Raw genomic sequence first — 54127 nt, 5'->3', positions numbered from 1 at the left:
GAAAATTATGCATTCGCTTAAATAATAAAATATTCAAGAAAATATTAAAGCTTGTTAATTAGTTTTGGAGTACTTGAAGAATTTAGGATTCGTATGTTTCTGTAAACTTGTAGGAAAATATTTTTTATAATTTTTCATTGTTTAGGACGTTCAAAAAAATAAGTCAACAGAAAATATTGTTCTGGTCAAAGGAAAATTAAGTTATTTTTTTAAAGAAAACAACTTCTCATCATTAAGAGAGTAAAATATTTTCTCGAGATTAACAAACCTTACAAATTCATATTTTTTTTAATTTATTACTAATCATATTCACTACCACCAGTCAACATCTAACACCGATTACCACCACCGGCCACCACCATCGGTCACCGGCTACTTTCATAATTTAAATTTTTTTTTTTTTTGCATCTTTTCATATTTAACAATAAAATTTTTAAATTATAAATTTTCTATTATTATTTATATTTTTATGGCTCTTATGAGATAAAAACTTTAATATTTTTAACTAATTTTTAATATTACAACGAAACAATGAAAAATAAATCATTTGAAAAATATTTTTTAACAAGTTGTTTTCCTGCAAGTTATCTTATAGAAACAAATAAAGCCTTAATAAAAATAATGAAATTTTCACTTTCCTCAATATTTTCTCCCTAAATTAAAGAGACTCAAATGAGCCGAATAAAAAATTAAAAAAAAAAAAGAAATTACGTCCCTCAATATTTTCCTCTTTTTTTCTGAATAACGGGAAATATATTTTTCTCAATATTAATATTTCGAGTTATTTTCCTTATTTCAGAAAAATACCTTATCCAAATATGGTGTTAATCTTTGTCTATATATCTATATATAAAAGTTGAGTTGTACAGTTAACCGCCAAGTATAAGTGATAACAACTCACCATATCATCAAAATCAAAACATTAATACCAATTGCAGGTAAATCAGAGACTCAAATTTTAGTGTTTGGAGAAATAACTTTTTTTTTAATAAAATACTACGTCAGAGTATATTATTAATATAAAAAAAGCTACTAAACAAAAAAAAAAAGCCATTCAATGACCAATAAGTTTCTGAGGTTGATCACCACTTAATTATTTAATCCTTTTATCTAAAAAGTGTCATTCAAAAAATATATTTTTGCTGTTAATTTTTTTTAATGAAAATACCAGAGTTAATGCGAGCTCATTCTTTAGCCTGAGTTGCTACTCCTATCGTATTGAAGTGGAGTAGTGTTAAATTTTTTTAAAATGCATAGGATAATATAATTTTTTTACTTAGTCAAAGAGTAATTTTAAATTAAAGATAGTCAACTAAATAATACTCCTTTCGTTCTTTTATATAGACACAACTAATTTTTCATTAAGATTTAGAAAATAGTTTGACCAACTTTTTTTGTAATTTTTTTCCTAATTTACCCCTAATATATCATTTATTTTTCCTTTAATATCAATACATGTCTTAAATTATGTTTCAATATTTGATGAAGTTTTAAATGCTTTGTTAGAATGAATGAAATACAAACATTTGCAAAAAATGAAGTTTATACTATAACATGTGGAGAGAAATTCATTTTTTGTCCTTTATTTAGGAAAATCGTGTTAAAATATGAAAATTTATGTTCATTTAACCTTCTAATTGCCTTTAATTATTGAAAACGTATTTTAAATATTGTATAATTTTTTAAATTTTCAGCGAAATCCATAAAAAATCCTCTCAATGTGTCCAACTTGATAATTTTTTATGCTCTTTGTCTATTCAAACTTCATCAGTGCTCATATAACCTATACGAGCACATTTTTTTTTTTACAATGAAAATTGATGTAAAAAATCCATTCATCAAAATTCATTCACATTAAATGCTCATTTATACTTTTGCCTACTACTATTTTGAGAATCTACCATACTAAAAACTTCACAAAGGACTAAAATAAGTGTAAGATAGACTTTTCATATTGGCATGATTTCTAAAGTTAACAAATTAGACAAAATTTTCAATATAAAAAGAACACCCAAAATATAAACTTCTTCTATATAAAAAAACGGAGGAAGTATCAAATTGTAAGAAGCATTTTAACGTATAAGTAAAATTAAATATTATTTTACTTTTTACTTTCTATTTAAAAATCAAACACCCTCTAAATTCCGTTACATTCCTAATCCTTCAAATTTAAAATCAATTTTGTGTTTTCTATTTAATTTACAATTAGATGAATACTCCATTTCCAATGCTACATTAATATTTGTGTTTGGTGCAATGTAAGTAACGTTGGAAACTTCTATTAGGCCGAGAAATAGCGTTCAAAGTTGACTTTCAAGGCAGAGAGGCCATAGCCTAAACTGAAGTCTCCAATTTGGCACAAGTCCATGACCAGACTTGTCAAAATATTGCAGCTTTGCACAATTTTGCAAGAACAAAGGCATCTAGACCCTCTTCATAAGGCCACCATCCCTAAACCTAAAGACAAGTTGCTCTTGCTCAGCTGGCCTTTTAGAGAACTAGTATTCCTCTAGTTCTCCACTTTTTTTTCTCTTTATAATAGTTTCAAATTTTCTGTTATCGAACAAAGCAAAAATAGCAAGGAATTCATATAACCGACTCCACCTAATTTGAAATAAACGCCGTGCTAGGCGACAATTAGTGTTCAGTAACGTATCATTTGAATTAGTTTTTAAAGGTTAACTTGTATTGTTGAACAGTTAATATTCAAACATCTAAAAACGCTACTGAAATAGTTAAAAGCTACAAAAACAATTAATATTGCAGACTAAATTATTAATTATCATTGTTGTATAGTAATTTCAAATTTTAAAACTTTCATGTTTTTTTCTAAAGAAAATTCCATATGGATGTAATGTAGCCATGTAGAAGAAAGCAGGATGTAAGTTCATGAATTAAAAATCTGCAAAAAAAAAAAAAAAAAAAAAAAAAAAAAAAAAGAAGATGGCAGTTCACATCATGTTATGACTAACAAAACATAATCACATTTTTGCTTTCTCATTTTTTTAGTAAATTTAAACATCTAACTTCCTATATTATATCATGAACCGGTACATTGGACCAAATTGCTAGACATTTGAGTTGAATATGTGCAAAAGATTGATAAAAATATACATGAAATGATTATATCCAGAGCAAATGATGCTTTGCCCTGACCAGAGGCGGAGCTTAATGGAGACCCAAGGCCAAGGGGTCCGAGCCACCCTAAGAAATTTTTCTGTGCAAAATTACATTCTAATCCTTATATTAGAGAAAAATTACATTTAACCCTGAAAAAACTGTAAAAAATTTTATTTGGCTCCTCCAAAATAATTGTCACGACAACGTTTGATGTCCTAGACTCCTATATAAAACACATATTATGGCAAAACATAAAAGGAAATGGTTATAATGAGAAACTGTTCATTGATAATGCTACAAGAACTACAAATTACAGCTTTTGCTTCCATCTCCATACAAGGCAGAAACTACAAAAACTAAATTAAATTACAGCAACACTAAAGTGAAAAGCATTAAACAAACAATGAAGTGGAACTTCAGTTTTTGAACTAACCATCAGTAAGTACAATTAATAACAATTACAATTTGATATGGAAAAAGAAACAAGGCAAAAAGAGAAATAAAATTAAAGAATTTTTGTCTCACTCTTCATGAGACAAGCTCTTCTTGTGCTTTCCATGCCTTACTTTAGGCTTCTCATTCTTGACACTGCCATTGTTCTGGTTGCTAACAGAACCCTCTTGAGCACTGCACATCTGGGACTTTATCTTAAACCCGAATTTCTTAGACACGTTTCCCCAAGCACTAGAACCCTTCGGCCGACCCAACTTCTCAATCTCCTGCCTCATGTTAGAACATTCCTTCTCAAGCTCAGAAACTCGCATCCTCATATTGTCCATCCCAACCTTCAAAACCTGATTCTCTCTTACAGCTGTGGCCCAGCCTCCCTCAGCAGACCCAGCAAAGCCACTTCTCAGCTGTCTTGACCCGTCAAGATTGTCGGAAACCAGAAAGCAGCCAGCAATAGAAGTCCTGAGCTGAAGCTGCTCAAAGAAGAGAACTTGGACCACTATTCTTAGTGGCAGCCTCTCGTTCTGCGCAGCATGAGTGCAGGCTTCCAAGGAGAGCTTCTGGCAGTCCATTAGCCTGCAAAGCTGTTCTCTGTCGGACTCTGCCAACCATGGGTGTGACTGCAAGTAGACAATCATATTAAATATTAGAAATCTTGTAGAACAATTACCATAGGCAATGCTCAACTGTAACCCAAACAAACCAAATCAAAATCATAAACATAATGAGGCGAGCAAACAGACAGCCTTCAGCTCAAATGCCATTATAGTTAGTTCTCATCTTAATGTGCATGTAAAATTTATTTTATTTTAGATGCCAAATGGAACCAACATAGAACAGGAACTAGTTTCATAAGTTATCCATTCACAGGATGCATGTGATAACGAGCTAGTTTGTACCTTCAGGTAAATGTCTATTGCACGATAAAGGCCATCATCCAAGGGCCTGGCATAATCAGGAACTGCGGCAGCAAGAGCCTGAAACTTGGGGAGTTTCAAATTCACATCAGGGGCAACCTCTGCGAGGTATCCATCAATCAGTTTGGCCACCATTGTGATTGGTGTTAATGATGGGGATCCAATCAGCTGTCCATCATCAACCGAACATGGAGAGGTCCCACCAGTAGTTTGATCCATGGCAAGGAAGTGTTCAAGAATCCTCTGGACACAGTCAACATTGTAAAGTGTCTCCATTGAATAAGAGAAATTGGGCATCAAAAGATCTTCTAGCGTAGCTTGATCAAGCTGCAACCCAATCCTTTTCTCCAAGTTTGATATACAAGACGGGCTTGCTTTTAGGATCAAGGCTGTCCGAAGTAGACCAAACAGGAACTTGGTTGATACTAGACCCTTCTGCATTGGAAGTAACCTATCAATATCTTCTAGTAAAACTTTCTGCTCTTCTTCTGAAGGTGGAGCTAAAGCCACAGGAATTAGACGGGAACTAGACTCACTGGCACCTTGACGTCTGTTCAACCCAGGCAGGTATTTTTTGGCATAGAAAGCAAGGGATCCAGCAATTATCTCTTGCCTGATGCCACGAGATTCCATGATGGAAATCAACCTCTTATATAGTGGTAAACTCAGCATTGATACATCCTCGTACCACCAATCTGAACTTGCATTTTTGGGTCTAGCCCCTGTGCTTATCCCATTCCACAAGACACTCCCCCCGGGGCTCTGCATGGGTCCATGCTCCATTACGGGCCATCCAAATACATTTGGGTCAGTACATGCTTTTGTGGCTAGTGATTCAATACACCTCTTTGTAATTTGAAGTTCTTCAGCATAGGGAAGAATATCATCACAGGTTTGGAGTGCCTTTAAAGAGTCTTTCCAATTACGAAGCACTACTTGATTAAGAAAGGACTCCGTCTGTGTAATTAGATTTGCCTCTCCATAATCCTCAGTCATTTCAAGATGCTCAGCAGCACAACGGAGGTACACAACATTTGAGGAAGTAAGTTCAAGTTTCACACCATAACAGAACTTGGCCACAAGTTCAAATGTTTTGGCCCCACCAGGAATGTCAGGAAGATTTATTACACATTTCTCATCTTCTTCTTCCGATGCTTCTGCAATCAACCTTTCCATTAGCCCACTTCTAGAGAGCAAAGGGAACTGCATTAAATTACAATATGAACATGTAAGAAATGATAAATTATAAAGAGTTCTCTAACAGCCAAAATGACATTCCCAATCCACCATTACATATAAAAAGATCCTCACTAAAACCCACAGTAACACAGCAGAGATATAATTCAGAAACAATTTTTTAATACCTCTTAATGCGTAAGGTATACTAGAAAAGGCATAGAGAACCAGAAACAAAGGATAACACACCAGAGTGCTAATTTTTAATCAGTATGAAGAGATAGTTCAATGAGGAAGCCCCACCTTAGAAGAAGCAAGTAGACCTGACCCTAAGCTAAGCCTGACAGATACCGCCTTGAGTTAAATAACTCATGTCCTAGTCCAACAGGAATAAGGTGAGGTACTTGCACTGCCTAAATCATTCATTTTTACATTATACTTAAGAGACACTTCAATCCAACAGCTTTCCAGAATCCAGACACTTCTCCAAATATTTGATTATCACAATACAGTAAAAAAACTGATAAACATGTCATACCTAAGCTATCTAAGCATACATATTCTTAGTTTAAACTAAAATCTTAGTTATGAGCCAACTAGAGGATAGATATAAGGACTATAAGGGTGCTATCAATAACATGGTTCGTTATATAGCACAGTTTCCTTTTTATGGTATATTCATTCAGAAAAGCATGCTCCATGATTAGTTGTTAATAGGATAACAACCATAGGACTGCAGCCACCAGATGTATTGGCATGGCAGATAAATACTGAGTATTACAAAGACAGATGACTTGGCATCCATCTGAATAAATAAAAGAAAGTAAAATATCAAGCAAAAGATTTCCCTCGGGAAAAATACAAGTCGTCTACAACTCAAGCTCAATTATAATGCAAACAAGAAAGAAAGTATTTGAGTATAACTTATACGATGATGAAGCCAAAAACACACAAAAACAAACTATCTCATTTCAACTCATAAGAAATTGACTACAAGGTTTACCATAGAAAGAGAGATTGAGAAAGGAAAGAAGACCAAAGGCATCACAAGTTACACCATTTCACAATAGCTTAATGGAAAATTAACAGGTAATATTCCATCCAACCCAAACTGTTAAGACTTGCCATTTTGGGAACTACCAAAAGATCAAGAAATATTCACTACTTCTGAAGATAAAAGAAAATGCAGTTTTTTTAGCAAAGTTCTATACATTTTCACAATCAATAAGCACAAACAATATCATTATAATTCAATTTTAATTGACACGGTAATCAGAATGAAAGATTATAAGCAACAGTGTGAATCATTTATATACCCATTGAGTCCCTCAATCTCATAATAAAAGGAGTCAAATATTATCATATGGCAGAGTGACTTATATAAAATTTATATATGATCAAGGAAATTTCCATGAAAGCTTCCAAATGGGGAAGAATGTAATATTGAAGATGGCAAAAAGCAAAATTACCTTGTGAAGATGGAAGGACATCTCCCCAACTTCCACAACAATATCACTAGGAAGCCCAGTTGTGCAGAACCTGCACTCGTTGTATGTGAATGGAAGGTCAATTAAGCCAAATCACACAGACTAGAGATATTTAATGCATACGCAATTGGATGCAGTACAAAAACCTAGGCACATCCTTATTCTTAAATGAAACTTATACAAAAGAAACCATGGCCAGAAAGTAATTAAGTAAATGAATCTTACATGCTACTTCGAAGTTTTTAATACTAAAGCATATTGAGTCTTCCTTAAAAACCAGTTTTAGTTGCTCTTAATTAACAGATATGTAATATGCTTTTCAGCAGTAGCACAATATCAATGCCAAACACACCCTTGGAACTTTTTCTCTCAGTACTTATGTCTGATATACATATAAATCAAAACCCAAACAAATGTTCCTTCAATTGTTGGAAGTCTAATGCAAGCATAGGCATAGCACAAAATGTAACATAACAACTAGCGCAACCCACAAAATTGAACCAACCTATTAACATTTCATGATAGTTTTAAAGACAATATCTGTCTTTCACCCAATAATAGTGTACTCGATGCATCATTAAGGAGCATTCTTTAGGTCGGTGGTGAAGGAGGAAACGTCAACTGAAGCTTCATGCTCCGTAAAACAAAATTAAAATCTGTAATACAGATCTTTTACAACTTGGTTAGTGCTGAAGTTGCACTGCCAATAATTCCTCTTTCCCTGAAATGTTTTACATATGATTAAGATAGCAAGTTTAAGACCCAAGTGTGTACTACCAGTGTGGAATTTCCTACAGGTCAATGTAACCACATGCATCCATACAAGTAAATCTACATATATGTATACACCTATAGAAAAACCCTGCACCCATGAAGCAGCAGGATCTTCCACATGATATAATGGTGAAACCACAGATAATAAATCAAAAGAAACATCAAGCAAGCTACTTTTATTCAGATAAGCAAGTTGATTAGCCAGCAAGGTTATTGAAACTTGAAACTCAACAACCTGTTGCAGCAATCAGGACCGAGAACCAACAATTTAGAGAGTACAGGGAGCATTAGAAGTGATTGATACTCTATTACCAGGTCTAACAATCTCAATCTAAATAAGCATTTCTCTGCTATGCTATTTCAACAACCAGTGGCAAAAGTTCAAAGACCATTTACTTTATACCACTTGGTCAGTTCAGCTCTAATTTTCAATAGTGTTACTTTCACTAGAGGAATCCCTAAGCAACTTAACAAACTAAATACTCTAATTTACCAGACAATTACCGTTACACCAGACATTTTATTTTAAACCACCACTTATAACAATTTTCATCAACATAGACATTGATGTATGAATCCTTAAGCAACTCCACATCTGAACTAAGGTCCCCTTAATAAAAACGTCTTACCTGGAGGGGAAAAAGGCTAAAGATACAGTGAAGGTGAATTTATACATCACACAAAGTTCAAGTTTTTGAGAATTTATACATCACTTTCACTGTCAGGTAAAAGTCAATTCTATTTTGGATCGCCATTGAAGCATGCAGATGTTTAACTTCGCTGAATAAACATATAGGAACTCATGCAGAAGAATGATATCCGACAACTTTAACTAGACTTAATTACGAAACCAATTTGTGGCAAGAAGATAGGATGAGTGAATAGGAATTAGGAAGATCCAAGTTTTAAAAAAAATAACAAAAGTGAGAAAAAGCTGAAGAAAACAGAAATTATAGAAAATACTAAATAAGAAGAGAAGAGGGTTACATACCAGGCCTGCCCTTGCCTTTGAAATGCATCGCTTTTAGATCCCAATTTCATGCAAGCCATTTTTACAAGAGTAAAAGCAACTAAATCTTAGAGAATCAAACTCCTTACACAGGTAAGCTAATGCAGAGCTTAAAGAAAACCTCCTTAAAACTTATAATCACAGGAAAAGCCAGAAAAGAACAAACCAAATAAACTTTTTCTTTAAAAGCAACAGAACAGTGCCCCTATTTCAAGCCAAAAAATAAAACGCAGAATCGCAGTGGTGATTTTTATCCTCAATTAATCACCATTCTAAAATCAAAACCCTCTTTATATTTCTCAAAAAACCAATCTTGAACTCCTCAAAGCCAAAATGCATCTCCTTAATTAATCTGCAGAAAGACCCTCATACCCACTTCAAAAACCACTCCATTTAGACATACCCACTTCATAAAAGATCAAAACCCACAAAAATCACATAACCAGAACTCTGTCCAAAAAACAAACACCAATTTTAGGTCAACCCCTTCAAATTTTGGTGTCTGAGAAAACAAAATATTACTATTTTAGCAGGACAAAACCCACCAACAAGATTCCAAAAAAGAACCCACGAGAGACACAAGGGACCAAAAACACTCAATACCCATTAAAGAAAAAGAACAACTGAGTCGCTAAGTAGGCTCCTCCTACTACTCCTATAATTTATACCCACAAAAGAGATAATAATGGTCGCCAAAGCCATTATATATACAATACCAAAAAGGCTTCAAATTCTTATAAACATGAAGGGTATTAATGATCGCCTAGAAAGTACTCTCTTTCTCACACTTGTGGGTCCAAATGGCTTAAAACACACTCATTGCAGTTCTGAAACTTATTGGGTGTAGGGAATCTTTAAAATCTTTAAACAGTAGTTATTAGAATTGACCAAAGAAGGAGAAGCATCATCAAGCATGGATTCTTGGATTTATTAAAGGAATTTTTATTTAAAATGATTGGTGACCTTTGAGGTTACTGATATCTGCTTTGTCCAGCTAGGCCATGTGCATGCGTTACTTTGAGCTTTGATTGCCATAGTTTACGAGGATTTCTCCGTGTGGATAATTAATTAATAAATAAATAAATGAATTAAGTATTTTATTATTTTGCAATTTAATTTTATGTCCCATGCATTATTTGGGACCAGACCAGACCCTATCTTGTCGGTTTCAAATTTTGCTTTTCTTAAAAAATAGTTTTTTGTTGGGATTGAAATGTTGTTATGGAGTCAATTACAAGTCTTTTACCCTCTTCCATTTTGCAATTATCTTATTTTATTTTCCTTCTTTTCTTTTTTTTTTTTTTCCTTTTTGAGAAGAATGTTATTCATTAATCAAATTTGCAAATCATTAAATATAAGAGCTTCAATATTTTGGAAAGCTGATACGAAATTTGAAGACTAGCCAAAAAAAAACAAGCCAACGGTCAAAGGGTGTACTGTTTTGTTAATTTATCTCCTAACTCAATTAATTGTGATATTGTTATAAAAATATGTCTTAATTTATTTTCTTACTTCTTATAGAAGGATGTGAAATTATTAAATACAACTAAAGTCAAAATGATCAATTTTTTAAAAGAATATATTTTTCGATAAAAATATTTTTTTAAAAATATATTTTCTTAAATAGTAAATTGCTCACTTGCTTCTAAGAAAATTGAATTGATAATACAAATCAAATAAAATATTTTATTCACTTTTTGAGAAGTTTCTTTTCTCTAATTTATTTACTTCCAATTAAACAAGATCTAAAGTTTCAAATCTGATTTCCATCGTAAATTAAAGTTGTATTTGAGATGATTGACAATCAACTGTTTAAAATTTAATATTTAAGCGTTTAATAAAATACTTATTAACATTCTAAATTAAAATTTTATTTATGTATTTTTATTGGAACTTAATGCTGGATTTAATATAAATGCATTGAGAATATGAAATTCAATATTTGAAAGAATATAATTTTCAACATCAACTTTAAAGTAAATTTATAATTTTCGGTTTTAGTTATTTGCTTGAAATTAAAAAAGAAAAACCAATTACATATAATTTACTATAAATTTTTGCATTTAAAATTTACATCTTCAATTTTTAACATTTATTTTTATTGAAGATGGAAATGAAACAAGATTTCCAATTTCCATTTATAATACAGTTATTTCCATTTTTACAATGTGTTGCATATTCTTTTACTCGTTAATACTTATTGTTTGTATTTATTATTTTTATATATAGTATTAATTATTTATTATAATTGTTATTTTATACAGTATAGATAAATTCAAAATATATAATTCATTTATAAATGGCAATTGTATTGATTTCCAGAAAGAAATGGTTAGTGAAAGTAAAATAAAATATTTTATTTTATTCATATCAAATACAAAAATAGAAAATATAAATAAATTTCATAAAATTTTTTGAAAATTATTTATGCCAAAAATAATTTTTAAAAAAGACAAAGATTTGTCTAATCAATAAGTGATAAGTCTTATTTTCTCTCACGCGTCACTACTTTTCTTACATGACAAGTTGGGATGTAAGTAAAGAGAGGTGGGAATTCCATAGCAATATTAAATGATAAAATAACATTTTATAATATTATTTAAAAATAAAAAAATTATATAATAAAATCATTATGAAATGTATTATAAAATTATATACCGTCGAGATATGTTAAAAAAATTGTAATAATAAGATGTGTCTTTTTTAAGTATCTACGAAATTTTTCATCAAGGTATGCATTAGCAAATAAGCCATGCACACTATTAATATATTTTTTAATAGTGATAATAATTTTAAGAATTTAATTAATTATATTGAAATAAAAAATTAAGTATTTTTTATTGTATATTTAAGATTAATTATAAATAATTATTTATTTATTTAAAATATTAATATATTATATTTATTTAGTGCAGTGTGTCATGCACGTGTAGATATTCTACTTTTTTTTTTTTAAATTGTTGTATTTCATACGTTTCCATATCTCCTTATATCTCATGTCCGTGCAACTTAACTCTTAGTGTATGAAATTACTCTATACACTAGGCTAATCAATCAAAATTTTTTTTATTATTATTAAGAAAAAAATGAAGTGTTTCTTGTTTATTCAATTTGCATTGCCTGGGTTATATGTATTCTAATATAATTTAATTTAATGACATTATCTTTATCTTGATGGAATGTAACTAACATATATTATCTTGATATAGATATTATCTAAAAATATAAACCGACTATCTCCTTACAATTATGCTAAATAATGGTTATCCTTACACTTGTCTGTAATATAAGACAAACTGCTCTGCTTTTATAAATTATATGGATATAGATTATACCTTAACTTAATAGTTACCTATCATCCATTCACCTTTTCAAAGTGAAATTAAAATTAATTTAAAGCTCTCTTTCTCTTTGTATCTAAGGAGGTTCATTTTATTTTATTTTATTTCTTTAAGGAAGAAGGTTCATTTTATTTAAAAAAAAAAAAAAAAAGAAAATATAATAAGTATTTAAGAATGCAGATAATACATAAACTCAAAGTCTACCTACTTAGTCTAATAAAAACAAATTTATTTACTACATTAAAATTCCAACTCTAGTTAATAAAAGACTGATAGTAAATTTATCAACTGTATTACTGGACTTGCCACATATATAATATTTGGTGATAATTTGTAACTAACGGTTAGTACTAATTGTATAATCTGATAAATGTTGGTTGACTGATAAAATTTTGTTTCATATTCATCATAAAGTTTTCTATTTGGAAAATTGAAAAATACGTTTCCAAAGTTTCCAAAATTTAACTAAGGTTCAAAATTTAACTAAGGTTTAGAAACAAGTTTTAAGTTGTTTTCCATAATATTTTTTTATAATAAAAGACATATTTTTCAACTATTTTTAATTTTATAAATTGTCATTTTCATAATTGACGTTATAATATCTGCAAATAATTTTTTCTATAAATATTTCTATTGAATAAATAAAAATATTTAAATAACATAAAAAAAATCATATTATGCTTTAATATATAATTAATTTTATTATTGTAGATATATTATATCCTTTATTTTTAAAAAATTATACAAAATAATAAAATTTGATATTATTATTATTTTAAATAATCGATAATAAAAATTTAGAAATTTTAAATAAAAATTTCTAAAGTTAGTTTATAATATTTTATTTTAATTATGAAAATTATGAATAATGTTTGTGAAATTTTTAAATTAAAATATAATTTTTATATTGTTACCAAGTAAACGAATTTTTCATTTTTTGTTTTCAAATTTTTATTTTCCAAAAAAACTGTTTTCTATAAATAAATACACCCTTAATTTTTATCTGTCGTTTTGAAGAAGAAGTTTCATTCTATATCATTTTGCTAAGATTAATGAGTACTATTTTTTTTTTCAGTTCTACTATTGTCTTACAGAAGACAATAGTTATTGTATTTAATTTTCTAAAAACCTACCTTATCATCTTTTCTTTCTTAATTTCAGTAATAGATTAAATGAAAAAATAATTATTAATATTTGACTAATTAGGCGAAATAAAAAATAATTTAATTAATTAATAAATTATTTATTATAGTTAAGTTGAATTGCTTTTTAACATATCACGTAAAAACTTTAAACCGCAGATAAAACATGCACCGAGGAAATAATATCTTTTGTGTTTTTGAAACACCCTTTTTCTTTTTTTTTTTTTTTTTACTCTTTTTGCTGTTGTGAAAGTATTCAATGTCTTGTCTCATGTGCAAGGTCACAATCTATTGTAATTTTTTTCCAGCTAAAAAAGAAAAAGAATGTCCCCTTCTATTTATATATATTTCAATTTTAATGGGTGGAATATTTAATTAATTTGGTGAATTGGAACAAGATAATGAGAATGCCTTTTTTTTTTTTTTTTAGCAATTCAATGCTAAAAAATTATCACCATAAAGTGTGTGTTTCTATTGAGTTAGCATTAAATTGGCATTATAAAATGTTTGAAGATGAATATCGTTTCAATTATAGGTTGTGGCCCATGTAGAACATTCTGTTTAAACTCCCCCCTCGCCTTTCAATGCTATTCTCTCTATTTGTCAATATGTAACATTACTCCCCTCTCTTTTCAATGCTATTGTAATGGGATGGCAATGGATCGGGTACCCGTGTAAATTGTACCATCTGAATTCGAATCCGAAAAATTAGGTATCTGAATCCGTCCCAAATCTGTTTAAACATTCATATTTATTACCCGAATTTGTTCAAAACCTAATTCTAATTATCTATTTAGCATTAAAAATTTTTTTTTTAATTTTTTTAAATAAAAATAAGTAAAAATTATAAAATTATTTATTTTGACTTAATAAAAAATATAATATCAATATTAAATAATTACAGCACACTTATAATTAAAAAAGTGTATATATATAATTTATTATTCAAAAAATAATTATTTTAAATATTTTTGAATATTTATTAAACGGATAGTGGATACCCACGTCCTTGAAATCGAACCCGACCTGAACCCACTACGAGTAGTAAAATACTACCTAAACCTGTCTCAAACCATTTTATTCACTACTAAACACGCTAAAATCGAATCGGATTGGATCAGCTACCCGTTGGATCAGGTTCAATTGCCACCCCTATTATTGTCTGTATATTCAATACTCCTCTATCTCAAAATATAAGTTATTTTTAAGTGATTATTATATCCAAAATATAAGCCATTTTGAGTATTTTAAAGAGTAATAAGTAATGTGTTTTCTTGTGTCACCTGTATTTACATTAGATATAATAAATACTTTCACAGGTAAATATTACTTTTGAGATAAAAGATAATTGATCAATTTACCATTGGTTTTGTTATACTATAGGAGAGTCATGCAAATTAATCTGATACAGTCTTATTAGTCTTTTCATTTATGTGAGAAGTAAAAAGTTGTAGGTTTGAGAGATTTCAACCACAAGAGTTCTTACTAGTTTAGTGAGTAAATATGAGGGTTACCCCTTATTATGTAGTGCACGATATTCTTTTGACTCGTTGGATCTTTCAATGAATAAAAAAAATATATAGCTTCATACTATCTCCGTTATATAATACTTGTCACATTTGTGGTTTCAATGAGTAATAAATCTCTTTTTTTTTTTTTTTCCATGTTTGCGCTTTATATATAATCAGTAATTATTACTTCAATTTAATGATTTTATGAGATAATTAGTGTTAAATTAAGAGTGATATAATCAATTTATTGAATAATTTATTGTAACTTAGACAAATTTAATGGTTGTCTTAAGCAACTTGAAATTCCAAACACGACAAGTATTATAGAACAGAGGTAGTAATATGTTAATATAAATATTTAATAAAAATTATTAAAAAATAATAATATTAATTGCGTTATAAATAAAATAGTATTAATTATATTCTTATAACTAACAATTATTTCTTATTTTTAAACAATTATAAATAAGATGATCACATGGAAATATTACTTTGAAAAAATAATGTTAATTATTTTTATAAAGTTAATATAGTTCAATAAATATAAATCAGTTAATTGCTCGTGGGAAAAAGTTTTCAAATGCAACTATTGAATCCACAATTTATTATGACCTCTATGAACTATTAACTAAAATCCTTGCAAACATATTTAGCATAGTCATTGCATGCAAATCAAGCTAAATCAAACGCTGCCTTACTGCATTTTTAATTCTTTTACATAAAAATTATATATTTTCCAATGAAAAATCTATAATAATAATAATAATTAATAATAATAATAGGACAACACAATTTCACACATTAATTAATCGAAAAATTTTATTTAGACCAGGTCTGTGGCTCCACTTATAGACCAAACTAATGAGAATAAAATTTTTTATTGAAACGAGTGTATTTCTAACCATATACTGAAAAAAAAATATGAAATTAAAAGACTTTTTAAAGAATTCTTATTGTAATTGGTTCGGTTTATAAGCGTGATTATAGACCCGGTCTAAATAAGTAATAAATAGACAAATGATGCACATTGAAGAGAGAGAAAAAAAACACGAAGGAAATGAAAAGAAAAAAGCTTTAATCCAACACACGCATGCTATATAAAAACATGAACTTATAATGTCCAGGTTTCTTTCGAAAATATTTTAATTGTCTGTTATATTTTATTTTTGGTAACCTAATCTTTATGGAAAAGAAATACTCCTAATTTACATATATATTAAAGAAAAAGAAAAATTTGCAAAAACCATATGAAATGATGTTTTTAAATTGCAATGTTTAAAATTTTATACTATTAAAACAAAGAAAAAAAAATTATAGTTGCACAACAAAAACATATTAAAAATTAAAGAATAATGAACAATCATAGAGTCCACATTTGTACTCGTTCACACGTGTGAATTGTGATTAGCTATGATATGTTATAACTTGCATAATTTTTTTTTTTTTGAAATAAAATTTTTTATTACGTTCAATTTGTATATTTGTTTTAATAAATTTTTTTGAACAGCCAATAAATATTTTATTATTATGATTATTATTATTATTATTATTATTAATAAAATCAGAAAAAAAAAAGTTAACAATCTCCAGTATCTAATCCCAATATTTGTTTTAAAAATTTGAGATGTGGGATACATGTAAATTCAATTGGTGCATATCTTAAATCAATGAAATTAAATTTATTTTATTTTTTCACTAGGTGTAAATTAAAAAAAAAAGTTGCAGATATAATTGTCAGTGAGAGCAATGGCAGCGTTTGCTTGCCTTTGGGGAGACGGATTTCGAGTCTCAAAGCACTTTGCAGTAAGCACCGGCTCTTATCACGCCGCTTTCCGTTCAGCTTTTTCTACTGATGACTCATTTTCCAATCGACTTAATCGATAAAAAAAAAAATTCAAAAAAATCAATTTAGTCCGTAAAAAATAAATTTTACGAAAATTTATAGAATGCGTTTAAAATAAAGATCAATTTCGTCTGAAATTATTAAACAATATAAAAAAGATCAAATTTTAATTTTTTGCTAATTTAATTCTAAATTTATATAAAATAATTAAAAATGTCATATTTAACATTTTTTATCAATTTAGCTCATAATATTTCACTATATTCATAATACGATAATTTTTATATAAATATTTATTAAAACTATAATTAGAATCGAGTTATGTAATTTATTAAAGAAATTAATTGGATATAAAGTAGAGAAAAATGATACTACCTCTGTTCTATAATAATTGTCACATTTAGAATTTCACGTTCCTTAATAAAACTATTAAATGTGTTGACATCACCATAAATTATTGAATAAATTGACTATATTACCCTTAGTTTAATATTAATTCTCTAAAAAAACCATTAAATTGAAGTAATAATTATTTGTCATATACAAAGAGTAAACATAAAAAAAAATATTTATTATTCCTTAAAACCACAAATATTTTGAAACAAGCTATTTTCTCAAACGTGACATTTGATGTATGTGTTTTCACTATAGAACAAAAAGTCCTTTTAAATTAAATTAATTCATTAATATGTAAACATGGGTTAAATTGGTTTAAAATGTCAAATCCAACCTTATCAATCATTTTAAACAAATTCAAAGACTAAATTAGTCTAAAAGATTAAACTTGATATTTTTAATCTCGTTAAATAAATTAAGGGGCCTAATTGACATTATTCCAAATACAAAAAACTTATTTACATATAAATTCTACCTATATTTCACCTATAAACTTAGAATTGAACCGTCAACCTCGCTTAATATAGAAAAATGTCAAACCATTATTTCCAACACTTGTATTTTTAATTCATTATTTAGTATTATATGGAAAGTTAATACTTCTTCCATCCCCTAACTTTTATCATGATTTGACTTATTCAGAGATTAAAAAAATTTTAGTTAATATAATTATCAAATTTTGCTTTATTTTTTTAATATACTCTCATATTAATTTTTTTAAAGATCAAAGGTTGATATTTTGATTTTATTTATATCAAGATTTAATTAATGATAATATCGTAGTTTAACTATTATATTCATTAATATATAAGCATATTAAATAAAAGTAAAAAAAAAAACTTTAAATATTATTGCTTATAAAAAATAAACATAATACCAATTTATAACAAATAAAAAAAGTGTGACAAAAATTATAATACAGAGAGACTATTAATAATTGTTTGTATATATGTCCCATGATAGTATATTAGTATTTATGAGTAATCCTAAAAAAAAAGCATTTGTGAATAAGAATAATGATGGTCTTACATTTGCTAAATTAAAATTTTTAATTATTTTTTATTTAATGTCAAAAACTTTAAAATATCCTTACAGTGAAATAGAGTGAATATGATTTTTTGTTTTGAGAATAAAAAATTTTCAGCTAAAAAAATATCGAATTGGCTCTCAACTTAATTTAAACATATCATATTATCAATTTATTTTTTAAAATTTAGTTAGAATAAAATAAATAATATAATTTTTACGCTAATGAACAATTAACTCAAATAAAATTAAAAGAATTAAATTAAAAAAAATTAACAACGTCGTCCATTTGACTACTAAGACAAAATAGAGTAAGGTTCTGACAGTTGTTTGTGACGTATAACTAATGATATGACCAAATAAATAAATAAATAAATAATTTTTAATAATTACTTCAGTTAATGAATAATATTTTTCAAAAATATAAAATTAGAGTAATTAGTCGGGAAAGAGTCCTTTTTGTTTTGTGAAATCCACAATTTATTTATTGCTAAATCAATAATAATATATCCAAAAATTTACAAAAATAAAAAAAAATCTTGAGGGACACTTAAATTTTTTTTTACTCATTGAACATTTTAATTTATAAAATTATATAAATTAAATATTTTATTTATAAAATTTTTTTATTAAATATTTCAATTTATAAAATTTTATCAATTAAACATTTATTGAATAATTAAATACTTATTTTATAAAATTTAATCAATTAAATATTTATTGACTAGTTGAAAATTATAAAAACTATTATTTCAAAACTTATAATAATCTCATTAAATTAATATTTTTACATATAAAATAAAAAATATCAAAAAAATATTATTATTAGTATGGAGAGCAGATGAAATGTTATTAAAATTTATTAGTTTAACGGTATAATAAATTTCTCTCAAAATTAAGATTGTTATAACGTCTATTTAAAGTACAAGGATATACTTGTGTAGACACAAGAAAGGGCACATCCACCATTGGATTTCCGGTTCATCCAAATGTTAGTTATGAACAATAGGCCCATAGACACTCCTTGGAACGAGCCCAAATGAAACCACATGGATCAAAGCCCAACCAAAATCTGATAATCCATTTCAACTGGACTTAATAGAACTTAAGTCATACTCAGGGTTGGCATTTAACCCAACTCAATGGGCACCCAATTCGATTTTAATGAGTTCAGATAATAAATAAATGGGTTTGGAACAGATTCGGATAGTATTTTTATTACCCATATCGAGTTTGGATTTAAGGACGAGGGTACCCTACCCATTACCCGTTTAATAAATATTTAAAAAATATTTTAAATAAATATTTAAAAAATAATATATACACACTCTTTTAATTATAATTATATTTTATATTATATTTTTATTAAGTCAAAATAAATAATTTTATAACTTTTACTTGCTCTTTTTTTGAAATAAAAAAAAATATTTTTAATGCTAAATGGGTATTTAAGGGGTTTAAATTTTTAAATGGATAATTATAATCGGACTTGGGACATGTTTAAATATCTAATTTGTAATCAGATATGGATAGTACATTTTAAGTAGGTGTCTAACCCGTTGTCATCCCGGTCATACTATAGCTTTTTCTTTTGGTTGATAAGGAGATCAATAAGAGTTGGTTTGGATAAATAAACTGGCAGTTTCGACCGATGAGATTCAAAATTGGACCAATTAATTTTAGGTTTGAAAGTAATTTTAATCTTTTTCCTTTTACTAGAACTGTCGATTTTAGTTATCAGTCTTTGGTTCAAATTTTGATTCATAGAAGGTAAAAATTGGATTTAAGTTGATCCTCCAACTTTGTTCAATTGAAAATTAAAATTCTCGATCCAATTTTAGTAGAGTCTTTAGAGATTGATTATAATCTAAATCAATCGATCATCAGGTTTAGAAGTTAGATCAAATAGATTGACGGGATACATAAATAGGGTATGAAATATAAAAACGTTTATTAATTCTTATGAAGTTAAAGAAAATTTTCATCATATATTAATTCTCATGAACACAAAAATATTTTTTCTGAAAGAAAAAAACAGAAAATCTTAGGTTGTAAGATTGTCTAAAGGCCATTCTAATAATTAAGGATTTGGCTTTTTATCTTTTATGTCAAATGTGACTCAGGGAAAAAAAAAAAAAAAAAGGAAGAAGCATTAAGTGATATGGCAAAAACTATTAGACCAAAAAAGATTAAGTCTAAGTGTAGACAAAATCATTAGATGGAAAAGTGCTTTTCTTAAAATTGCTTTTAGAAAGTTAAAAAGAAAGTAACAATCTTGCAGTGTTGAAACTTGGATGGACTTTTAAGAAGTGGGGTTTTCTTTTGCTATGATGCTGCCACAGGCATGGCCAAATTACGGTTTCGGGAACCGGAACCGTCGGTTCGAACCTGCCCGGAACCGTAACCGGAACCGGTAAGAACCGGAACTGGGACGAACCGGAACCAGAACCGAAAAAATCCGGTTCGGTTTCGGTTCCTGCAAATGAGGAACCAGAATCGGCGGTTCCAGAGAACCGGTCGGAACCGGACTGGAACCGTCGGTTCTCCGGCCGGTTAGAACCGCCGGTTCGAACCGGCGGTTCTAGCCGTTGTAACTGTCAGATTTTTGATTTTTTTTTTTTTTTTGTTGTGAAATGACTTAATTACCCCTCTCAACAGCCATAAACGGCTATATAACGGCTAATTTTAAGGGTATTTTTGGAAAAATGAATTTTTGGATTTATTATAAATACCTCATTTTATTTACAAATTCATTACAAAAAAAATCTCAACTCTCTCTACTTACTCTCTCTACAATATACTACACTCTCTACTTACTCTCTCTACAATATACTACACTCTACTCTATATTATTCATTTATTCTTCTCTACTCTACAATATCTCTTATTAAGTAATTATTCTCTCTAATTTTTTTTATTCAATTTTCCAAATTATATTTTATTATCATATAATGGCAAGTGGAGGAAACTCAAATTCGGGTAAGGGCAAGGGAAAAATTGGAGAATCATCTATCCCTACAAACGACATCTATGATATGATTCCCGACCAATTTAATTTTGAAGGTTTTCCAAATGAAAATTTCGATATTCCAACTCAAGAATCCGAATTTAATGAGCAATTTCAAGAAGATGAAGAGCAAGAGCAAGAGCAACGAGCAAAAATTGTTACAAGAGCAAGACAAAGTTCCGACATATTCTCCATTCATTTCACAAAAAAATTCAAAGGTGAGAAAATGTACGATGTAATTTGCAATTATTGTGGAAAATCTTATAAATTTAAACAAGCGGGCGGCTATGGATCATTTTGGAAGCATTTGGAGGCAAAACATCCAACAAAAATAGGAGTTGATCGGTCTCAACAACAAATTTCCGGGTACGCTTCTAACCTTTCTTTATTTAAATATTCTGATAAAATACAAAAAGAAGAATTAGCAAAAATGATTTCTATGGAACATTTATCTTTTAGTTTTGGTGAAAAATTAGGTTTTAATAATTATTGTCAAAAAGCTTTAAATCCTTGTGCTAAAAGAGTACCAAGAAATACTGTAAAACGAACTATTATTTCTTTATATAACAAAGGAAAAAAAGAGTTAGAACTTTTATTTTCTCAATTGAAAATTCGTGTTTCAATTTGTTGTGATGTTTGGAGTGATCATTGGCAAATGCATTCTTATATGGGTATTACATGTCATTGGATTGATGATGATTGGAAAATTCAAAAAAGAATTATTGGTTTTCGTGTTTTTGATGATAAACATACTGCAAATAATATTTATAGAGTAATTGTTTCAATTTTAGATGAATATAGGTTGACAAAAAAATTTTTTTCTATTTCATTTGATAATGCTTCTGCAAATACTAGATCAATTATTGAACTTAAAAAAATTTGTGAACCAAATATTGGTGGTAAATTTTTTCATATAAGATGTGCATGCCATGTTTTAAATTTATGTGTACAAGATGGTTTGAAAATTCTTGATTCTTTTATTTCTCCAATTAAAAAAGCTATTTCATATTTATGGACACATCCCCAAGTGATGAAAAGTTGGGCTAAATTTTGTAAAGAAAATAATAAAAGACCAAAACGTTTTCCAAGGGATGTCCCAACTCGTTGGAATTCAACATATGAATTACTAAACGAGTCTTTTTCTTATAAAGAATTATTATGTTTTTTTGTTACTAATAATATTGAGGATATTAATTTATATCCACAAAATTGGGAGATTTGTGCAAAAATTTTAGATATTTTAAAAATTTTTAATGATGCTACCTATAAATTTAGTGGAGTTTATTATCCCACATCTAATTTATTTTTACCTATGTGTATTAATATTGTTACTGCACTACAAGAATTTCAAAATGATGATTTATTAAAAGATTGTATTTTTTCAATGAAAAAAAAATGGTTATCTTATTTTAAAAATATACCACCTCTTTATCTTGTTGCTATTGTATTTGATCCTAGATGTAGAATATATATTTTATGTGATTATTTGACTATTTATTATGACGTATTAAATCTTGATGTAGAAGATAATGTTAATATAAATGTACTAGTGCATGAAGTTAAACAAAATATTATGCAATTATATAATGAATTTGTTCAAGTTTCTAGTTCATCTACTTCTATTTCTACTTCTTCTCAATCTAATATTCCACAATTTTCAACACAAAGGGTAAGTGGTGTTGATGTTGCTCAACAAGTTTTATTGCAAAGACAAAAAAGAACAAGGGAATCCAGTTCTATTTCTGAATTTGACAATTATCTAACAACTTCTTTTGAGTTTGGTGATAATTATGCAGATGCAGATTTTCCAATTTTAGATTGGTGGAGTCGTCACGCAAATACTTTTCCAATTCTTTCTTTACTTGCAAAACAAATTTTAGCAGCTCCGGTCTCCACTGTTGCGGTTGAACAAGCTTTTAGTCAAGGAGGTAACATACTTGATGAAACACGATCTCGTATGACACCCGATTCATTAGAAGCACAAGCGTGCGTGGATGATTGGACCAAAGCCGAACTAAGAGCCCAAGAAAATCCAAAAGAAAATGAAGATTTATTTGATTTATACGATGGGTCCTCAATGGGAACATCAACCGGTGGTGCAAATAGCGATTAAGGTAAAAGGGGTGAAATTGATATAAGGTAAGTAAGAACTACGTGGGCTTTGATTCCTCTAAACCCCAAGAGGATACGTAGGCAACTTAATCTTTTTTTAAACAAAAAAAAAATTAAGTTCAAGCCCATTTTTTTTTTTTAATTTTGTTCAAACTTAAAAAAAAAAAAATTCAGTTCAAAATTTTTTTAAAAAAAATCATTATGTTCAACACTCAACAATTCAAGTCTTTAAAAAAATAAATTTAATTGAAGTATTTTTTAATTTTTTAGGTGTATTTTTTAATTTTTTATGTTCAAATAATTTTTTTTAAACCGATCTTCAAAATTTAAAATTTTTTAGGTGTATTTTTTAATTTTTTATGTTCAAATAATTTTTTTTTAACCGGTCTTCATATTTTATAATTTTTTAACTGTATTTTTTAATTTTTTATGTTCATATAAAATTTTTTTTTAAACCGGTATCCAAAATTTAAAATTTAAAATTATGCGATTCGCCGGAAAACCAATCGGAACCGTCGGTTTTGTAATCGGATCGGAACCGGAACCGGAACCGGACCATTTCGGTTCGGTTCCGGTTCCAGCTTTTCTGGAACCGAAACCGCCGGTTCCGGAACCGTGGCCATGTCTACTGCCACTCAATGATAATTTAATCTAGAAATTTCTAAGGAAAAGAAAAACAAATTTCACAAAATTGAAACCTGTCTCTCCTTTCAAAAAAATGTGGACAATTTTCTTCATTTTTATACTATTAAAACAAGGTTTTTATATTGCTTCCAAAAAAAGTGTTAAAATGATATATAATGCTCAATTCAATAATAATAATAATAATAATAATAATAATAATAATAATAATATGCCCCTAATTAAACTACATTTTAAATTCTTACTTAAAATCTACAAGATAATTAAATTTGAATATATAAAAATAAAAATTAAAAATCATTCTTAAATTCTATCAAATATAAAGCACAACTCAATAGTTTTAACAGAATCTTATTTGACATAAATGAATTTTATGTAATTTATTTATAAACTATATTTTTTTATATTTAGTATAAGTAAAAGTACTGTAGTTCAGGTTTTTTATTTTACTAAACTAATTATATTTGAATTAAATTTATTAAAATTATTTTCGTCTATTGATGCACCTATATAAATATAACTAGGCGGAGGCTTGCACATTACGCGGATTGCTGTATTACTTTGTTATTGTACATTGTATTAGATGTTATTTTTATTGCACATATAAAATAAATATTTATAAAAATACATAAATCCTACAACTTCGAAGAAATAAAATAAGGAAATGAAAAATTTATAAGATATATATATATATATATATATATATATATATATATATATATATATATATATATATATAAACTAAAATAGAGTAAATTAAACACATCCAATATAAAACCCTAAACAATAAGCATTACTTATAAATAAAGATATATATAATTACAAATTGGAAAGACATATAAAAAAATTCATCTATGAATAAAGATATATAGATGTAAAAGTAATTGATAGAGTAAATGTCTATTTGAATTCAAAAATAATAATAATAAATAAATATAAGTTAATTTTTCTTTTTTAAAAAATGAATACAACCTGTTTAAATTTTTCTTTTTTAAATCTACCGTTTATATTTAATTGTGTTAATTTAATGGTAAATAAACACTTCTGTATGGATACAAAAAATCTCAATTCTCTACAGTAGTTTCACTATTGATGCAATTCTAAATTATTTTTATAGACAAAAAATTTTAAAATTTTTATAGATTAACTTTTATCTGTGATCCCTCAAACTTCAATTTATAATATGAAAATTATCTAACAAAGTAGTTTTACCAAACTTGTACGAGATCTTTCAAAAAAATCTCTTAAAAATTCTCTATTTACAAATATAATAGAAATGATAAAACAAGAACTTATTAGGATGGTGTAAACTGGTGGTTCGGTTTTAAAGTGAAATGTAATAAATTGAAATTAATTTTTCTTTAAAATTAAATTAAACTAAAATAAGTTTGGAAATTAAATCAAATTAGTCGATTTGATTTAGTCAGACGGTTTGAGCCCATTCAAAAAATAAATGCTTTATAATAACCGATCCAAAATCAAACATCGAAATTATAGGAAATTAAAAACCAAAATCAAAGACAAAATAACTAAACTAAAAACCATATATAATTCGATTTTTATTTTTTCCAAAGTTTCTCACTCCTAAACAACTCACATTACTTAACCATGGGTATAAAATAATTTTCACATGTCCAAAAATCATCAAATCCATGTCTTGCAAAGTAATGTCCACTCCCTCCTCCAATCAAATGCTAAAATGCAACCAATGACAACTCATATAAACATTCATGGCCTGACCCACTCTGTGGTCTGTGCTAGTGTATTCTTGTTTGTACTCCAAGAAAAAGCTTGAATTTTTATTTTTCTTTTTCTAAAACGAGAAAAAGCTTCATTGTTCACAGTATAATAATGGCCTACTGATAAATGCACCATTGCTGCTTTGGATGCTTCCCTTGCTCTCGGGTTTCGAGCCGACCCCTCCATCTTTCTGTCTTCCATGCCTTTGTAAAGCAAGCATATACACTTGCAAGTGAGTTTCTTTTTTGTTGTTTTTTTTTAGTTTGTTAATTTCTTCTCTTATACGGAGACGACGAGCCTTCCTGTTTTTGATGTTTTCGAAACCAGATCATTCTTTGGAGAAATGGTTACTCGTTGTTACTGCTCCTAGTCAAGGAAAAAAGAAAAGGAAAGGAAAAAAAAAGAAAAAGAAAGTACTGGTTTAGTAGTTCTTTTTATATTTAATATATGCAGCAGTGGGGGAAAAAAAAAAATAAAATAAAAAGGAAGAAGAACACTGGTCTCCTTCTGTATATGCCTGTCACATTGCCAGTTTCCATGTCAGTGCCAATTTGTTTTAAATATTTTATTTTGGTTTGTTTTGTTTTTGGGAAAACTTAAAAACATCTCCTTCGAGATTACTTCTTACTTAAAGCGATAAGACCCGTTTGGGTATGTGCTTTTCTTTTTTAACTGTATTGTTGTTTTTTTCTATTTGGTTTGCAGCTTCGTTTGTTTGTGAGCTATCGAGAGTTCGAAGCTGGGTACTATCTTAATGAACTTTTCTTTTATCTACGGGGCTTGTAAATCAGGAAGAACTGGAACGTCTGTGCAGTTTAAGAGTCGCAGAGACATGACTTGGGAATGAAAGCTTTGTTCTTTGCTAAATCAGCGAAGAATTTCATATCAACTTTGAAAATATCTGCTGGCAGCTTTGGGTATGTGTTTATTGGTATTATCCGAAATTGGATGCCGTTTAGACAATAGATAGTTGATTTCACTCATTTAATAACTATGGATATCAATTTAACTGGACTAATATGAATAATTAACTAAAGCAAGCATTTTTTTCTTATATATTTTATTTGGTTGTGAGACTTTGAAACTTTCCAGTGTTCTTTCTTGACGTTTTCTATTTTTTTTCCCTTTAAAGTTTCTGAAGTCAGTAAAAACAATGCAACCAATTGCAACCACTATGAGAACCTCAAATTCTTTTAACTGTGCAGTTTTAGGATTGTTTTCTTCTGTATATGTATAGTCAACTGAGACGGTTATGCATCAAGAAAGAAGTTGCTTAGATTCACTCTTTGTTAATATTATGCTAATCTTTCTGGTATAGAAGTACAAGGAATTGTGACTGCATCTGGGGTTTTCTCATTCTATTATGCCCTCAAGTTGAACTAAGAGCATAATTCTTTTGACTGCACTGAAGAAATGGGTTGTGTAGCATCGAAGATTCATAAGGAAGAGAGGGTGCAGATTTGCAAGGAGAGAAAGAGGCTAATGAAACAATTGGTAGTGTTTCGAGGAGAATTTGCAGATGCTCAATTGGCTTATTTGAGAGCGCTGAAGAATACTGGTGTAACCCTTAGGCAATTCACTGAATCAGAGTCATTAGAGCTTGAAAATACCTCTTATATCCAAGCATTACCGCCTTCCCCTCCTCTTCCTTTACCTCCTTCGCCTCCACCACCGCCTACTTTTAGCCCTGATTCAAGAAAGTCCACCAATAATCAGAAAGTAGACATTGCTCAAGAAGAAAGCATAAAAATAGATGAGTATGATTCTTCTCAAATCTTCAGTTACAATGACTGGGATACTTATTATCCACAACATCCGGGGAAGAACAAAATGGTGGAATCAGTAGGAGAGGAGGAAGCTTGGGCAGAGACTAAGACAGAATTTGAGGAAGAAGATCGGGAAGAGGAGAATGTTGGGATTGCGGTTTCTAATTCACTTTCTCAGGTACAGAAGCCTTTAAAATTGATTGATGATGACTTATCAATGGTGAGCTCTTGTACTAAAGATACTGCACATATGGCCATGGTGCAGTGGAGAAGCAAGAAGACCTTGGAAGGTATTGTTAAGGAGTTAGATGATTATTTCCTTAAAGCATCAGCAGGTGGAAAGGAAATTGCTGTTCTCATGAACATTTCAAGAGGGGATTCTTATCTACCTCAGAATTCCAAAGAAAATAAAAGTAAATACTGCTTCTTTTAGTAATTTAATATTCATTTGATAATTGTTACATACATCCATAAAAGTAAGTGAAGTTTTCAGCAGAGAAGTTTCATTGCTTAATCCTTTAGATTGCTTGTCTTTGAACATGATGATATTATTTTTAGCTCTATCAATGGTTTTGTTGTTATATGTTTTCTCTGTTCAGAAAAGTGTAGTTAGACTTGTGTCTCTTGTAGAAGTTTCATTTGGCTGCCATTATATTGCACAAACAGTTAGGCTTTGGTGTAGGTTTCGCCAATCCATATTGCTAGTTAGATTATGGTGGATCCTTTGTGGTATTTAAAATTATTTAAGCAGTCATATCATTGTAATTAAGATACTAAGTGGTATTAGCTATCACCTAAATATATTTGAGTACTTTGTTTTAGATATTTATCTGAATGAACTTTAAATATGTGGTCATGATTTATGTAGTTATTAACTTAGAGCATTGATTTGGTTTACTGACATCATGATGCTTTCATTAGGTAAATCTTATTTTATTTCCAATCCACATGGTAGCCGCTTAACTCTAATAATACTTGATAATGGATGACTTTTTAAAAAATAATTCTAATAATCAATATTCATGACTCATTTCTATTTAGCGCAGTTGTTGATCATGGTTCCCATTAATATTGAAAATTCTACTTAGAGCTTATATTGCATACTGATTTTTTACACCCTTGGTTTTACTTGTTGATCATGGTTCCCGTTAATATTGAAAATTCTACTTAGAGCTTATGTTGCATGCTGATTTTTTACACCCTTGGTTTTACTTGAAGGCTGTACATAAGCTTACTTCACTATTACAGTCTTATAGATTCAACATGTTACCCTAAAAATTTCATCCTAACCATATGACTTCTCTCTAAAGTCCTTGAAGTTTTTAGATTCTTTTATGGCTACATGCATAAATTCACACCTGAACTTTGATGCTTTGACCTTGTGGCATCCTCAACTTTCACTTTGGCTTATCAAACACTTCAAGTTATAAAATTACACATATTTAATACTTCAACTTATAAAATCATTTTATAGAGTATTTCAACTTGCAAAATTAGAATAATTAAACACTTATTAAATATTTGAAAAATGTGAATAATGATTGTTCTAAAAGTTATACTTACTATATATCAAATCAATATTTTGCATATAAAAACAAGAATCACTAAAAAATATTGTTATTAGTGTGGAAAGATATGTCATATTACCAAAATTTGCAAATGCAAGATATGTTATCTATAAAGTTTAGGATCCATAGGATTAAACTTGCAAAGTTTAGGGGTAAATTTATATATTGAGCTATTCTTTTATTTGTGGCTATTGCTTTCCTACACATTTGATCACAAAATGCTGGCAGATGAATTAATTGTGAAGCTGTTGATCACATTCATGCATATATCGATTTTTAAGATGTACATTCTCATAAGCAAGTAAAATTAATGCAACTTGTGCATGGAGTCACCTCATCAATATGAGATAAAGGAGTCGGAGTATTATGTTTATAAGCCAGGTAGGGTTGATGGAACGTGCTTTTCTTAATCTCATTTCATCTCATAAATGAAGTAGCATTGAAGTAAGTCATCGACATCACTGAACACTTGAATCTGTTCCTCTGTGGCTCACACATGCATACATGCATGCTTGCTGCTTGCTTTTTGGCGAACAAAGTATAACTGATAGGCACATAGTGATAACTTTTTCTATTGTTCCTTTTTATGTAATCTAAGAATTTTGTTTTGGTGGTATTTTGGCCCTTAATATGCTGCAAGTGGTTTCCTCCATATATATTGTATATGTGGCCAACACATAGGCATAAATGGCCCTAATGATATATTTTCTTCTAGGGTGTAAAATCACTTTATCTTATTGTCACTGGCTGCTTTAGCTATTTAATTTTTTTTGGAAGCTGTAGTAACTTTTTGTTTGCAGGGAAGCGTAGTAATTCTGCAAAGGTTTTCAGTGCTCTGGCATGGAATTGGTCTTCTAAGTCTCTTCAGTATCCAAAAGATGCTACTGAAGTTTATAATCCCAGTGAACCATGCAAGCCTGGAGCCCATTGCGTCACACTTGACAAACTATATACAGCAGAACAGAAACTTTACAAGGAAGTGAAAGTAAGAATGACAGTTGGCTTATAGATGGGAATATGTACATTCTTTGAATGGTTGTATTGTTGGATGGATTTAATCTTCTCTCTCTCTCTACACACACACACACATACATGCACAATATTACATAATATTCATCATAAGGTAATGATTTTGTTTGAGAGGTTATTGTCTATATTACAAGACAGATTCTTTCACGTTGTTTATTTAGTTTTATAAGGTCAGGTAAAGCATGGAGAAGTAAAGTGCATCATTCCAGCTATTATAGCTATTTTAAATGGCCATTTCTTTCATAATCTCATATATGCCAAATATAGCTGATAAATGATGTCTTATACCTCTTAGACTCAAGTATATTAGTATTAGAATTTTACTAAGATATTTGTCAGAACTGAAAATGGTGCTTGTGACTGATCAGCCTCGTGGTCCAAGTTGAAATATCTTCCATATAATGCATTTTTTAGACATCATAGAATAATTAAAACGTGAAACAATTCAAATAGGTACTTTAAGTTACTTGTTAGTATTTGTGCTAGTTTAATATTGCAGGTTCATGAATGAAATATTTATATGTTGGCAACAGAATAAGGTTTCTTTTCATGGTGGCAATGTTTCAACATTTTTAGTCATCAATTATGATGACTTACAATGCAATTATAATTCTTTTAATTTGTTGGAATTTCTATTGGATATATCTTTGTTTTCTTTGGTTAGTAATCAATTCATCATACTATGCAGGAAGAAGAAATTACCAAAATAGAGCTTGAGAAAAAGACAATGTTGTTGCTGAAACAAGAAGAAGAAAACCATGACTGGACCAAGACTGATAAAACCCGATCGATTGTTGAGGGTTTGGAGGCTGATGTCAGAAGGCTTCAGCATTCAATAAGTAATACTTGTTCGTCTATATTGCAACTTATTGATGTGGAGCTGTACCCTCAACTTGTCACATTAACTTCTGGGTAATAAATCACTATAGACACCTATGATATGCTCTTTTTTTTTTTTTTAATTTTTTTATTTTTGGCATATCACTAGTGTAGAATAAGATAGATGAAATTTCTTTTCTTCTAAGAGTTCTTCACTTACTGTTTATCATCTCTCTGAGGTCATTAAAAATTGATATTCTACAATTGTATATTTTTTCTTTGTTAAAAGTCATTCTTTTTGGTTAAATGGTTGGGTGATATTAATAAGACAGCTCTCCCCATTTAGGGTGATAACGGGATTTGATTTGGTTCTCTAGTGACAATGTTAAATGAATAATATTGTTTTAAGAAATAGTTTAAATTTCTCCATTTCTAGCTCCTTTTGACCGTTTTATAACCTCATTATTACTTACCCGCGCCCCTTTAAATGCCATTAACCTTCTGTTAGGCTATTTTAGAAATGCCTTGGATTCAGGACTGCACAATTCAGAAAGAAAATTATTCTTCCATAATTTTTTGCTTCTTTTCTATCAACTGTCTAATTCCAATCCTAAGTAGTTAAGTGAAATTTTAGGCAGGCCTGATTGTCCTAATGCTTTTCATCATTGCTTCATTTCTTTCATAGGTTGAAAAATATGTGGAGAACTATGTATGAGTGCCACCAGGTTCAGAATCATATCTCTCAGCAGCTGAACCATCTCACTGATAATCAAGATACAGAAATGACTACTGACGCTCATCGCCATGCCACAGTTCAGCTAGAAACTGAGGTCAATTCCTGGTACATCAGCTTCTGCAAACTTGTAAAATCCCAACAGGAGTATGTGACAACTCTCTGTAGGTGGATCCAGCTAACTGACTGCCTTGTAAATGACAATCAGCATAGTAGTTACTCATCTGCAGTTTGTAGTCTGTGTGAGGAGTGGCAGCTTGCCTTTGATAGATTGCCTGATAAGGTATAGCCATGAACTCTTTTTACAGTAGATTACATTTATACTTCGGCAAAGATCTACCTGAAATAGTTTATTTGCCGTAATATTTTCATTACTATTACTATTGTTTTTGACATGTGAATTCTTTTTACAGATAGCATCAGAGGCCATCAAAAGCCTTTTGTCTGCCATCCATGCAATAATGCTGCAGCAGGAAGAGGAACACAACCTTCATAAAAAATCTGACAAACTTGAGAAAAGATTGGAGAAAGAATTGTTCTCCCTTGCTGAAATGGAGAAAAAGGTTGATTGGAGCTTTGCAGCTGGAGACACGCGATCCGATTTAAGCCCTAAACATCCCTTGTCAATTAAGCGTGCCAAAACTGAAGCCTTGAAGATACGGGTGGATACTGAGAAGACCAAGTATTTGAACTCAATCAAGTTTACAAGAGTTATGACACTAAACAATCTTAAAACAGGCCTCCCTAATATGTTTCAAGCATTAATGGGGTTTTCCAGTGCTTCTGCACAGGCCTTTGAGGCTGTTCATAGCTGCAGCGGAACTGCAGTTGATTGTGATGCATCAGAAAGCTCAATGAGCTAAATTGTTAAAAGAATGAGATGAAGTGAGAACTAGTTGCACTTTGTAGAGCCATTTGGTCAAATATATAGGCCCTAGTGCAAGTTCTTTGTGAAATCCAAAGATGGAGATCAAGTTGTAATAAAATTTAAATTTTGTTTATAGTGACAAATTATTGTGTTTTCAAAATTATACTTGACAGAGTGGAGTTCTTGTGATGTTTCTTGTGTATTAGAAGTGCAACACCTTCAATCATATTCAAGTGTATTTTTTCTTTGCACTAATCTTGATTAGAGAACTCTCTTTCCATTGATTTTCCAAGGTTAAAATTAGGACGACGTCGTCGTCATCGTCATCATCATCATTTTTTCTGTCTGAAGAAAAATTGTGAAATTACCATTTTAAAACATAATTAAGATAGTAGAGTTCTTATATCATAGGAAGACTAGTTATTAGTTTGAAACTAACAAATGAAAGTATAATTAATGTTTAAGGGCTTACGATATTGTTTCACCAACGACTTTGTTTTTTGTTGCAATTTCATTCTAATTTAATATTTATGTTTATTTCACTCTGAATTTTAGCCTTTTATTGTAATTTCACTACAGTTTGATCTTTATATCAATTTCACTATGAATTATAATTAGAACTTAAATTGTAAATAAAAAATAGATTCACTCTTAATCTTGGGCTTGATTAACTTAATATATTCGTGTGAGTGAGAGAGTTTGGATTAATAGTAAGAAAAATTTCTATTATTATATTTTAAAATTATTTATTTAATTGATAATAAGTAATATTAAAAAATTAATTGTTTCATGCATGAATACTTTTTTTTTTAAAAAAATTAGAATATAATTATTATTATGGTTTGATTTTAATATAAAATTTGAAATAATTATAAAATCTAAAAACTCTGAGAATTTATTTCTCATAAACAATTACAAATCATAATATTTTTTTGTCAACATAGAATATAAGATATAATTATAATCAATTACAATTTATAATCGTAGAATGAAAAAAATAGATATATTTAAGATAACAATTAAACTTAATAAATTTGTGTGAGTAAGTAAACTTGGATTAAGTTAACTCAGAGTCAATATTAAGTTTCATATTAATGTATTTTTTTTTACTGTAAGTCTTATTGCAATTCAGGATGCTATTGCAGTAAAAATCAAAGTTAGAGTAAAATTGATATAAAGATCACAATAGAGTGAAATTGTAACACAGTATAAAGTTTAGGGTGAAACAATACATTAACCCAATGTTTAAGTATCACTAATGTATTGTTCTAGCAGAAGTAAATTAACTGTTAAACTAATATCAAACCACAAAAACCCAAAAAAAAAAAAAAAAAAAAAATCATTAATCCATTAATATTACAAGTTAATTATCGCATATCATACTAAATTTATTACTTCAGTTCCATTAGAGGTAAGTTATTTATATTAAATTATATAAAATATCAAATTTATTTTCAAAAATAAACATAAAAATATTTTAGAATAGAAGTACTGGACTTTAGTGTATAATTTTAAGTATTAAAGGAGGATGATTCGAATCTGAATCTATCGTCAGGTCATATATGCACTTATCACTGAATCATATCCTCCTGTGCTGTGCGCAGTTCAAATTTACTTCAATAGGATAAAAATCATAAAATTGATTGGCTTCCAAACTTTCTCATAAACCGCCGTTCAATTTGGTTGAGATTCCGGTTCCATTCCTCATTATTCAACCGATTATGGTATTACTTAAAAGATGGAATGCAAAACAACATAAAAATTATGCTCGATGCACAATTTAATTCCTGAACTTTTATAAAAAAAAAAAAATATATAGCATCCTAAATTATAATATGGTTCTTATGACACCTTAAATTTCACTTTTTAAAATAATTTCACACCTTCTTATACTAAAAATAATAATTTTTAAATTTTTTTTACCTAACATGTAGAATATTAGTTTAATTCATAGATAATACAACTTTTGAAATAATAATTTTTATATTTTTTAACCATCTAATAAGTGTTTAATCAATATAATTTTATAAGTTAAGGTGTTCAATAAGTCAAACAAAATGTTTAATATGTCAAATTTATAAATTGAAGTGTTCAATAGATAAATGGAAAAGTTGAGGATGCCATAAGATTTTTCCATGAAAAATAGAGAAGTGAATTTATATATTGAGCTAAAGTGAAGTTATATATTGAGCTAAAAATTATTAGAAAAGCACAATAAAAAATCCCTAAATTGAAATGAGAAAAAATTATATAATTTTAACAATTTTGTAGGAACATGAATAATGCAAAATTAAATTAATAATGTTGAATTTTTAAATCATAGTAGGGTAATATTACAGACTTGAATAACATTAGTCTATAAATATATATTTTTTAATCTTAATCATAGTATAACATGAATAAACTGCATTTATTAATTTACATTAGCCATCAGAATGATTTTTTTTTTTTTGTTCATTCATTTCCTAATAATAATAGATCTTTACCATATACAAATGATTACACTTGCAAAGCAAAATCCAAAATTGCAAAGCAGAGCTCCTCTGCTTTTTCAAGCAATTTTCATTATATATATTTCAACCATATATATATACCTTTTACAACATTTAAATCTCAGTGCTTCCAATATTGTCCCAGTTAAGTGATTCATTTTCATTGTCATATTCTAACTGTTGCAGCCTATTGTAAGCAAAACTGCTCATTGTACCAAGACCTGAAACAAGAAACCATATTGGGATCAAAAAGAGTTGGTAAGAGAAATAACTTGCAGGGTTCATTTGTTTCATGGGAAATAACTTGTTCTAAGAAAATAGTTTGCAGGAAAACATTTTATGAGAATATGACTTATTTTCTGTTGTTTGATTGTAACGTTGAAATTTGGTTGGAAATTATTTTCTGCAGTTTGGAGCGTATTAGAAAATATTAGATCTTTCAATTTTTAAAGCTATAAAAATGTTCAACTTTTAAGAATTTCATTTTTTAATTGTTGAATGTGAGAAAATGTAAATTGTGATAGTTGTTCGACACTCGAACAGGAAAGCATGGATAAAAATATGTGTGATTTTGCATCTATCTGCAATGATTGAATATTATGTTTACCTTCAACAATTCTGTAGAGCGAGAACCACCATCGATCTTGGGGAAGTTCGTGTTCTTCTAGTGTCATGTTTATTTCTGCATTATGTTTTCCCTCCAGGACATCCTGCAATGTTGTTACTGCATCTTTTGTTCTGTTGACTATATTGTCCTTGTCTTCGATAACTATCCTTTGAAGATCATTATAGGAAGAAGTGAGGCTAATGGCAAGGGCAAATTGGGCAGCAGCAGACCATCTTGAAGAGGCCATCCATCTCTTCTGGCCATCTTGACTTTTGGTTTCTTCTCTACTGAATTTGTTTTCTTTTCCCTCAAATACTAAGCTGCGCAAGTATTGAGCATTTGCAGATCCTGTACTTTGAACCATTTTAGAGAATGCACTTCCTTCAATTGATAGCAGTTCCTCTGGAGTTGCATGCTCTAAAACCTGAAAGGAAATGTATAAAATTGTAATACTAATCTTGGAATTGTAACAATTTTTGAATTTAGAAGTTAAAATGAGCAGGGGAAGAGTTGTTAATGATTTCTGCTCTTGCTATTTGAATACTGAAGTATAGAATAATCAATGTTCAAGTATCCTGGTTATAGAAAGCACAAAACACAAACATTTCCACGACAAACAAATGATTTGAGGCATTACCAGACCGGCATCGAGCACGAGAATTCTGTCACAGTCAATGATAGTATTTAGTCTGTGAGCAATAACAAGCATTGTGCAAGATTTAAATTCCTCTCGAATGGTTTTTTGAATAAGAGCATCAGTTCTGACATCAACAGCAGCAGTTGCTTCATCAAGAACAAGAATCTTTGATCTTCGTAGCAATGCTCGCGCAAGACTTAGTAATTGTCTCTGTCCAACACTGAAATTCTCCCCTCCCTCAGAAACCTTTATACAAAAATCACGCATTAGTTGATGCTCGTAGTATTTCTTTCTTTTCAAACAATGGATATGCAACTTGTTTTCCATTATGAAGAACCCAAAACAGATCAATATACAAGGGCTCGTACAACTAATATTTGACTTAGTGGTAATTGGAGCTCTCATTGAGCCTATTTAACAAACAATATATTATACACACGAGTGGACACACAAAAGACTTGTACTTGTCCACTGTGTAAATTTCCCCCCTACTTACGATACAGATTTGATGTTTGTTTACGGAATGCATTTATAGCACTCTTCCGGTATGAATTGCTTGAGCCACAAGTGAATTGGTCAAGGAATTTTGACTTGAATAAGATAGCTACACAACAAGTAATTGAGTTTTATACCTCAGCATCTAGACCAAAAGTATTCTTCCTGATGACTTCTTTTAGATGTGCCCTCTCTAGAGCCTCCCAAAGGTCTGCATCGTTGTGTTCGCTAAATGGATCCAGATTAAACCGCACAGTACCTAGAAAACCAACAGTTATAAATCATTGGTATCTTTATAATTAAACTGAAAACAAGAAGCATGGAAGATTTCCGTCGCAGTGAACTGAAGAAAGTGCTATTGCAAATGCACAGACATCTTAAGTGGAGACAGTAAATTAAGAACTGAAGTTACAAATTGCTTGTTGACTTAAATGTCTCAACATCAAAAATATAAACATGGTCATTCTAATTATAAGAATAGAACAAAGTAAAATAGAAAATTTTTAGGGACAATGATTTCAGCTCAGTTGAAATTTCTGGATTAATTGCCGACATACCTGGCAAGTTTTCAGGTGGAAAACAATTGTGAAATAGAAAATAAAGTATAAATTCACAGCAAATTATAATGGCAATATAGAATTGAAACAATATGTGGTAAGAAGTTAAATCAAAAGAATCTAGCTTCTACTCTTGAAAATGAGTACCTGAGAAAAGAACAGGTGATTGTGGTATGATACTAAGAGCTTTTCTCAAATCTGTCAGTCCAAACTTAGAAACATCACAGCCATCAATGATGACTTCTCCTCTTTCAAGTTCTACAATACGAAACAATGCATTAAGCATGCTAGATTTCCCTGCTCCGGTTCGCCCAACTATTCCCACCTTCTCACTTGGTGAAACTGAGAAGGACAATCCATGCAAGACTGGAGGAAGTTCTAGTCTATAACGCAAGACAACATCCCTGAACTCTATTGATCCTGAAGAAGGCCATGCCGGTGGAGGACGATTGCTCTCAATTATGGTTGGAGCTTCAGAAGGCAAATCTATATACGTTCCAGCACGCTCAACGGAATTAAAACTATTTTCTGCTCTACTTGCTTGTCTAAGAACATTACTCAATAGATTAGTAATATTTAGCGTATAACTGAGAAGTAGACCCATTGTAGATGCAAATGCCACCTGGTTTTCAGATCTGCTATTCTGCAATACTGCGACGGATGCAGTCAACCAAATCATGATTCCTCCTAATGATTCCAATCTTATGGTGAGCCAACGATTTGAACTAATATTCACAAGGGTGAATCTGATGTTGTTGTCCATTGACTTCCCACTGATATTGGCCATTCGATCATAAGCTTTGTATGCACGAATGCTTGATAGACCATTTAATGCTTCTCCAAACTGTGCATAAACTGGAGATCTGGTGATGGAATCCAGACGTTTTACTTCACGGGATGTATTCTGTGCAAACACATATGACCATAATGATTAAATATTGTATATAAGCAAAGTCTTTGTGGCAAGTTGAGATAACTGGCATAAAAACATTATAAATAATTGTGTTAATGGAAATATATGCTTGCAGAAATTGATTGCATATTAAAAATCACATTCTTCTAAATTTTTTGATATTCATAGCCTCCTTTATTTAAGAGCTGAGTCAGCTAACCATTTCTGCATAGTGGTAAAGAATAAACACAAAGGATTCACTAGATGGGATAACTTATGACTTGTGAGGAAAAAGAAGATCAAATGATGCATACACTAAAAGTGACTACCTGGTAGTATAAATAGGCCACATAAAAAAGGATGAGAAGTGGCATTATGGCCCATAGGGATATCGTGCTAACTATGCCAATCAGTACAAATGTTGAAAGAAGCTGCCAAACTTGGTTCAGAAACATATTAGAAAAACTGGCAACATTGCGGTCTATTTCACCTAGATCCTTTGCAAACCTATTGATGATCCTTCCTGTTGGATTAGTGTGGAAGAATAGCATTGGAGCTCGTAGGATTGAATCCAGCATGGCATCATGCAATCTTTTGGCTGCACGAAGACTTGAACTGATCAACCAATAAGAGTTTGCCAGAGTCACTGTTACCTGAACCAGAAATATGAAGCAACGGAATCTTAAGCAATTGCAAAAATTTTCATTTTATTTCCTCCCTGTTATTTTTTCTTTTATTTTTCTTTCCTTCTACATCTATTATTTCATTTTCTATCGAAATTGTAAAAAGAAGAAGAAATGGAATTAACTATATTTCTTGCAAAAATCTCACAAAAAGACATGCCGGTCTAAAATACAAGGTTCACACAATAATTTTCATGATTATATCACATATTATTTTTTCATAATATAATAACATATGGTACCATGGTTCTTCTAAAATCATAGGGAAAAAGAATATTTCAAATTCTGTTGAAAATCTGATGAACAAGGTTGACAAGTTGGCAGTAGCCACAAGAGCAAATGGAGATGCCGAAATCAACAAACAGCAGACATACCTGGCCAAGTGATAGAAGTGCATAAATTAAAATGTAGTAACCAGGCCTATAGCCTTCTGAAGTGCTTTGATCCGTCCAAAAGCTTAACCATGTACTACTTGAAACTCGAAGCACTTCTGTCGATGAATAGAATGCAAACAGTACCATAACCACCATAGTGCCTCCCAATGCATTCTTATACCTGTAAATATATACAACATAAGCATGTAAGTATGCATTCTTATATCTGTAATATGTACAACATAGGCATGTAAGTATGCAAGATGCCTGAACAAGTAGGGCATAATGTTCAAAATACGACATGAAATAACTCAGCATTCATGAACGATGATGAGATATTTATCCATAGAAAAAGTAAGCATGAGACTCTTCTAGCTAGTGCGGAGAAGGAGAGTGGTAGAGGGATAAGAAAAGGAAAAAAAAAAAAAAAAGAAAAAATGGATAAGAAAAGAACTTCAAAATTTGTATACTTGTTAAAGAACAATTTGTTTGACCAACAACAGATCCACAAAAAGCCATTGATGTTTTGACACCAGCCACTTCGTGATAAATAATTTGTATGAAAAAAATAATAAGACATCATGTTTTAATATTATTTTCATATATGACTGATCAAGAGTAAAAGACTGATAAACATGGACTCGTTTATAGAAAACCAAGCTCTTACAAAAGTTGAATCAAAATTGTTTATAGAAAAAATAAGCTCGATACTGCTTTTCTCCATTTCAGAAGATTAGTTGCCTTCTGGGGTATAATTCTGTTCTTTCAACTACAAGTTGCATCAATGGTCATTATTACTAAATCAAAAGAAGTCTTCACTTGAGAATCTGAATTCTCTGTTAAGGTGATACATATAGATGCCAAATAAGTTTCTGAGATCAGTTAAAAATAAAAGTCTTCCATCAATTCTAACATAAAAGAATTACAGAAACAATTGTGGTTGCCTAGGTGCACCTGGAGGTTATTCTAGGTATAGGTCTTATGCTTGGTGTCCTTTTGAGCACGGAAAAAAAAGTAGACATTAATTGAAATATAAAAGTACAGTCTTATCTTAAAGATTATGAGCCTGAAAATGTTGTATATTACCTCATCATAACATTCCAACTTACAACACCTGTTTCCCTTTCCTCTTGCTTGATAAGCACAGACTTCCTTCCTTTCCCTTTCTTTGTATACCCTGCATTATGTGGCAACTCATTTATCTCATCACCTGCTGGTTTTGAATTTTTACGGTCACGATTTTCAGTATTCTCTTTTTCTTCTGCTTGTTCTTCCACTTCTTCCATTTTCCCAGCATTTTCCATCAGTTTCTGGAACAATTTGCCACTCTTAGAGAGCTCCTCAAAGGTTCCTTCCTCTTTAATTGTACCCTCACTAACCAGAATAATCCTATCCACCTGTGGAAGAAAATGTAGCTGGTTTGTAACAAGAACTCTAGTTTTTCCTTGCAATGCTTCCTTGATACAGCTGTTAAAAACCTGGAAATGACTTGGGATTAGTTCAGTGCTAAGCTTCCAGAAACATTTGCTTGTTAAAGCTTCAAGATGTTGGGCCAGTCATAGCCATAGTCTTGAAAATTATCAGAATAAGTGAAGAAAATCAGTAAAGAAAATTCTTCTATTTGTTTGGGTGGCCTTCTAGCAGAAAACATTAAAAACGTTTCTCTTATACTGCAAAAGGGAGGTTGACCTTATTAAATCAGTATGCTCGTCATACTGAATTATGTCAAGATCACTACAGAATGTAGTACTAACAATATTTCTGATCAAGATAAACTTGAAGGGAGCTCGTATTAATCAGAATGAACTAATACCTGCCGACCAACATGAGCATCTAGAGCACTTAGAGGGTCATCAAATATGTACACATCTGAATTGGAGTAGACAGCCCTAGCCAAGGAAACTCTTTGCTTTTGCCCACCACTGATGTTCACACCCCTTTCACCTATCTCCGTAAGATCACGGCCCTGAGAAAATAATTATGAGATGATAATCTAAGATATATTCCAAATTTGAACCAAATAGCAAAATCAATAGCAGTAACCCTAGTTCCTGAATCCACTTAACTGGAAGTAAGTCAAGATCATGCTGTAATGCTGTTACATCAATAGCTTGCCAATATCTTGTGGATTCATATTTGGACCCAAATAATATGTTGTCACGCACCTGATACAATGAATATTCTATATCAGAAGCAGACATATATAATTGAGAATCACTAGAATAGTAGTACAGAGCAATAGATAACTAGATCAAAGTTGATAAGCAGAAAAACTAGGCTGACACTCACAGTCGCATTGAAGATCCATGATACTTGAGGAACATAAGCAACGGTCCCTCTAATACCAACATTGGTGTCAGCTGCAGGAGGCAGCTCTCCAAGCATTGCTGAGATCAGTGATGTCTTTCCTTCTCCAGTCCCACCAACAATTGCAACTAAGCTGCCAACTGGTATGTCCAAATTGATATTGGACAATGTAGGCTTCTCAGCCTGGAAAAAGCATGAGTTCAAAGATTGCTATCACATATGGGGAACAAATATATTTGATTATCGATATCAATAAGTGCATAACTTGATAAGACCTAATGAAACTTCTAAAAAACTCATCGATATTTATATCTAAGAATTCTTGTTTAGGCAGTTCATAGCATCCATACATGTTTTCATCCAAGATTTCAATTCTTTCATGTTTTAGCAGTAACATATTGTTTGATGTCCAAAATATATAAGAAACAGATGTTTCCACGACTCTACCACCCAGTCAATTATGTTCCACTTAATCTCTATTACCTCAAATATCAATTTTTTGATATGCATTATAGCCAATTTACCATAGCTCAAAATAATTGTGTAGCCTCTTCACTCATGTTGTAAAATATTGCTTGCAACATGAATATGAGATGTAGTCATGCATTTTAGTAATGGGTCATGATGAAGGTGTAGAAACTAGCATGTTTAGTTAGGGTAATATAGGTTTGGCTACTATGTCTAGAGGAAATATCCTATGCCACTTAATATATATAGGAGTAACTGTTAGCTCACATGTGGACAAGGTTTACTTCGAGCACACTTGACCACCCAAGTGAGGTGGTATAAGATATCTCACTTAAAAAACTTGATTCATTTTCAACTTCTCTCCTCTTTGCTTGTGTTTACTAGGTTGTTTTAGCTGCAAGAAAAATGGTTCTTTATGGCAGCTTGGTGATTAAAGCACTCAGTATGAGGAGAGGGCTCTAGAAGTTAACCTTTGAATCCCATGAAAAGAATCCATCCTTGATTGAGATGGCTGGAAGTTCTGGCTCAAGAGGTGGATTTGGTACTAGAATTCTCTCTTCAGCTAAAAGAAGTTCTTCCAGGCGTTGTAATGACACGTTTGCAGTTACAACCTGCCAAACCAGTTCAGTGTTATTGTGAAATCACAAACCAATTTGAGTAAATCCAGTGTCCTTACAAAGAACTTGGGACTACATGGAACGTAATTCTTTTTAAGTACATTACAAGATGACAGATTCAGATACAAAAAAAAAAAAAAAAGCATGTGTAAATATACTTCTTTCAAACTACAACAATCTAAGAAAATTATGCAGTTATTCTTGCACAAAAGAATAATTTAATTGCTTCTTGTCATCTTCAGTCCATTGTAAAAGAGACAAATAATTTTATTAAGTGAAATAATATTCATATGAATCCAGAAAAACTTCTAAGCATGTTGTTTCTCCAAATGTCACAAATATTTTAGATTCTCAGTTTGACATATTGAAGTATAAATACTTTATCATTATATATTCTCTTGTGCTGTTTGTTCTAAATTCACTCACTTCAAGGCATTGATAAGAATCAAAAGAGATAGCCAAGCATATTTAGTGAACAGGGAAAATGATAGAACCTGACTTAACAAGTTGGGAAGCATGTTTAAAGGAAATCGTAACACTTGAAATAAAGAGAGAGATGTGAATGCCCTTGCAGGTGTCAAATCTCCACCAAGGAAAGTGAATGTCCCGAATGAAACCAATGTCACAACCACTGGGATGCTGTTCAATATGAAACTGTTGAACTGCAATAGAAAGCAATAGTAAGTCAAGACAAGAAAGAATTTTACACATTGAAGCCTAGCAGTATGATAATTGATATGCATATGCAGCATATATAATGGAAGACCATCTATAGAATATGATGTAGGAGAATCGTGAATTCATTAACTTAAAGTATTATGCTTTTAGATACTAAGCATATGGTGAACATATTAATTTGATAAGTCTACATCATCATCACAATACCGACTACTTGTTGGTGTATGTAGCTATATACTCAATTAGTAAGTTTGCAGTTAGCAACAAAGGGTTGACTATACTATGTTAGGCATGCATGCCTTTTCTAGGTGTTTTTCTATTTCCATCTTTGGTTTTGATCAAAATGGAATCATGCAATATAAATTGAGTATAGAGTAAAAAAAAAGTTCAAAGCATATTTGGTAATTTACAGTTTCCAGAAAACAGTAACAATTATAAAAGTGTAATCAGTCAAATCTATTAGTTATGTGTCCACCACAGTAGTATTCTTTGAAAATTGTGAAACAATTTTAAATAGCAGCTAATTGAATCATTATGCTTTTGGCACCCTTCAAATAGATATGAGCGAAAAAATTCCAAATTTGTGTTCTGCAACATACAGCAGATAGTAATTGTGCATTGCGGAACCATGATAGCTCATCATTGCGTATATTTTGAACTTTGGACTGGAAGCTCTTCTCCCATGCATAACATCTGGAACAATTTCAGTATAATGTCAGAATAATCACCATGAATGATGTAAAACCATGTTGAAGTGTAAGGCTTATTCTTCTCAAATTCAAACATACTTAACAGTGTACATGGCAGCCAATATTTCATTCATGAGGCTGACTCTCTTGTCAGTCCTCTGCAATCCTTCTTTAGTTAGTTTTCTCATTTTGCTTATAATAATTGTCTGTTATCACAAAACATCAAAAAAAGATAACATAAATTATACATGATGTACTTAAGGCTTCATAATCAAAACAACTCTAAACTTTTAATGCATTTGCAATTTGACTGTAACCTTTTAATTTCATCAAATTTTCCCTAATGTCAAAGATTCGTTACAGTTTTACCCGAGGCCAAAATTAATAGGAAAATCATATTGTTTTATTATTAATTAGAAGATCAAAATGTCAAATTGGCTCTTGAAGTTATACTAGATCTTCAATTTATAACCTTGATATTTCCATTGGACTTAATTGAGCCCTTAATTGGTTAATTAATTGAGTCATTAGAGTCATCCACGATAGTTAAAAAATTTGGAAAGCTGAAGAGCCCAACGGACTACAATCAAAATTTAGAGATTAATATTTTAAGGTTTTCCTAGGTCATCCCTTCTACCTTTTGGCTTGTGCTATGTAACCTCAGTATGGACCAAGCTTATCAGTGAGATCTTCTTGAGATTTCACTTATTTGGTTCAGGGACATTCTATAAATTTAGCTTTTCATGCTCGTGATGAACATAGGAATTTGAATAATTGACAAAAATATACATAGTAAATGACTGAAGCAACACAGATACATATTAACAAAGGATAGGAAGCGTCTGACCTGTATTGGGACCATGAGAACAAGGATTAGTGAACCAAGAAGCGAAGCAACACCAAGTTGCTGATAGAGAAGAACCATAGCCATGGTGATGCGAAATGGAGCTGACCACAATCCATGTAGTTGTTGGCATATTTGCTGAACAATGTCCAAAGGAAAATACCTTAGCCCTAAGAAACAAAAGAAAAATGGAGAAAACAAGCTGTGTTCTTTTACTGGTTTAACCACTTTTGCATATGGAATAAATAGCAAGTAGAGAAGTCACACTAGATATTTTATATATTGCTTACAGTAAGAATGCTACTCTCCCTTTGATCAATGATGCCCTATAAAATTATATATTTGGTTTTCATTTAATTTAAATTTCTTCTTGTTTTCTTTTTCCATCCAATGACATGAATTTCATGTTTACCTCTTATACAAGGGACAATAGAACCAAAGCAGGCCATTGTGCCTACAGTTATTTTGAAGCAAAATTTCCTTTTTCTTGAATGAATTAAGCAATTAACATCAATGGCCACTCAGAAAGAGCATACCTGAAGTGCATTGGCATCTGTAGTGATCATATTTGTTATCTTCCCAGATGGAAAATTCTTGCGGCTCTCATGAGTTAGTCTCAAGGATTTACGAAATATGGCAGCCACCTGCAATTAAAAGCAATTGGCTATGAACAAGGCATCTCATTTCAAAATACTTAATTCATTCAGGAATGCCAAAATGGAATCTGATTAGGCAATTGACCAGATTCAGAAGGGAAATGAGGCTGAATCCGATATGCCAAAGCAGCTCCATGTGTGTCTAGACATTGTTAAAACAGAACAATGATTTACCAAAGTTGATCTCAGCCGAAAACCAGTGCGCATAACATTCTGAAAGTACTGAGATTCACATAGCACACCTAATGACTGAACCAAGTAAAATCAACTAGTCAATAAAAAGATTTCACCAAGTTATCTATGCCACAGGCGAATAAATACAATAGATAAAACAAAGCAGGCAGATAGAGAAGCAAAACATAAATAAATATCTCATAGCATGATAAAATTAATTAAGCATAAAGAAAAACAATATAGGAATAGGAGAAGGAAGCTCACGAACCTCAAGAACTGCTTAATATAACCATTTACTCTTTCAGACACACTAAGAAAATTGTAATTCATGTCATTTATCACTTGTCATTTAAAAATCTTTAAGTCCCAAGAGTAAGAAGTTGGGAAAACCTTAAATTCAGAACTCAAAAGTCAAAACATCATTGTTAAATGTGCAATATCCTCCTGATACTATAGAGTTTATAAAATGATAAAGCAGTTATTCCCTCTACTGATACAGCTCAAAAGAATACAATCAAGCATATGAGAAATTTTGAAGATTGAAAGATGAAAATAGAAACTAAATGACTTGAAATCCTTGCCCAGACTCAAAACAAAATACATTTTGCATGCCCATGGAAAAGCATATGAAAAATTCTTTTAGGAGATATAAAATTCAAAATGATAAAACATGAAATAGGAACCATACCACTCCAACAAAAATTGAGAAAGCATAGATATAACCAATCCAGGCTGGATCCCCTCGTTGCATTGACTGCAAAATGATAAAAGACTTACAATATTATGAGTGCATGGCATTAAAGTTGAGTTTGTTTCAAATAAAATCTGATTTAATTAACTAAACTACTCTGTTGCCGTGAAAAAATATACGTAAATAGAAAACTCCAGTTAAATTTGCTTAGAAAATCAAACTATGATTTGTTATCTTTTCTAGGAAACTAGAATATCAAACTATTTTTCTTAAAAAAAATGATCAGAATGTGATGTTAAAATTACACTACAGTTAAATTTGCTCTAAAAAATATCCAGAAGATAAATCAACATCTATTACAACATTCCTAGAACTCTTCTAGTTTGGTTTTGTTGATGTGTGTGCTAAATTAATCAAGCTAATCAGTATCACCTAAATGTTAGGCATGGTCCAATAAGATTTGGTGAGTTTGAAATAAGATTTTCCTGATTTTTGCAGATTCTCCTGATTTTTTCTTATATTTTCCAGAGAGAAATAAACTATTATAGAAGGCAGAAACCTACTGAACCCACAACAATGATGATAAACATTAATACAATCCATGAGAATTTTCCACAACAACAAACCTTTAAGAGATGGTTCAGCAAAACAGGCCCAACAAACTGTGAAAGATCATTTCCAATCTACAAGAAATCATTAAATTCCATGTGAATCGTGCCATTAGTAGAAAGTTTCATAATTTCACATAAAATAAATTTGGAGGAAAATGGAAAAGAAATGAGCAATTGATATGTCAAATCCAAGTTCGTCAAATTCAAGCCATAATTTTCCTCAGGTATCTATAATGATCAGGACAGGAACTTGTCAGGCCAAAGAAAAAGGCATATGAGCATCCTGCTTCTAACTCAATTAAAGAAGTTAGACCAAACTAACATCCGTGATAAATAAAACAGGAGATAATTACCTTAAACAACCCACCCAACCAGAACCTGCAGAAAATTTATGAATGAAAACAAAGAGACATATATCAATGCATGATATATTTCTAACCACCTGATTGTTTATCAATTAGAATCAAAAGGAAAAGAAATGAAACATGAGAGCAGAACCAATACCTTCTCCCAAAGCTATTGTTCAATGCTCTTAAAAGCCGTGGCTTTGGCCTTTGAGATTCTTCAATCCAACATTTCCGGAACCTGCAAAAGTAGAAAATTTTTTTCAGAAGTCTGCAGCAGTGACAAAGTTCGAGCAGAAACCTATATAAGAGATGAAATGTGGGACAAACTTTTTAATCAATGTCTCAGTCTGATCCCATGTGTCTAACTTCCATACATCCTTTTCAGTGATAGGCCTTTCATAACCTTGCTGCATAAGTGGAGTCATCCATCCAAAACATATCCCTATAAGAGGACAATGACCAACGTAATCAGTACGCAGATCAGAATTAGATCCCTCGCCAATGTGCAAATCATATTTGTATTTGAAAACAATAACCAAGAAGTAGAACTGCTTAAAAGAGGAACATAAAATGGGGGACACTGAACTGAAAATTTAACTACTTACTAGAAAATAAGTTGACATGCCTCTCGGGACATATTCGCTCTTCTCCAGGAAGTTTTTCATATTCACCATTTACAGGATACTCAGGTTGCACAATGTTGTAACCTGGATGAGGATCCAAATCGGGAATATACACAAGAAGAAGAACACCAAACAAAACCTACACCGCAAAAATGTTGATAAACCATAATACAATTGACATCCCTGGAATGGTTCCAAAATAAGTTAAAAGGAAAATCAAACAAAACCCAAGGTATATTGTTCATATTTTTCTATGCAAAACTTGACATTCTAACCCCAGCTTCAACCTGTGTAAGCAAAATTCTTTATGGTCCCACATTTTAATTAGATCACTATGTGGTTTGCCACAGCCTATACAGCACATAAGTGGAAAGAATCCAGATTTAAGCCCTTTCTGGGGTCAAGACAGGATAAGTATCTGCAACCTACATAGGCATAAAAAAAATTGAATTTTTCCTCTCTATACCATGTGCTAGCTAGTAAAGATTCCAACAATATTGAAATTTCCAGCTACCGTTATGACCTTGTTATGATTGTAACATGGAAATTCATGGAAACTAATTTTATGTTACCAAAAAATATTTGTTGCCTTGGCATTCAATAATCTGAATCTTGAACCAACTTGTAGCTTTACACAGAATCTAGAGACATCTACTACGTCTACTAGGGCAGGAAAAGAAAATAAAAAAAAGGCAACAAACCTGGCAGAGAACAGAACTGAGGTATGTGTACAATGCAAATCTACAAACAAACAAAGAATGAGAATGTATTGTCACCAACACATCTAAAAGGTTTGAACTTAAAAGATGTAACTCCACAAATGCAATGTGCATCCTTATCTAGAATAAGCCCATCCAACCTCATACCAAAGTTTATGCATTCGTTATACATAGTTTTTTTTTTTTTTTTTTTTTTTCTTTGAGGCTTAATATCATCTATTAAAATTTTCCCTAAAAAAAATGAGTTTGTTGCATATCTATATTACCACTAATCATCAACATAACAATAACTTTTTTAAATTCCTGACCATGAATACTAACAGCTACCTTACATAATGCAACATTTTAACAAGAAAAATCCCATGATCTTCATTTCAGAAGCCTAATATGGATTAAAAACAAAACAGACACTATCATCACTAGTTGAAGCTGAAAGTTCTAGTACAGTTTTGAAAAGTACATAAATAAAGGCCATTCACCTGTAATGTTACTTCATTTGAGCTTGCTAAATATACACCAAGACAGAAGTTTCTGATTTTAATAAAATATTCCATTCGTAATAACATTACTTTACCAAAGGCATTACCATATCTTTGCAGCATTAATGAAACATATTTTTCAAAAATACAAATTATAGTCCAACATTGGGTAACAGGCAAATCCATGTATATGTATTGTGTCAAAATCTACAAAAGCCAAAATGTCCTTTGAAATTAAAAGTTCACAAGTTTAATCCCATATATATATATATATATATATATATATATATATATATATATATATATATATATATATATATTTTTTTTTTTTTTTTTTCAAAAGCTCATCACAGCCTAAATTTCCATTTCTTTATCCCAATTTATAAGTTTGATAGAATGCATTTTCAATAATGATCATACACAAGTTTAATACTGAAAAAATTTGGCATAACTGATGCCACATGCTCTCAACTTACAATGATATAACTAAAGAAATATTGCTCCATTATAAATGTACAGTCTTACCTTGTTCTTGATAAATATAGATAAATGAGCACAGGAGATAGTAAAGGTATCAAGAGTCAATACATTCATTTTATTGCCAATATTAACTCACAGTTTAATGCTGCATGGTGAAAAAAAAAAAGAGGTGACTAAACTTAATAGCTTGGGAATAGGAGAAAAACTAACCTGCTGTAGTAACCTTGCATACGAAAAATTAGATTAAGCATTGCAGCGTCCCCTACCAACACATAAATAACTCCAAACCGCACATACCACCGAAACTGCCGGATATAAATTTTGGTTTCCAAACTGAGCATAATAACCATTGAACACCAGGTAAGAGCCTCAATGATCAATGATACAATCTGCAACAGGGAAAAAAATTACTTGAAATATATTGATAAGTAATGGACTATCATAACAAAAACAAAAACATCCCTACTGAAACCATATTATGACCTGATAAAATAAAAGAAAGACAGATATGGTTCACCAATCAGATCTGTAAGACAATGAGCAAATTTTGGATAGTATGCCGAGATTATTAAAACACATTGCTTCCATGAGGAAGCTTCCAATTTAACAAGTAGAGATTCAAAGCTTCCAATTTAGCAAGTACATATTCAAACTACTGCACAAATTGAAGCTAGCACTTCCAAAATCGAAAATCCTTAATTATGGGGAACTTGACAGAATACTTTTAAATAAGAAAACATACCTCAAAGAGGGCAAGACTAGTCTGTCCATCCAGGTTAAAAATAGAGATATCCATCACCCACCTCAATAAAGGCTCAGCTGTGCAATAGGCAGCCAATAACCCTAACATATAATTGTAGTACTTTGTCCTCAAACTGTACTTTTCAGCTTTTGAATTGTTCTTAATCAACCAGATTCTGTAAAAGCACAACCCCAGAAGAACCAAATGAGAAATGCAAATCACTAGAGAATCAATGGCACATGGGGTATATGCACCAAATGCACTGTCCACTTCTTTTCCCCAAACCCCATTTGCCACCGGTCGACAATACCAGTCCAATGGCTCCAAACCCATCTTTCCTCACCACCTGCAAAACATCACAAATTAATACATTGATTTATACCCTCAAATTTTGTGTTTCCTAGTAGAACCAATATTTGCAAAACTCAAACAAAACTTAACTGGTTGTCTATGATAAAATACACATTCAGAACTTTACACATTAACAGAACAACGAAAAATTCATCTCAGTCCTAATATTTGCAAAGCCAACCTTGTTAACTCAAAACATATAAATCTCGAAAGAGAAACTGAAAGAAAATGCAACCACCCTCCATTTGGTTGCTGATAAAAGAAAAGTTAACTTCACGAGTTTGAAATTGTTTCATTTGAATACCAAAGTACTCATTTCAATCTCTCACAAAAAAAAAATGAATTTTAACATTTTCTCAGCAACCAAGAGGGGCCATAAATAACAGAAAGAGAATAACAGCCACAAAGATGCAATTAAGCTTATCCGCTCAAAGCTTCACCAGTTTACGTACATACGTAGTTAATTAAACCCAACCCATTGTGCTCTGTGTCTTTACTAATCCAACTTTTAAAGAAATCATTTTTTTAAGCAAATAGCAAATGGGAAATTTCGAGCACCCTCAATTTACCAATGCAAAACACAAAGTCCGTTTAACTGTTTCAATTAGCATCATAGTCTTACAACAATGAGCAACTGAAATAGAAGAAGAATATGGTTGTACCTTCGAGGATCAAGAATCAAGAACCGGTTTAAAAGTTTTGGCACTGTCACTCAAGATTGTTTGAAAACTAGCATAACAAAGGAGTATGACTTGCATGGTCACTGGTGAGTCAATATATACAGTATACATAATTACTAAAGAACAAAGAATACAATTGGTGTTTCGAACAAGAACAGTAAGCCAAGGAGAGAGGCAGACGAGAGAGAGACAATCAGACAAAACATGTGGAGGTTTGCAACGTCACGGCTGACGTAAGGTCACGGTTGACCTAATATCGGGTAAGACTCCATAGGATCATAGATACTAGTGGATGGCAATTTTACCCGCCCGAATAAAATTCGTCCATCCAAAGATGGATATGCTAATCCAATAATTGAATTTTATTAAATAATACTTCTCCAACCCATGTGAATTGATTTTTGGTCTGTAATTTTCTTTTCTTATTTCCATGAAAGAAAAGAAAAAAATACCTTTAAAAAAATAAATAAAATAAAAAAATTTACTCAAGAAACTGCGAAAAGAAATATAAAGTGGTGGTTTCTTTGTTCCTAATATTAATCTCTATCACATTAAAAAATATATATATATTTCACGTTAAAAAATACCAAAAAAAATTTTTTTTTACACTCATACTGTAATAGACAATTTAACATCCTTTTGATAATTTCTTTTAAATAAAAATATTATATATAATATTGACACTATTTTCCTTCTAATAAAAAAAATATTGACACTAGGTTAGAAATTTATCCGTTTCGTGTAGACCGACGTGAACAGAGGCTGACCCGGCCTAAGTAGTTAGGGGCTAAAATATAATTTTTCCTAAATAGCAAGGGCAAACTATAAATATTCTTTTACAAAAATTACACTTAAAATTTAAAATAAATTTATGATTTTACCCTCCCCTCCGCTTTAGAGTGCATCTACCCCCTGCATGTAGTGTTGTGTTGTGTTTAATATAAAATGTATACCCTGCCAAAATTCACCTGTCAGCCGGTGCCAATGGGCGCGTTTGAATGAAATATAATATTCTGACGTAGGTCGTGACATGTGTCCTTTTGGAATTAGCAATTATTGTTGGGTAAAGTACTTTTTCATCCATAGATTTGTCATAATTAACTATTTAGTCTCTTTATTTTGAGGTTTTGACTCTTTAAATATCACTTTATGGACGAAATAATTATTTTATCAAATATATTTAAGTTTCATTTTCCTGAAAATAGAGACTAAATAGTCAATATAGCAATTGGCAAACCTTATTTACTAATGATTAGACAATTAGGTTCTTTTTTTTTTTAAATAGCCATTTAAACCGTTCTGTTAAAATTTAGCTGAATATATAATTTAATTATTGATGTTTAAAAAAAAAATTTGTTGCACTATTAATTTTAAAATCAATTTTGTGTCACTCTCGATTTTTTTTTTTTAATAATCTCACACCTTATTAAATTAGAAGCAATAAAATTTTAAGGTTTTTGGCTTTCATTTGCAAAAAATTGATTTAATATGTGATTCTATAATTTTTGAAGCAATAATCTTTATATTTTTAATTATCTAATAAGTATTTAATCGATATAATTTTATAAGTAGAAGTGTTTAATAAGTCAATTAAAATATTTAATAGGTACAATTTTATAGTTTGAAGTGTTCAACAGGTCAAAATGAAAGTTGAAGATGTCATAAAATTTTTAATAAAAAGTAAATTGGTGAATTTATGCATTTTTATATTCCATGTGTGTTTTTTTTTTTTTTTTTTTTTTTTTTGTTGCTTCAGGGGTGAGGTATATCTAATTAGTTATTAATGTATCAAAATACCCAAACTTTGTAAGTTTTTATAAATTTACTTTATTTTGATTTTTCTGTCAATTTTATTCTAATTTTGACATTTTATAACGATAATACCCTCGATTGCAATCAAGGATGTAATTACAAATAGAAAAAGTATTTCCATGCTTTTTTAAGTATATTATCTTATTGTTAAATAAATAATAATACTAGTAATAACATTTTAAATATTTGAATATTAAATTTTATCCACATTTAGTAGGTTACATATTTATAAATTTAGAAATATGATATTTAATGTGCAACTAAAATAATTAAGAAGTTACTTTTTTTTATAAATAAAAAATAATATGGCTATATTATTTTTTTTATAAATGAAAAACAATATGGCTACAAAATATATAATTGAAAGATTATATTTTATTAATTGAACTTTATGCCATATTTTGAAATTTTTTAGTAAGAAACAAAAAATTATCACTAAATTATTAATTAGTACATTTAGTTTAAAAATTTAAAATTTAATCTGTACAATGTCAATTGGATAGACTAATGGATTTTTTTTAATTTTTATTAAATATGAATGAAAATACTTTTTTATTTATAATTTCATCTTTAAGTGCAATTGAGGGTGCTATTACGAGAAAATGTTAAAATTAGAATAAAATCGCCCAAAATGTTAAAATAGAGTGAAATTGCAAAAATTCCTGAAGTTCAGGGTATTTTGAGATATAAATAAATCTTGATACAAGATTGTGCAATCGGTCAATTTGATTATACATGCAATTGAAGGTGGTAAGATCGAAAATTATACTATATTTTTCTTTAAACAAAATCAAAATTGAATTGTGTATAATACCGGATTGAATTGAGGGATAAAATTGATTCGATTTGTTTTATTAATTTTGACTTATTTTCCATAACAAAATAGAAAGTTAAAATGAAAGTCTTTTATAATTATAAATTGAACCAAACTAATCAATTTAATTAT

General features: G+C 30.2%; 3 protein-coding genes across 13 annotated transcripts; 1 reads left to right on the top strand and 2 right to left on the bottom strand.

Moving 5' to 3' along the window:
* Nucleotides 1-3382: 3382 nt before the first annotated feature.
* On the bottom strand, nt 3383-9815 carry LOC105636875 (Phototropic-responsive NPH3 family protein). Of its 2 annotated transcripts, XM_012220262.4 has the most exons (5): nt 8916-9815; nt 7656-7871; nt 7133-7202; nt 4470-5690; nt 3383-4190 (listed from the first exon to the last, which is right to left on the bottom strand). In XM_012220262.4, exons 3-5 carry the CDS (start codon nt 7151-7153, stop codon nt 3642-3644), a joined length of 1791 nt encoding a protein of 596 aa, XP_012075652.1. In that variant the 5' UTR covers nt 7154-7202; nt 7656-7871; nt 8916-9815; the 3' UTR covers nt 3383-3641. The 2 variants fall into 2 exon arrangements, with proteins under 2 accessions (XP_012075652.1, XP_012075651.1); XM_012220261.4 differs by lacking the exon at nt 7656-7871.
* Nucleotides 9816-25733: 15918 nt separating this feature from the next.
* LOC105636876 (benzoyl-CoA reductase subunit C, putative (DUF630 and DUF632)) lies at nt 25734-32731 on the top strand. Of its 5 annotated transcripts, XM_012220267.4 has the most exons (8): nt 25945-26232; nt 26399-26610; nt 27015-27637; nt 27725-27872; nt 29828-30012; nt 30745-30968; nt 31561-31891; nt 32022-32731. In XM_012220267.4, exons 3-8 carry the CDS (start codon nt 27107-27109, stop codon nt 32469-32471), a joined length of 1869 nt encoding a protein of 622 aa, XP_012075657.1. In that variant the 5' UTR covers nt 25945-26232; nt 26399-26610; nt 27015-27106; the 3' UTR covers nt 32472-32731. The 5 variants fall into 5 exon arrangements, with proteins under 5 accessions (XP_012075655.1, XP_089571500.1, XP_012075653.1 ...); XM_012220265.4 differs by lacking the exon at nt 25945-26232 and adding an exon at nt 25734-25925 and having other exon boundaries at nt 27015-27872; XM_089715374.1 differs by having other exon boundaries at nt 25943-26232; nt 27105-27872.
* Nucleotides 32732-34867: 2136 nt separating this feature from the next.
* LOC105636877 (ABC transporter C family member 12) lies at nt 34868-51543 on the bottom strand. Of its 6 annotated transcripts, none has more exons than XM_012220268.4 (28): nt 51352-51539; nt 50339-50684; nt 49807-49985; nt 48620-48659; nt 47901-48057; nt 47623-47737; nt 47453-47533; nt 47302-47326; nt 46964-47020; nt 46335-46400; nt 45647-45721; nt 45353-45460; nt 44820-44954; nt 44072-44178; nt 43883-43976; nt 43100-43267; nt 42459-42599; nt 41503-41703; nt 41280-41378; nt 41027-41179; nt 40300-40691; nt 39214-39394; nt 38486-38809; nt 37412-38168; nt 36845-36966; nt 36213-36458; nt 35576-35999; nt 34868-35189 (listed from the first exon to the last, which is right to left on the bottom strand). In XM_012220268.4, exons 2-28 carry the CDS (start codon nt 50669-50671, stop codon nt 35083-35085), a joined length of 4887 nt encoding a protein of 1628 aa, XP_012075658.1. In that variant the 5' UTR covers nt 50672-50684; nt 51352-51539; the 3' UTR covers nt 34868-35082. The 6 variants fall into 6 exon arrangements, with proteins under 6 accessions (XP_012075658.1, XP_020536048.1, XP_020536047.1 ...); XM_020680389.3 differs by lacking the exon at nt 51352-51539 and adding an exon at nt 50871-51027; XM_020680388.3 differs by lacking the exon at nt 51352-51539 and adding an exon at nt 50780-50802.
* Nucleotides 51544-54127: the final 2584 nt, after the last annotated feature.

This window comes from Jatropha curcas, chromosome 10 (genome assembly GCF_041381405.1).
Source record: "Jatropha curcas cultivar XTBG-Jc1 chromosome 10, XTBG_Jcur_1.0, whole genome shotgun sequence".
In the NCBI taxonomy this organism is placed as follows: domain Eukaryota; kingdom Viridiplantae; phylum Streptophyta; class Magnoliopsida; order Malpighiales; family Euphorbiaceae; genus Jatropha; species Jatropha curcas.
Note: the sequence above shows the minus strand (reverse complement) of the source record. Positions and strands in the feature narration are given on the sequence as shown.

Excerpts from the sequence above, each read along its gene's own strand:
- LOC105636875 (XM_012220261.4), bottom strand. The coding sequence starts at position 8,974 with ATGGCTTGCATGAAATTGGGATCTAAAAGCGATGCATTTCAAAGGCAA. Across the intron at positions 7,203-8,915 it reads CAAAGGCAAGGGCAGGCCTG|GTTCTGCACAACTGGGCTTC; the intron begins GTATGTAACCCT and ends CAACGAGTGCAG. Across the intron at positions 5,691-7,132 it reads TGTCCTTCCATCTTCACAAG|TTCCCTTTGCTCTCTAGAAG; the intron begins GTAATTTTGCTT and ends AATTTAATGCAG.
- LOC105636876 (XM_012220265.4), top strand. The coding sequence starts at position 27,107 with ATGGGTTGTGTAGCATCGAAGATTCATAAGGAAGAGAGGGTGCAGATT. Across the intron at positions 30,013-30,744 it reads AACTTTACAAGGAAGTGAAA|GAAGAAGAAATTACCAAAAT; the intron begins GTAAGAATGACA and ends CATACTATGCAG. Across the intron at positions 30,969-31,560 it reads CTTGTCACATTAACTTCTGG|GTTGAAAAATATGTGGAGAA; the intron begins GTAATAAATCAC and ends TTTCTTTCATAG.
- LOC105636877 (XM_012220268.4), bottom strand. The coding sequence starts at position 50,671 with ATGGGTTTGGAGCCATTGGACTGGTATTGTCGACCGGTGGCAAATGGG. Across the intron at positions 47,327-47,452 it reads AACAATAGCTTTGGGAGAAG|GTTCTGGTTGGGTGGGTTGT; the intron begins GTATTGGTTCTG and ends AATTTTCTGCAG. Across the intron at positions 44,179-44,819 it reads TTCTCATGGTCCCAATACAG|ACAATTATTATAAGCAAAAT; the intron begins GTCAGACGCTTC and ends TTGTGATAACAG.